Raw genomic sequence first — 72089 nt, forward strand, 5'->3', positions numbered from 1 at the left:
GGAAAGGCTCAAACCATATATAGTAAGAGGACTCCGTCCTCTGTTACTTAATTCGGCATTGTGCCTTTCGCATTTAATTCCGATGCAATTTCAGTGTTTCTTCGTCAATGTGAATGTCCAAGGGATACAGTAAACTGACGTGAAACATCGGAGTCTAAAACTGGTCACACAAGGATGGCTCAAAACGCAGACAGCAAGGAAACTCAGTCTTCTTCTACTTAAGTGGGCATTGCGCCCTTTGTATTTAATACCGATGCAATGTCTGTGTTTCATCGTCAATGTGATGGTCCTAGGGTTGCAGTAAATCTGCAGTTGAGCATCGGAATCTAAAACTACTTACACAGGAACGGCTCAAAACATAGACACTAAGAATAGTCAATCTTCTTGTACTTAAGTCGGCATTGTGCCTTTTGTATTGATTTCCGAAACAATATCTGTGTTTCATCGTCCATGTGAAGGTCCAAATGATACAGTAAACCTGACGTGTAGCATCGAAATCTAAAACTGGTCTCACAGGAAAGGCTCAGAACATAGACGGTACGAAGACTCAGTCTTCTTGTACTTAAGTCGGCAATGTGCTTTTTGTTTTTAATTCCGATGCAATTTCTGTGTTTCATCGTCAAAGTGAAGGTCCAAGGTATACAGTAAACCACAAGTGAAGCATCTGAATCCAAATCTGGTCTCACAGGAAAGGCTGATACGTAGACGGTAAGAAGACACAGTCGTCTTGTACTTAAGTGTGCATTGTGCCTTTTATATTTAATTCCGATGCCATTTTTGTGTTTCATCATCAAAGTGAAGGTCCAAGGGATACAGTAAACCACAAGTGAAGCATCGGAATCTAAAACAGGTCTCACAGGATAAGCGCATAACATAGGCACTAAGAAAAGTCAGTCTTCTTGTACTCAAGTCGGCATTATGCCTTTTGTATTTAATTCCGATGCAATTTTTGTGTTTCATCGTCAAAGTGAAGGTCCAAGGGATTCTGTAAACCTGAAGTGATGCATCGGAATCAATAACTGGTCTCACAGGAAAGGCTCAGAACATAGACGGTAAGAACACACAGTCTTCTTCTACTTAAGTTTGCATTGTGCCTTTTGTATTTAATTCCGATGCAATTTCTGTGAATCATTATCAAAGTGAAGGTCCAAGGAATACAGTCAAACTGAAGCGAAGCATCGGAATCTAAAACGGGTCTCACAGGAAAGGCTCTAATCATAGACACTAAGAAAAGTCAGTCGTCTTGTACTTAGGTCTGCATTGTGCCAATTGTATTTAATTCCGATTCAATCGCTGTTTTTCATCGTCTATGTAAAGCTCGAAGGGATACAGTAAAACTGCAGTTGTGCATCAGAATCTAAAACTGGTGATACAGGATAGGCTCAAAGCATAGCCACTAAGAAAATTCAGTCTTCTTGTACATAAGCCGGCATTGTGCCTTTTGTTTTTAATTCCGATGCAATTGTTGTGTTTCATCGTCAAAGTGAAGGTCCTACGGATACAGTATACCTGAAGTGAAGCATCGCAATCTAAAAGTCGTCTCACAGGAATGGCTCCAAACATAGACGGTAAGAGGACTCAGTATTCTTGTACTTAATTCGGCATTGTGCCTTTTGTATTTAATTCCGATGCAATTTCTGTGTATCATCATCAAAGTGAAGGTCCAAGGGATACAGTCAAACTGAAGTGAAGCATTGGAATCTAAAACTGGTCTCGTAGGAAAGGCTCTAAACATAGACACTAAGAAAAGTCAGTCGTCTCGTACTTAGGTCTGCATTGTGCCTTTTGTATTTCATTTAGATGCAATTACTGTGTTTCATCGTGAAAATGAGGGTCCAAGAGATACAGTAAACCTGCAGTCGTTCATCGGAATCTTAACCTGGTGACACTGGAAAGGCTCAAACACAGACACAAAGAAATGTCAGTCTTCTGGTCGATAAGGCGCCCTTAAGCCTTTTGTATTTAATTCCGATGCAATATTTGCGTTTCATCGTCTAAGTGAAGGTCCTAGGGATACAGTAAACCTGAAGTGACGCATCGGAATCTAAAGCTGGTCTCACAGGGATCGCTCAAGTCATAGACAGTAAGAAGGCTCAAACTTCTTGTGCCTTTTGTATTTAATTCCGATGCAATTTCTGTGTTTCTTCGTCAATGTGAAGGTCTAAGAGATACAGTAAACCCGCAGTTGTGCATCGGAATCTAAAACTGGTGATACAGGACAGGCTCGAATTCTAAACACTGAGAAAAGGCAGTCTTCTTGTACTTAAGTCGGCATTGTGCCTTTTGTAATTAATTCCGAAGCAAATTCTGTATTTCTTTGTCAATGTGAAGGTTGTAGGGGTACAGTAAATCCCCAGCTGTGCACCCGAATCTTAAATGGGGACATAGGAAATGCTCCAAACATAGACACTTAGAAAAGTCAGTCTTCTTGTACTTTAGTCGGCATTGTGCTTCTTGTATTTCATTCCGATGCAATTTCTGTGTGTCATCGTCAATGTGAACGTCCGAGGGATACAGTAAATATGAGGTGAAGCATTGGAATCTAAAACTGGTCTATCAGGAAAGGCTCAAGACTTAGACAGTAATAAGACACAGCCCGCTTGTACTTAAGTCGGCATTGTGCCTTTTGTACATAATTCCGATGCAATTTCTGTGTTTCATCGTCAAAGTGAAGGTCCAAGGGATACAGTAAACCTGAAGTGAGGCGTCGGAAGCTAAAATTGGTGACACAGGAAACGCTCAAAACAAAGACACTAAGAAAAATCAGTCTTCTTGTACTTAAGTCGGCATTGTGCCTTTTGTATTTAATTCCGATGCAATTTTTGTGGTTCATCGTCAGTGTGAAGGTCCAAGGTTACAGTAAACCTGACGTGAAGCTTCGGAATCCATAACTGGTCCCACAGGGAAGGCTCAAAACATATACAGCAAGAAAACTCACTCTTCCTGTACTTTAATCGTATTGTGTCTTTTGGATTTAATTCTGATGCAATTTTTGTGTTTCATTGTCAAAGTGAAGATCCAAGGGATACAGTAAACTTGAAGTGAAGCATCGGAATCTAAAACTGGTCTCACAAGGAAGGCTCAAAACATAGATGGTAAGAAGAATCAGTCTTCTAGTACATAAGTCGGCATTGTGCCTTATGTATTTAATTCCTATGCAATTTCAGTGTTTCATCGTCAATGTGAAAGTCCAGGGGATACAGTAAACCTCAAGTGAAGCATCGGAATGTAATACTGGTATCACAGGAAAGGCTCAAAACATAGACGTTGAGTAGACTCAGTCTTCTTGTACTTAAGTCGGCATTGTGCCTTTTGTATTTAATTCCGATGTAATATCTGTGTTTCATCGTCAATGTGATGGTCCAAGGGATACAGTAAAACTGCAGTTGTGCATCGGAATCTAAAACTGGTGATCAGGATAGGCCCAATTCATAGACACTAAGAAAAGTCGGTCTTCTTGTACTTAAGTCGGCATTATGCCTATGTTTTTAATTCCGAATAAATTTTTGTGTTTCTCGTCAACGTGAAGGTCCAAGGGATACAGTAAACCTGAAGTGAAGCATCGGAATCTAAAACAGGTCTCACAGGGATGGCTCAAATCAAAGGCAGTATGAAGGCTCACTCTTCTTGTACGTAAGCCGGCATTGTGCCTTATGTATTTAATTACGAGGCAATTTCTGTGTTTCATCGTCAAAGTGAAGGTCCAAGGGATACAGTAAACCTCCAGTTGTGCATCGGAATCTAAAACTGCTGGCACAGGAAAGGCTCAACCATAGACAGTAAGAAGACTCAGTCTTCTTGTACTCATGTCGGCACTGTGCATTTTGTATTTAATTCCGATGCAATTTCAGTGTTTCATCGTCAATGTGAAGGTCCAAGGGATACAGTACACCTGACGTGAAACATTGGAATTTGAAACTTTTCTCAGTGGGAAGGCCCAAAACACAGACAGCAAGAAATCTCACAACTTCTTCTACTTAAGTCGGCATTGTGACTTTTGTATTTAATTCCGATGCAACTTCTGTGTTTCATCGTCAATTTGAAGGTCCAAGGGATACAGAAAAACCTGAAGTGAAGGATCGAAATCTAAAACTGGTCTCACAGAAAAGGCTCAAAACATTGACGGTAAGAAGACTCAGACTTCATGCACTTAAGTCGGCATTGTGCCTTTTGTATATAATTCCAATGCAATTTCTGTGTTTCATCGTCAATGTGAAGGTCCGGGTGATGCAGTAATCTGGAGTTGAGCATCGGAATCTCAAACTGGTTACACAGGAAAGGCTCAAAGCATAGACACCGAGAAAAGTCAGTCTTCTCGAACTTAAGTCGGCATTGTGCCTTTTGTATATAATTCCGATGAATTTTTTTGTGTTTCATCGTCAAAGGGAAAGTCCAAGTGATACAGTAAACCTGAACTGACGCATTGGAATCTAAAACTGGTCTCACAGGAAAGGCTCAAAACATACACGGTAAGAAGACACAGTCTTCTTGTACTTAAGTCGGCATTGTGCCTTTTATATTTAATTCCGATGCAATTACTGTGTTTCATCGACAATGTGAATGTCCAAGGGATACAGTAAACCAGCAGTTGTGCATCCGATCCTAAAACTGGTGACGCAGGACAGGCTCGAAACATAGACACTAAGAAATGTTAGCCTTCTTGAACTTAAACCGGCATTGTGACTTTTGTTTTTAATTCCGAAGCAATTTCTGTGTTTCATCGTCAAAGTGAGGGTCCAAGGGATACAGTAAACCTGCAGTCGTGCATCGGAATCTAAAACTAGTGACACAGGTAAGGCTCAAACACAGACACAAAGAAAAGTCAGTCTTCTTGTACTTATGGCGGCCTTGTGCCATTTGTATATAATCCCGATGAACTTTTTGTGTTTCATCGTCACCTGAAGTGACGCATCGGAATCCAAAACAGGTCTCACAGGGATGGCTCAAATCATTGACAGTGAAAAGGCTCACTCTGCTTGTACTTAAGCCGGCATTGTGCCATATGTATTTAATTCCCATGCATTTTCTGTGATTCATCGTCAATGTGAAGGTCCAAGGGATAGGGTAAACCTGCAGTTGTGCAACGGAATCTAAACTGGTGACACAATACATGCTCTAAATATAGACACTAAGAAAAGGCAGTCTTCTTGTACTTAAGTCGTCATTGTACCTTTTGTATTTAATTCTGATGCAATTTCTGTGTTTCATCGTCAATGTGAAGGTCGAAGGGATACAGTAAGTCTCTAGTTGTGCATTGGAATCTAAAAATCGAGACAGAGGATAAGCTCGAAACATAGACACTAAGAAAAGTCAGTCTTCTTGTACTTAAGTCGGCATTGTGACTTTAGTATTTAATTCCGATGCAATTTCTGTGTATCGTCGTCAATGTGAAGGTCCAAGGGATACAGTGAACATGTGGTGAAGCATCGGAATCTAAAACTGGTCTCTCAGGAAAGGCTCATAACATAGACGGTAAGAAGACTCAGTCTTCTTGTACTTTTGTTGGCATTGTGCCTTTTGTATTTAATTCCAATGCAATTTCTGTGTTTCCTCCTCAATGTGAAGGTCCCTGGGATACAGAAAACCAGCAGTTGTGCATCTGAATCTAAAACTGGTGACGCAGGACAGGCTCGAAACATAGACACTAAAAAATGTTAGTCTTCTTGAACTTAAACCAGCATTGTGACTTTTGTTTTTAATTCGGACGCAATTATTGCGTGTCATCGTCAAAGTGAAGGTCCAAGGATTACAGTAAACTTGAAGTGAAGCATCGATATCTATAACTGCTCTCACAGGAAAGGCACAAAGCATTGACCTTAAGAAGACTCAGACCTCCTGTACTTAAGTCGGCATTGTGCCTTTTGTATTTAATTCCGATGCAATTTCTGTGTTTCATCGTCAATGTGAAGGTCCAAGGGTTACAGTAAACATGAAGTAAAGCATTGGAATCTAAAACTGGTCTCACAGGAAAGGCTCAAAACATACACAGTAAGAAAACACAGTCCTCTTGTACTTCAGTCGTCATTGTGCCCATTGTATATGATTCAAATGCAATTTCTGTGTTTCATCGTCAATGTGAAGGTCCGAGTGATGCAGTAAATATGCAGTTGAGCATCGGAATCTCAAACTGGTGACACAGGAAAGGCTCAAAGCATAGACACCGAGAAAAGTCAGTCTTGCTGTACTTAAGTCGTCATTGTGCCTTTTGTATTTAATTTCGATGCAATTTTTGTGTTTCATCATCAAAGTGTAGGTGCACGAGATACAGTAAACCTGAAGTTAAGCATCGGAAGCTAAAACTGGTGACACAGGGAACGCTCAAACATAGACATTAAGAAGCTCAGCCTTTTGTGCTTAAGTTGGTATTGTGGTTTTTTTATTTAATTCCGATGCAATTTCTGTGTTTCATCGTCAATGTGAAGGTCCAAGGGATACAGTAAACATGAGGTGAAGCATCGGAATCTAAAACTGGTCTCTCAGGAAAGTCTCATAACACAGATGGTCAGAAGACTCAATATTCTTATACTTTAGTTGGCATTGTTCCTTTTGTATTTAATTACGAAGCAATTTCTGTGTTTCATCGTCAAAGTGAAGGTCGAAGGGATACAATAAACATGAGGTGAAGCATTGGAATCAAAAACTGGTCTCACAGGAAAGGATCAAAACATACACGGTAAGAAGACACAGTCTTCTTGTACTTAGTCGGCGTTGTGCCTTTTGTATTTATTTCCGATGCAGTTTCAGTGTTTCATCGTCAATGTGAAGGTCCAAGGGATACAGTACACCTGACGTGAAGCATTGGAATCTAAAACTGGTCTCAGAGGGAAAGCCCAAAACACAGACAGCAAAAAATCTCACAACTTCTTCTACTTAAGTCGGCATTGTGACTTTTGTATTTAATTCCGGTGCAATTTCTGTGTTTCATCGTCAATTTGAAGGTCCAAGGGATACAGTAAACCTGAAGTGAAGCATCGAAATCTAAAACTGGTCTCACAAGAAAGGCTCAAATCATAGACGGTAAGAAAACTCAGACTTCTTGTCCTTATGTCGGCATTGTGCCTTTTGTATTTAATTCCTATGCTATCTCTGTGTTTCATCGTCAATGTGAAGGTCCAAGGGATACAGTACACCAGACGTGAAGCATCGGAATCTAAAACTGGTCTCATAGGGAAGGCTCAAAGCATAGACAGCAAGAAAACTCAGTCTTCTTCAACTTAAGTCGTCATTGTGCCCCTTGTATTTAATTGAAATGCAATTTCTGTGTTTCATCGTCAATGTGAAGGTACAAGGGACACAGTAAAACTGCAATTGTGCATCGGATTCTAAAACTGGTGACACATGATAGGCTCAAAGCATAGACACTAACAATAGTCAGACCTCTTGTACATAAGTCTACATTGTACCTGTTGTGCTTAATTCCGATGCAATTGTTTCGTTTCATCGCCAATGTGAAGGTCCAAGGGATACAGTAAACCTGTAGTGAAGCATCGGAATCTAAAACTGGTCTCACAGGAAAGGCTCAAAACATAGACGGTAAGAAGACTCAGTTTTCTTGAATGTAAGTCGGTTTTGTGCATTTTGTATTTAATTCCAATGCAATTTCTGTGTTTCATCGTCAATGTGATAGTACAAGGGATACAGTAAGACTGCAGTTGTGCATCAGAATCTAAAACTTGTGACACAGGATGGGCTCAAAACATAGACACTAACAAAAGTCAGTCATCTTGTACTTAAGTCGGCATTGTGCCTGTTGTGTTTAATTCCGATGCAATTGTTGCGTTTCATCGTCAATGTGAAGGTCCAAGGGATACAGTAAACCTGAAGTGAAGCATCGGATTCAAAAACCGGTCTCACAAGACAGGCTCAAAACATAGACGGTAAGAAGACTGAGTCTACTTGTTTTTAAGTCGGCATTGTGCCTTTTGTATTTAATTCCGATAAAATTTCAGCGTTTCATCGTCAAAGGGAAGGTCCAAGGGATTCAATAACCCTTAAGTGAAGCACCGGAATCAAAAACCGGTCTCACAAGAAAGGCTCAAAACATAGACGGTAAGAAGACTCAGTCTTCTTGAATTTAAGTCGGCATTGTGCCTTTTGTATTCAATTCCGATGCTATTTCTGTGTTTCATCGTCAAAGTGAAGGTTCAAAAGATACATTAACCCTCAAGTGAAGCATCGGAATCTATAACTGGTCCCACAGAAAAGGCTCAAAACATAGACGGTAAGAAGACCCAGTCTTCTAGTACTTAAGTCAGCATTGTGCCTTTTGTATTTAATTCCGATGCATCTTCTGTGTTTCATCGTCAATGTGAAGTTCCAAGGGATAATGTAAACCTACAGTTGTGCAAGGGAAACTAAAACTGGTGACACAGGAAAGGCTCGAAACATAACCCCTAAGAAAAGTCAGTCATCTTGCACTTATCTTGGCGTTGGGCATTTTGTATTTAATTCCGATGCAATTTCAGTGCTTCATCGTCAATGTGAAGGCCCAATGGATACATTAAACCTGAAGTGAAGCATCGAAATTTAAAACTGGTCTCACAGGAAAGGCTCAAAATATAGACGGTAAGAAGGCTCAGACTTCTTGTACTCAGGTCGGCATTGTGCCTTTTGTATTTAATTCCGATGCAATTTCTGTGTTTCATCATTAATGTGAAGATCCAAGGGATACAGTAATTTTGTAGTGAAGCATCGGAATCTAAAACTGACCTCACAGGAAAGGCACACAACATTGACACTAAGAAATGTCAGTCTTCTTGTACTTATTCGGCATTGTGCCTTTTATATATAATTCCGGTGATATTTTTGTGTTTCATCTCAAAGTGAAGGTCCAAGGGACACAGTAAACATAAAGTGAAGCATAGGAATCTAAAACTGGTCTCACAGGATAGGCTCTAAACATAGACGGTAAGAAGACTCAGACGTCTTGTACTTAAGTCGGCATTGTGCATTTTGTATTTAATTCCGATGCAATTTCTGTATTTGATCGTCAAAGTGAAGATCTAAGGAAGCCAGTTACCCTCCAGTGAAGCATCGGAATCTAAAACTGATCTCACAGGGAAGGCTCAAATCAAAGACGGTAAGAAGACACAGTCTTCCTGTACTTTAGTCGGCATTGTGCCATTGTATTTAATTCCATTGCAAATTCTGTGATTCATCGTCAATGTTAAGGTACAAGGGATACAGTAAGACTGCAGTTGTGCATCAGAATCTAATACTGGTGACACAGGATATGCTGAAAACATGGACACTAACAAAAGTCCGTCATCTTGTAATTATGTCGGCATTGTGCCTTTTGTGTTTAATTCCGATGCAATTGTTGCGTTTCATCGACAATGTGCAGGTCCAAGGGATACAGAAAACCTGAAGTGAAGCATCGGAATCTAAAACCGGTCTCACAGGAATGGCACAAAACATAGACGGTAAGAAGACTCTGTCTTTTTGTCTTTAAGTCGGCATTGTGCCTTTTGTATTTAATTCCGGTAAAATTTCTGTGTTTCATCGTCAAAGTGAAGGTCCAAGGGATTCAATAACTCTCAAGTGAAGCATCGGAATCTAAAACTGGTCCCACAGGAAGGCTCAAAACATAGGCGGTAAGAAGGACCAGTCTTCTAGTACTTAAGTCGGAATTGTGCGTATTGTATTTAATTCCGATGCAATTTCTGTGTTTCATCGTCAACGTGAAGGTCCATGGGATACAGTAAACTTGCAGTTGTGCATCGGAAACTGAAACTGGTGACACATGAAAGGCTGGAAACATAGACACTAAGAGCCCGCATCTCGTGGTCATGCGGTAGCGTTCTCGCTTTCCACGCCCAGGTTCCCGGGTTCGATTCCCGGCGGGGTCAGGGATTTTCTCTGCCTCGTGATGGCTGGGTGTTGTGTGCTGTCCTTAGGTTAGTTAGGTTTAATTAGTTCTAAGTTCTAGGTGACTGATGACCATAGATGTTAAGTCCCATAGTGCTCAGAGCCATTTGAACCATAGAAACTAAGAAAAGTCCGTCTTCTTGCACTTAACTTGGCATTGGGCACTTAGTATCTAATTCCGATGCAATTTCAGTGTATCATCGTCAACGTGAAGGTCCAAGGGATACATTAAACCTGAAGTGAAGCATCGAAATCTAAAACTGGTCTCAAAACGTAGCTGTTAAGAAGACTCAGACTATTTAAACTTAAGTCTCCATTGTGCCTTTTGTATTTAATTCCGATGCAATTTTTGTGTTTCATCGGCAAAGTGAAGGTCCAAGGGATACACTAAACCTAAAGTGAAGCATTGGAATCTAAGACTGGTGACACAGGAAAGCCTCTAAACATAGACACTATGAAAAGTTAGTCTTCTTGCACTTAAGTCGGCATTGTGCCTTTTGTATTTAATTGCTATGCAGTTTTTGTGTTTCATCGTCAAAGTGAAGGTCCATGGCATACAGTAAACCTGCAGTTGTGCATCGGAAACTAAAGCTGGTGACAGAGGAAAGGCTGGAAACATAAACACTAAGAGAAGTCAGTCTTCTCGTACTTAAGTCGGCATTGTGCCTGTTGTGTTTAATTCCGTCGCAGTTGTTGCGTTTCATCGTCAATGTGAAGGTCCGAGGGATACAGTAAATATGAAGTGAAGCATTGGAATCTAAAACTGGTCTCACATTAAACGCTCAAAACATAGACGGTAAGAAGACACAATCTTCGTGTACTTAAGTCGGCATTGTGCCTTTTGTATTTAATTCCGATGCAATTTCTGTGTTTCATCCTCAATGTGAAGGTCCCAGGGATACAGAAAACCAGCAGTTGTGCATCTGAATCTAAAACTGGTGACGCAGGACAGGCTCGAAACATAGACACTAAGAAATGTTAGTCTTCTTGAACTTAAACCGGCATTGTAAATTTTGTTTTTAATTCCGATGCAATTATTGTGTGTCATCGTCAAAGTGATGGTCCTAGGGTTACAGTAAACTTGAAGTGAAGCATCGATATCTAAAACTGCTCTCACAGGAAAGGCTCAAGTACTTAAGTCGTCATTGTGCCTTTTGTATTTAATTCCGATGCAATTTCTGTGTTTCATCGTCAATGTGAAGGTCCAAGGGATACAGTAAACATGAGGTGAAGCATCGGAATCTAAAACTGGTCTCACGCGGAAGACTCAAAACATTGACAGCAAGAAATCTCAGTCTTCCTGTCCTCAGGTCGGCATTGTGCCTTTTGTACTTTATTCCGATGCAATTATTGTGTTTCATCGTCAAAGTGAATATCCAAGGGATACAGTAAACCTGAAGTGAAGCATCGGAATCCAAAACTGGTCTCACAGAAAGGCTCAAAACATAGACAGTAAGAAGACTCAGTCTTCTTGTACTTAAGTCGGCATTGTGCCTTTTGTATTTAATTCCGATGCAATTACTGTGTTTCATCGTCAAAGTGAAGATCCAAGGGATACCGTACAACTGACGTGAAGCATTGGAATCTAAAACTGGTCTCAGAGGGAAGGCCCAAAACACAGACAGCAAAAAATCTCACAACTTCTTCTACTTAAGTCGGCATTGTGACTTTTGTATTTAATTCCGATGCAATTTATGTGTTTCATCGTCAATTTGAAGGTCCAAGGGATACAGTACACCAGAAGTGAAACATCGGAATCTAAAACTGGTCTCACAGGGAAGGCTCAAAGCATAGACAGCAAGAGAACTCTGTCTTCTTCTACTTAAGTCGTCATTGTGCCCATTGTATATAATTGCAATGCAATTTCTGTGTTTCATCGTTAATGTGAGGGTCCGAGTGATGCAGTAAATCTGCAGTTGAGCATCGGAAGCTCAAACTGGTGATGCAGGAAAATCCCAAAGCATAGCCACCGAGAAAAGTCAGTCTTCTTGTACTTAAGTCGGCATTGTGCCTTTTGTATTTAATTCTGATGCAAATTCTGTGATTCATCGTCAATGTGAAGGTCGAAGGGATACAGCAAATATCCAGTTGAGCATCGGAATCTAAAAATGGAGACAGAGGAAAAGCTCGAAACATAGACACTAAGAAAAGTCAGTCTTCTTGTACTTATGACGGCATTGTGTCTTTTGTATTTAATTCCTATGCAATTTCTGTGTATCATCGTCAAAGTAAAGGTCCAAGGGATACAGTGAACATGAGGTGAAGCATCGGAATCAAAAACTGGTCTCTCAGGTAAGGCTCATAACATAGACGGTAAGAAGACTCAGTCTTCTTATACTATTGTTGGCGTTGTGCCTCTTGTATTTAATTCCGAAGCAATTTCTGTGTTTCATCGTCAAAATGAAGGGCCAAGGGATGCAGTAAACCTGAAGTGAAGCATCGATTTCTAAAACTGCTCTCACAGGAAATTCTCAAAACATTGACGGTAAGAAGACTCAGACCTCTTGTACTTAAGGCGGCATTGTGCATTTTGTATTTAATTCCGATGCAATTTCTGTGTTTCATCGCCAATGTGAAGGTCCAAGGGTTACAGTAAACATGAAGTGAAGCATTGGAATCTAAAACTGGTCTCACAGGAAATGCTCAAAAAATACACGGTAAGAACACACAGTCTTCTTGTACTTAAGTCGTCATTGTGCCCATTGAATATAATTCCAAAGCAATTTCTGTGTTTCATCGTCAATGTGAAGGTCCGAGTGATGCAGTAAATCTACAGTTGAGCATCGGAATCTCAAACTGGTGACACAGGAAAGGCTCAAAGCATAGACACCGAGAAAAGTCAGTCTTCCTGTACTTAAGTCGGCATTGTGCCTTTTGCAATTAATTTCGATGCAATTTTTGTGTTTCATCATCAAAGTGTAGGTCCACGAGATACAGTAAACCTGCAGTCGTGCATCGGAATCTTAAACTAGTGACACAAGAAAGGCTTAAACACAGACACAAAGAAAAGTCCGTCTTCTTGTACTTAAGGCGGCCTTGACCGTTTTGTATTTAATTCGGATGCTATTTTTGTGTTTCATCGTCAAAGTGAATGTCCAAGGGATACAGTAAACCTGACGTGAAGCATCGTATTCTAAAACTGGTTTCACAGGAAAGGCTCACATCATTGTCACCAAGAATAGTCAGCCTTCTTGTACAAATTCGGCATTGTGCCTCTTGATTTTAATTCCGATACTATAACTGTGTTTCATTGTCAATGTCAAGGGCCAAGGGATACAGCAAACCAGCAGTTGTGCATCGGATTCAAAATCTGGCGACACAGGAGAACTCTTAAAACATAGACACTAAGAAATGTCAGTCTTCTTGTACTTATGGCGGCCTTGTGCATTTTGTATTTAATTCGGATGCTATTTTTGTGTTTCATCGTCACAGTGGATGTCCAAGGGATACGGTAAACCTGAAGTGAAGAATCGGAATCTATAAACTGGTCTCAAAGGAAAGGCCCAAAGCATATACAGTAGGAAGACTCAGTCTTCTTGTACTAAAGTCGGCATTGTGGATTTTGTGTTACCGATGCAATTTCTGTGTTTCATCGATAATGTGAAGGTCCAAGGGATACAGTAAACCAGCAGTTGTTCATCGGATTCAAAAACTGGTGCACGGGAAAGGCTCAAAACATAGACACTAAGAAAAGTCAGTCTTCTTGTACTTAAGGCGGCCTTGTGCCTTTTGTATTTAATTCGGGTGCTATTTTTGTGTTTCATCATACAAGCGAATGTCCAACGGATACAGTAAACCTGAAGTGAAGAATCGGAAACTAAAACTGGTATCACAGGGATGGCCCAAAGCATAGACAGTAAGAAGACTCTGTCATCTTGTACTTAAGTCGGCACTATGCCTTTTGTATGTAGTTCCGATGCAATTTCTGTGTATCATCGTCAATGTGAAGGTCCAAGGGATACAGTAAAACTGCAGTTGTGCATCGGAATCTTAAACTGGTGATACAGGGTAGGCTCAAAAACATTGACACTAAGAAAATTCAGTGTAATTGCACTTAAGTCGGCATTGTGCATTTTGTATTCAATTCCGATGCAATTTCTGTGTTTCATCGTCAATGTGAAGGTACAAGGGATACACTATACCTGCAGTTGTGCATCGGAATCTCAAACTGGTGACTTAGGAAAGGCTCAAATCGTAGACACTATGAAAAGCCAGTCATCCTGTAAAGTACAGGAAGACTGGCTTTTCATAGTGTCTATGATTTGAGCCTTAGCTGTGCCCTTTCTATTTAATTCGGATGCAAATTTTGTGTTTTATCGTCAGTTTGAGGCCGAAGGTATACAGTAAATCTAACGTGAAACATCGGAATCTAAAACTGGTCTCACAGGGAGGAATCAAAACATATACAGCAAGAGTACTCAGTCTTCTTCTACCTAAGTCGGCATTGTGCCTTTTGTATTTAACTCCGATGCAATTTTTGTGTTTTATCGTCAAAGTGAAAGTCCGAATGATACAGTAAACCTCAAGTGAAGCATCGGAATCTAAAACTGTTCTCACAGGAAAGACTCAAAGCATAGATGGTGACAAGACTCAGTCTTCTTGTACTTAAGTCGGCATAGTGCGTTTTGTGATTAATTCCGATGCAATTTCTGTGATTCATCGTCAATGTGAGGGCCCAAGGGATACGGTAAACCTGCAGTTGTGCATCTTAATCTAAAACTGGTGACACAGGACAGGCACGAAACAAAGACACTAAGAAAAGTCAGTCTTCTTGTACTTAAGTCGGCATTGTGACTTTTGTATTTAATTCCGATGCAATTACTGTGTTTCATCGTAAATTAGAAGGTCCAAGGGATGCAGTAAACCTGCAGTTGTGCATCGGAATCTAAAACTGGTGACACAAGAAAGGCTCAAAGCATGGACAGTAAGAAGACTCAGTCTTCATGTACTGAAGTCGGCAATGTGCCTTTTGTGTTTAATTCCGATGCACTTTTTGCGTTCCATCGTCAACGTGAAGGTCCAAGGGATACAGTAAACCTGACTTGAAGCATCGGAATCTAAAACTGGTCTCACAGGGAAGGCTCATAACAAAGACACTAAGAAAAGTCAGTCTTCTTGTACTTAAGTCAGCATTGTGCCTTTTGAATTTAATTCCGATGCAATTTTTGTGTTTCACCATCAAAGTGAAGGTCCAAATTATACGGTAAACCTCAAGTGAGGCATCGGAATCTAACACTGGTCTCACAGGAAAGGCTCAAACATACGCTGTAAGAAGATACAGAGTTCTTGTACTTAAGTCGGCATTGTACCTTTTGTATTTAATTCCGATACAATTCCTGTGTTTCATCGTCAATGTGAAGGCACAAGGGATACAGTGAACCTGCAAGTTGTGCATCGGAACATCGAACTGGTGACTCTGGAAAGGCTCAAAACATAGACACTATGAAATGTCAGTCTTCCTGTACATAAGTCGGCATTGTGCCTTTTGTATTCACTTCGGATGCAATTTTTGTGTTACATCGTCAGTTTAAAAGACCACGGTATACCGTTAACCTGACGTGAACCATCGGAATCTAAAACTGGTCTCACAGGAAAGGCGCAAAGCATTGACGGTAGGAAGGCTCAGTCTTCTTGTACTTAAGTCGGCATTGTGCATTTTGTATTTAATTCCGATGAAATTTCTGTGTTTCATCGTCATTGTGGAGGTCCAAGTGATACAATAAAACTGCAGTTGTGCATCAGAATCTAAAACTGGTGTCACAGGATACGCTCAAAACATAGACACTAAAAAAAGTCAGTCTTCCTGTACTTAAGGCGGCCTTGTGCATCTCGTATTTAATTCGGATGCTATTTTTGTGTTTCATCGTCAAAGTGAATGTCCAAGGAATACAGTAAACCTGAAGTGAAGAATCGGAAGCTAAAACCGCTCTCACAGGCAGGGCCCAAAGCATAGACAGTAAGAAGACTCAGTCTTCTTGTACTTAAGTCGGCATTGTGCATTTTGTATTTAATTCCGATGCAGTTTCTGTGTTTCGTCATCAAAGTGAAGGTCCAAGGGATACAGTAAAATTGCAATTGTGCATCGGAATCAAAAACTGGTGACACAGGAAAGGCTCAAATCATAGACACTAAGAAAAGTCAGTCTTCTTGTACTTAAGTCGTCATTGTGCCTTTTGTACTTAATTCCGATGCAATTTTTGTGTTTCATCGTCAAAGTGAAGGTGTAAGGGATGCAGTAAACCTGATGTGAAGCATCGGAATCTAAAAGTGGTCTCACAGGACAGGCTCAAAACATAGGCCGTAAGAAGATTCAGTTATCTTGTGCTGAAATCGGCATTGTGCCTTTTGTATTTAATTCCGGTGTAATTTCTGTGTTGCATCGTCAATGTGAAGGTGCAAGGGACACGGTATACCTGCAGTTGTGCATCGGAATATAAAACTGGTGACGCAGGAAAGGCTCAAAACAGAGACAGTAAAAAGGCTCAGTCATCTTGTACTTAAGTCGGTATTGTATTTAATTTCGATGCAATTACTGTGTTTCATCGTCAATGTGAAGGACCAAGGGATACTGTAATCCTTCAGTTGTGCATCGGAATCTAAGACTGGTGACACAGGAAAGGCTCAAAACATAGACAGTAAGAAGACTCAGTCCTCAAATACTTAAGTCGGCATTGTGCCAGTTGCATTTAATTCCGATGCAATTTCTGTGTTTCATCGTCAATGTGTAGGACCAAGGTATACAGTAAACCTGACGAGAAGCATCGGAATCTAAAACTGGTATCACAGGGAAGGCTCAAAACATAGACAGCAAGAAGACTCAGTCTTTTTCTACTTAAGTCGGCATTGTGCCCTTTGTATTTAATTTGGATGCAATTACTGTGTTTCGTCGCGCTGTGAAGGTCAAAGTGATGCAGTAAATCTGCAGTTATGCATCTTAATCCAAAACCGGTGACACCGGAAAAGGTCAAAACATACACACCAAGAAAAGTCAGTCTTCTTGTACTTTAGTCGACATTGTGCATTTTGTATTTAATTCCGATGCAATTACTGTGTTTCATTGTCAAAGTGAATGTCCAAGGGATACAGTAAACCCGAAATGAAGCATCGGAATCTAAAACGTGTCTCACAGGAAGGCTCAAAGCATAGACGGTGAGAAGACTCAGTCTTTTTCTACTTAAGTCGGAATTGTGCCTTTTGTATATCATTCCGATGCAATTTTTGTGTGTCATCGTCAAAGTGAAGGTCCAAGGGATACAGTAAACCTGACGTGAAGCATCGGAATCTAATACTGGTCTCACAGGGGAGATTCAAAAAATTGACACTAAGAAAAGTCAGTCTTTTTTTACTTAAGTCAACATTGTGCATTTTGTATTTACTTCCGATGCAACTTTTGTGTTTCATCGTCAAAGTGAAGGCCTAAGTGATACAGTAAACCTGAAGTGAAGCATCGGAATCTAAAAGAGGTCTCACAGGAGACGCTCAAATCATAGAAGCTAAGAAGATTCAGTCTTCTTGTACATAAGTCGGCATTGTGCCTTTTGTATCTAATTGCCATGCAATTTCTGTGTTACACCGTCAAAGTGAAGGTCCAAGGGAAACAGATAACCTGCAGTTAACTCTAAAATATAAAACTGGTGACACAGGAAATGCTGGAATCATAGACACTAAGAAAAGTCAGTCTTCTTCTACGTAAGTCGGCATTGTGCATTTTGCATTTCATTCCGATGCAATTTCTGTTTTTTATCGTCAATGTGAATGTCCAAGGGATACAGTAAACCTGAAATGAAGCATCGGAATCTGAAACTGGTGACACAGGATAGGCTCAAATCATAGACGGTAAGAAGACTTAGTCTTCCTGTACTAAAGTCGGCATGGTACCTTTCGTATTTAATTTCGATGCAATTTCTGTGTTTCATCGTAAATGTTAATGTTCAACGGATACAGGAAATCTGCAGTTGTGCATCGGAATCTAAAACTGGTCTCACAGGAAAGGCTCAGATCATAGACGGTAAAATTTCTCAGTCTTTATGTACTTCAGTCAGCATAGTACCTTTTGTACTTATTGCGATGCAATTTCTGTGTTTCATCGTCAGTGTGAAGATCCAACAGATACAGTAAACCTGAAGTGAAGCATTGGAATCAAAAGCTGGTGACACAGGGAAGGATCAAATCATAGACAGAAAGAAGACTCAGTCTTCTGGAACTTAATTCGGCATTGTGCCTTTTCTATTTAATTCCGATGCAAGTTCTGTGTTTCATCATCTATGTGAAGGTCCAAGGTGTACAGTAAACCTGCAATTGTGCATCGCAATCTAAAACTGGTGACACAGGACAGGCTCGAATCATTGACACTAAGAAAAAACAGTGTTCCTGTACTTAAGTTGGCATTGTGCCTTTTGTCTTTCATTCCGATGAAATTACTGTGTTTCATCGTCAATGTGAAGGTCCAAAGGATACAGTAAACCTGCAGTTGGGCATCGGAATCTAAAGCTGGTGACACAGGAAAGGCTCAAAAAGTAGAGAGTAGAAGACTCCGTCTTGTTGTACTTTCGTCGGCATTGTGCCTTTTGTATTTAATTCCGATGCAGTTTCTGTGTTTCGTCATCAAAGTGAAGGTCCAAGGGATACAGTAAAATTGCAATTGTGCATCGGAATCAAAAACTGGTGACACAGGAAAGGCTCAAATCATAGACACTAAGAAAAGTCAGTCTTCTTGTACTTAAGTCGTCATTGTGCCTTTTGTACTTAATTCCGATGCAATTTTTGTGTTTCATCGTCAAAGTGAAGGTGTAAGGGATGCAGTAAACCTGATGTGAAGCATCGGAATCTAAAAGTGGTCTCACAGGACAGGCTCAAAACATAGGCCGTAAGAAGATTCAGTTATCTTGTGCTGAAATCGGCATTGTGCCTTTTGTATTTAATTCCGGTGTAATTTCTGTGTTGCATCGTCAATGTGAAGGTGCAAGGGACACGGTATACCTGCAGTTGTGCATCGGAATATAAAACTGGTGACGCAGGAAAGGCTCAAAACAGAGACAGTAAAAAGGCTCAGTCATCTTGTACTTAAGTCGGTATTGTATTTAATTTCGATGCAATTACTGTGTTTCATCGTCAATGTGAAGGACCAAGGGATACTGTAATCCTTCAGTTGTGCATCGGAATCTAAGACTGGTGACACAGGAAAGGCTCAAAACATAGACAGTAAGAAGACTCAGTCCTCAAATACTTAAGTCGGCATTGTGCCAGTTGCATTTAATTCCGATGCAATTTCTGTGTTTCATCGTCAATGTGTAGGACCAAGGTATACAGTAAACCTGACGAGAAGCATCGGAATCTAAAACTGGTATCACAGGGAAGGCTCAAAACATAGACAGCAAGAAGACTCAGTCTTTTTCTACTTAAGTCGGCATTGTGCCCTTTGTATTTAATTTGGATGCAATTACTGTGTTTCGTCGCGCTGTGAAGGTCAAAGTGATGCAGTAAATCTGCAGTTATGCATCTTAATCCAAAACCGGTGACACCGGAAAAGGTCAAAACATACACACCAAGAAAAGTCAGTCTTCTTGTACTTTAGTCGACATTGTGCATTTTGTATTTAATTCCGATGCAATTACTGTGTTTCATTGTCAAAGTGAATGTCCAAGGGATACAGTAAACCCGAAATGAAGCATCGGAATCTAAAACGTGTCTCACAGGAAGGCTCAAAGCATAGACGGTGAGAAGACTCAGTCTTTTTCTACTTAAGTCGGAATTGTGCCTTTTGTATATCATTCCGATGCAATTTTTGTGTGTCATCGTCAAAGTGAAGGTCCAAGGGATACAGTAAACCTGACGTGAAGCATCGGAATCTAATACTGGTCTCACAGGGGAGATTCAAAAAATTGACACTAAGAAAAGTCAGTCTTTTTTTACTTAAGTCAACATTGTGCATTTTGTATTTACTTCCGATGCAACTTTTGTGTTTCATCGTCAAAGTGAAGGCCTAAGTGATACAGTAAACCTGAAGTGAAGCATCGGAATCTAAAAGAGGTCTCACAGGAGACGCTCAAATCATAGAAGCTAAGAAGATTCAGTCTTCTTGTACATAAGTCGGCATTGTGCCTTTTGTATCTAATTGCCATGCAATTTCTGTGTTACACCGTCAAAGTGAAGGTCCAAGGGAAACAGATAACCTGCAGTTAACTCTAAAATATAAAACTGGTGACACAGGAAATGCTGGAATCATAGACACTAAGAAAAGTCAGTCTTCTTCTACGTAAGTCGGCATTGTGCATTTTGCATTTCATTCCGATGCAATTTCTGTTTTTTATCGTCAATGTGAATGTCCAAGGGATACAGTAAACCTGAAATGAAGCATCGGAATCTGAAACTGGTGACACAGGATAGGCTCAAATCATAGACGGTAAGAAGACTTAGTCTTCCTGTACTAAAGTCGGCATGGTACCTTTCGTATTTAATTTCGATGCAATTTCTGTGTTTCATCGTAAATGTTAATGTTCAACGGATACAGGAAATCTGCAGTTGTGCATCGGAATCTAAAACTGGTCTCACAGGAAAGGCTCAGATCATAGACGGTAAAATTTCTCAGTCTTTATGTACTTCAGTCAGCATAGTACCTTTTGTACTTATTGCGATGCAATTTCTGTGTTTCATCGTCAGTGTGAAGATCCAACAGATACAGTAAACCTGAAGTGAAGCATTGGAATCAAAAGCTGGTGACACAGGGAAGGATCAAATCATAGACAGAAAGAAGACTCAGTCTTCTGGAACTTAATTCGGCATTGTGCCTTTTCTATTTAATTCCGATGCAAGTTCTGTGTTTCATCATCTATGTGAAGGTCCAAGGTGTACAGTAAACCTGCAATTGTGCATCGCAATCTAAAACTGGTGACACAGGACAGGCTCGAATCATTGACACTAAGAAAAAACAGTGTTCCTGTACTTAAGTTGGCATTGTGCCTTTTGTCTTTCATTCCGATGAAATTACTGTGTTTCATCGTCAATGTGAAGGTCCAAAGGATACAGTAAACCTGCAGTTGGGCATCGGAATCTAAAGCTGGTGACACAGGAAAGGCTCAAAAAGTAGAGAGTAGAAGACTCCGTCTTGTTGTACTTTCGTCGGCATTGTGCCTTTTGTATTTAATTCCGATGCAATTTCTGTGTTTCATCGTCAATGTGAAGGTCTAAGCGATACAGTGACCCTGCAGTTGTGCATCAGAATCTAAAACTTGTGACACAGGAACGGCTCGAATCATAGACACTAAGAAGACTCATTCTTCTTGTACTTAAGTCGGCATTGTGCTTTTGTATTTAATTCCGATGCCATTTCTGTGTTTCATCGTCAATTTTATGGACCAAGGGATACAGTAAACCTGGCGTGAAGCATCGGAATCTAATACTGGTCTCACACGAAAGGCTCAAAACGTAGACGGTAAGAACAGTCAGTCTTCTTCTACTTATTTCGGCATTGTGCCTTTTGTATTTAATTCCGATGCAAATTTTTGTATTTCATCGCCAATGTGAAGGTCCAATGGATACAGTAAACCTAACCTGAAGCATAGGAGTCCAAAACTGGCCTCACAGGGATTGCTCAAAGCATAGACAGCAAGAATACTCAGTCTTCTCCTACCTAAGTCGGCAATGTGCCCTCTGTATTTAATTCCGATGCAATTTTTGTGTTTTATCGTTAATGTGACGGTCCAAGGGATGCAGTAAATCTGCAGTTGCGGATTGGAATCTAAAACTGGTGACACAGGAAAGGCTCGAAACATAGACACTAAGAAAAGTCAGTGTTCTTGTAATTAAGTTGGCATTGTGCCTTTTATCTTTCATTCCGATGCAATTACTGTGTTTCATCGTCAATGTGAAGGACCATGGGAGACAGTAAACCTGCAGTTGTTCATCGGAATCTAAAGCTGGTAACACAGGAAAGGCTCAAAGCGTAGAGAGTAAGAAGACTCAGTCATCTTGTACTTAAGTCGACATTGTGCTATTAGTATTCAATTCCGATGCAATGTTTGTGTTTCATCGTCAAAGTGTAGGTCCAAGGGATACAGAAAATCTTAAGTGACGCATCTGAATCTTAAACTGGTGACACCGGAAAAGCTCAAAACATAGACACTAAGAAGATGCAGTCTTCTTGTACTTAAGTCGGCATTGCGCCCTTTGTATTTAATTCCAATGCAATTTCTGTGTTTCATCGTAAATGTGAAAGTCCAAGGGATATAGTAAACCTCCAGTATTGCATCGGAATCTAAAACTGGTGACACAGGACAGGTTCGAAACATAGTCACAAAGTAAAGTCTGTCTTCTTGTACTTAAGTCGGCATTGTGTCTTTTGTATTTAATTCCGATGCAATTTCTGTGTTTCATCGTCAAGGAGATGGTCCAAGTGATACAGAAAACCTGAAGTGGAGCTTCGGAAACTAAAACTGGTCTCACAGTGAAGGCTCAATACATAGACAGTAAGAAGCCTCTGTCTTCTTGTACTTAAGTCGGCATTGTGCCCTTTGTATTTAATTCCGATGAAATTTTGTGTTTCATCGTCAATGTAAAGTTCCAAGGGATACAGTAAACCTGCAGTATTGCATCGGAATCTTAAATTGGTGACACAGGACAGGTTCGAAACATAGGCACTAAGAGATGTCAGTCTTCTTCTACCTAAGGTGGCATTGTGCCTTTGTAATCAATTCCGATGCATTTTCTGTGTTTCAACGTCAATGTGAAGCTCCAAGTGATACAGTAAACCTGAAGTGAAGCATCGGAATCTAAAACTGGTGACACAGGAATGGCTCAAAACATAGACAGTAAGAAGACGCAGTCTTCTTGTACTTAAGTCGGCATTGTGCCTTTTTGTATTTAATTCCGATGCAATTTGAGTGTTTCATCGTCAATGTGAAGGCCCAAGGGATACATTAAACCTGACGTGTGGCTTCGGAATCTAAAATTTGTCTCACAGGGAAGTCTCAAAACATAGACTGTAACAAGACTCAGTCTTCTTGTACGTAAGTCGGCATTGTGCCTTTTGAATTTAATTCAGATACAATTTCTGTGTTTCATCTTCAATGTAAAGGTTTAAGGGATACAGTAAACCTGCAGTTGTGCATCGGAATCTAAAACTGGTGCCACAGGACAGGTTCGAAACATAGACACTAAGAAAAGTCAGTCTTCTTGTACTTAAGTCGGCATTGTGCCGATGCAATTACTGTGTTGCATAGTCAATGTGAAGGTCCAAGGGATACAGTAAACCTGAACTGAAGCATCGGAATCTAAAACTGCTGACACAGGACAGGTTCGAAACGTAGACACTAAGAAAAGTCAGTCTTCTTGTACTTAAGTCAGCATTGTGTCTTTTGTATTTAATTCCGATGCAATTAATGTGTTGTATCGTCAATGTGAAGGTCCAAGGGATACAGCAAACCTGAAGTGAAGCATCGGGATCTAAAATTAGTCTCACAGAGAAAGCTCAAATCATAGACAGTAAGAGGACCTAGTTTTCTAGTACTTAAGCCGGCATTGTGCATTTAGTATTTAATTGCGATGCAGTTTTTGTGTTTCATCGTCAAAGAGATGGCCCATGGGATACAGTAAGCCTCAAGTGACGCATCGGAATCTAAAACTGGTCTCAAAGTGAAGGCTCAAAACATAGACATCAACAAGACTCAGTCCTCTTGCACCTAAGTCGGCATTGTGCATTTAGTATTTAATTCCGATGCAATTTCTGTCTTTCATCGTCAACGAGAAGGTCCAAGGGATATAGTAAACCTGCAGTTATGCACCGGAATCTAAGACTGGTGACCCAGGACAGGTTCGAAATATAGACACTAAGAAAAGTCAGTCTTCTTGTACTTATGTCGGCATTGTGCCTTTTGTATTTAATTCCGTTGCAATTACTGTGTAGCATCGTCAATGTGAAGGTCCAAGGGATACAGCAAACTTGAAGTGAAGCATCGGAATCTAAAACTGGTCTCACAGGGAAGGCTCAAATCGTAGACAGTAAGGAGACACAGTCGTCTAGTACTGAAGTCGACTTTGTCCCTTTTGTATTTAATTCCCATGCAAATTCTGTGTTACATCGTCAATGTGAAGCTTAAAGGGATACAGTAAACCAGATGTGAAGCATCGGAACCTAAAACTGGTGTCACAGGAAAGGCTCAAAAGATAGACACTAAGAAAAGTCTGTCTTCTTTTACGTAAGTCGGCATTGTGCCTTTTGTATTCAATTCTGATGCAATTTCTGTGTTTCATCGTCAATGTGAAAGTCCAAGAGAGACAGTAAGCCTGAAGTGAAGCATCGGAATCGAAAACTGATCTCACAGGAATGGCTAAAATCATAGACAGTAAGAAAAGTCAGTCTTCTTGAACTTTAGTCGGCATTGTGCCTTTAGTATTTAATTCCGATGCAATTTCTGTGTTTCATCGTCAATGTGAAAGTACAAGGGATACAGTAAAACTGCAATTGTGCATAGGATTCTATAACTGGTGACACATGATAGGCTCAAAGCATTGACACTAACAAAAGTCAGACTTCTTGTACTTAAGTCTACATTGTACCTGTTGTGTTTAATTCCGATGCAATTGTTGCGTTTAATCGTCATTGTGAAGGTCCAAGGGATACAGTAAACCTGTAGTGAAGCATTGGAGTCTAAAACTGGTCTCACAGGTAAGGCTCAAAACATAGACACTAAGAAAAGTCAGTCTACACGTACTCAAGTCGGCATGGTGCATTTTGTATTTAATTTCGATGCATTTTCTGTGTTTCATCGTCAATGTTAAGGTCCAAGGGATATAGTAGCTCCGCAGTTGTGCATCGGAATGTAAAACTGGTGACACAGGTAAGGCTCAAAACATAGCCACTAACAAAACTCAGTCATCTTGTACTTTAGTCGGCATGGTGCCTGTTGTGTTTAATTCCGTCGCAATTGTTGCGTTTCATCGTCAATGTGAAGGTCCGAGGGATACAGTAAATATGAAGTGAAGCATTGGAATCTAAAACTGGTCTCACATTAAAGGCTCAAAACCTAGACGGTTAGAAGACACAGTCTTCGTGTACTTAAGTCGGCATTGTGAATTTTTTAATTAAATTCCGATGCAATTTCTGTGTTTCATCGTCAATTTGAAGGTCCAAGGGATACAGTAAACCTGCCGTGATGCATCGGAGTCTAAAACTGGTCTCACAGGGAAGTCTCAAAACATAGACGGCAAGAAAACTCAGTCTTTATCTACTTAAGTCGGTATTGTGCCCCTTGTATTTAATTCCGATGCACTTTCTGTGTATCATCGTCAATATGATGGTCCAAGGGATGCAGTAAATGTGCAGTTGAGCATCAGAATCTAAACCCGGTGACACAGGACCGGCTCAAAGCATAGACACTAAGAATAGTCAGTCTTCTTGTACTTGAGGAGGGATTGTGCCTTTTGTATTTAATTCCGATGCAATTTCTGTGTTTCATCGTCAATGTGAAGGTCCAAGGGATACAGTAAACCTGACGTGAAGCATCGAAGTCTAAAACTGGTCTCACAGGTATGGCTCAAATAATACACACCAAGAAAACACAGTCTTTTTCTTCTTAAGTCGGCATTGTGCAATTTTTGTATTTATTTCCGATGCAATTTCTGTGTTTCCAAGTCATAGTATAGGTCCAAGTGATAGAGTAAACCTGAAGTGAAGCATTAGCAACTAAAACTGGTCTCACAGGAAAGGCTCAAATCATAGACACTAAGAAATGTCAGTTTTCTTGAACATAAGCCGGCGTTGTGCCCTTTGTATTTAATTCCGATGCAATTACTGTGTTTCATCGTCAAAGTGAATGTTGAGGGATACAGTAAACCTGAAGTGAAGAATCGGAATCTAAAACTGGTCTCACAGGGAAGGCCCAGGGCATAGACAGCAAGAAAACTCAGTCTTCCTCTACTTAAGTCAGCATTGTGCCTTTTGTATTAATTTTCGATGCAATTTCTGTGTTTCATCGTCAATGTGAAGGTCCAAGGGATGCAGTAAACCTGCAGTTGTGCATCGGAATCTAAAAGTGGTGACACAGGAAAGGTTCTAACCATAGACAGTAGGAAGACTCAGTCTTCTTGTACTTTAGTCTGCATTGTGCACTTTGTATTTAATTCCGATGCAATTACTGTGTTTCATAGTCAATATAATGGTCCTAGCGATGCAGTAAATTTGCAGTTGAGCATCGGAACCTAAAACTGGTGACATAGGAAAGGCTCAATACATAGACACTAAGAATAGTCAGTCTTCTTATACTTACGTCGGCATTGTGCCTTTTGTATTTAATTCCGATGCAATTTATGTGTTTCGTCTTCAAAGTGAAGGTCTAAGGGGTACAGTAAACCTGAAGTTTAGCATCGGAATCTAAAACTGGTCTCACAGGGAAGGCTCATAACAAAGACAGCAAGAAAACTCAGTCTTCTTCGACTTAAGTCGGCATTGTGCCCTTTGTATTTAATTCCGATGCCATTTCTGTGTTTCATCGTCAATGTGAAGGTCCAAGGGATACAATAAACCTGACGTGAAGCATCGGAGTCTAAAACTGGGCTCACAGGTAAGGCTCAGATCATAGACAGCAAGAAAACTCAGTCTTCTTCTACTTAAGTCGGCATTGTGAACTTTGTATTTAATTCCGATGCAAGTTCTGTGTTTCATCGTCAATGTGATGGTCGTAGCGATGCAGTAAATTTGCAGTTGAGCATCGGAATCTAAAACTGGTGACACAACAATGGCTCAATAAATAGACACTAAGAATAGTCAGTCTTCTTGTACTTAAGTCGGCATTCTGCCTTTTTTATTTAATTCCGATGCAATTTCTGTGTTTCGTCTTCAAAGTGAAGGTCTAAGGGATACAGTAAACCTGAAGTGAAGACACGGAATCTAAAACTGGTCTCACAGGAAAGGCTCAACACATAGACGTTAAGAAGATTCCGGCTTCTTGTACTTAAGCCGGCATTGTGCCTTTTGTATTTAATTCCAATGTAATTTATGTGTTTCATCGCCAATGTGAAGGTCCTAGGAATAGAGTAAACCTGAAGTGACGCATCGGAATCTAAAGCTGGTGACACAGGAAAGACTCAAATCATAGGCAGTAAGAAGACGCAGTCTTCTTGTACTTATGTCGGCATTGTGCCTTTTGTATTTAATTCCGATGCAATTAATGAGTATCATCGCCAACGTGAAGGTCTAAGGGATACAGTAAACCTGAAGTGAAGCATCGGAATCCAAAACTGGTCTCACAGCAGAGGCTCAATTCATAGAGCGTAAGAAGACCCAGTCTTCTTGTACTTAATTCTACACTGTGCCTTTTGTATTTAGTTGCCATGCAATTTCTGTGCTACATCGTCAATGTGAAGGTCCAAGGGATACAGTAAATCTGCAGTTGTGCATCGGAATCTAAAACTGGTGACACAGGTCAGGCTCGAAGCATTGACACCATGAGAAGTCAGTCTGCTAGTACTTAAGTCGGCATTGTCCCCTTTGTATTTAATTCGGATGCAATTCCTGTGTTTCATCGTCAAAGTGAAGGCCCAGGGGAAACAGTAAACCTGCAGTCGTGCATCGGAATCTAAAACTGGTGACACAGGAGAGGCTCAAACATAGACACTAAGAAAAGTCAATCTTTTAGTACTTAAGGCGACCTTCTGCTTTTTGTATTTAATTCCGATGCTATTTTTGTGTTTCATCGTTAAAGTGAATGTCCAAGCGATACAGTAAACCTCATGTGAAGAATCGGATTCTAAAACTGGTCTCACAGGGAAGACCCAGAGCATAGACAGTAAGAAGACTCACTCTTCTTGTACTAATGTCGGCATTGTGTCTTTTGTATTTAATTCCGATGTAATTTCTGTGTTACATCGTCAATGTGTAGGTCCAAGGGATACAGTCAACCTGAAGTGAAGCGTCGGAATCTAAAACTGGTCTCACAGGTAAGGCTCAAAACATTGACACTATGAAAAGTCAGTCTTCTTATACTTAAGTCTGCATTGTGCCTTTTGTATTTTATTCCGATGCAATTACGGTGTATCATCGCCAAAGGGAAGGTGAAAGGGATATAGTAAACCAGAAGTGAAGCATCGGAATCTAAAACTGGTCTCACAGGTAGGCTCAGAAGATAGACGGTAAGAAGACTCAGTCTTCTTGTACTTAAGTCGGCATTGTGCCTTTTGCATTTAATTTCGATGCAATTTCTGTGTTTCATCGTCAAAGTGTAGGTCCAAGGTATACAGTAAACCTCAAGTGAAGCATCTGAATCCAAAACTGGTCTCACAGGAAAGGCTGATACATAGACGGTAAGAAGACACAGTCTTCTTGTACTTTAGTCTGCATTGTGCCTTTTATATTTAATTCCGATGCAATTTTTGTGTTTCATCGTCAAAGTGAAGATCCAAGGGATACAGTAAACTTGAAGTGAAGCATCGGAATCTAAAACTGGTCTCACAAGGAAGGCTCAAACCATAAACGGTAAGAAGAATCAGTCTTCTAGTACATAAGTCGGCATTGTGCATTATGTACTTATTTCCGATGCAATTTCAGTGTTTCATCGTCAATGTGAAGGTCCAGGGGATACAGTAAACCTCTAGTGAAGCATCGGAATCTAATACTGGTATCACAGTAAAGGCTCAAAACATAGACGTTGAGAAGACTCAGTCTTCATGTACTTAAGTCGGCATTGTGCCTTTTGTATTTAATTCCGAAGTAATATTTCTGTTTCATCGTCAATGTGATGGTCCAAGGGATACAGTAAAACTGCAGTTGCGCATCGGAATCTAAAATTGGTGATACAGGATAATCCCAATTCATAGACACTAAGAAAAGTCAGTCTTCTTGTACTTAAGTCGGCATTGTGGCTATTGTTTTTAATTCCGATTATATTTTTGTGTTTCATCGTCAAAGTGAAGGTCCAAGGGATACAGTAAACCTGAAGTGAAGCATCGGAATCTAAAACTGGTCTCACAGGGCTGGCTCAAATCATAGACAGTATGAAGGCTCACTCTTCTTGTACGTAAGCCGGCATTGTGCCTTATGTATTTAATTCCGATGCAATTTCTGTGTGTCATCGTCAAAGTGAAGGTCCAAGGGATACAGTAAACCTGCAGTTGTGCATCGGAATCTAAAACTGCTGACACAGGAAAGGCTCAACCATAGACAGTAAGAAGACTCAGTCTTCTTGTACTCATGTCGTCATTGTGCCTTTTGTATTTAATTCCGATGCAATTTCAGTGTTTCATCGTCAATGTGAAGGTCCAAGGGATACAGTACACCTGACGTGAAGCATTGGAATTTAAAACTTTTCTCAGAGGGAAGGCTCAAAACACAGACAGCAAGAAATCTCACAACTTCTTCTACTTAAGTCAGCATTGTGACTTTTGTATTTAATTCCGATGCAATTTCTGTGTTTCATCGTCAATGTGAATGTCCGGGTGATGCAGTTGAGCATCGGAATCTCAAACTGGTTACACAGGAAAGGCTCAAAGCATAGACACCGAGAAAAGTCAGTCTTCCTGAACTTAAGTCGGCATTGTGCCTTTTGTATATAATTCCGATGAATTTTTTGTGTTTCATCGTCAAAGGGAAAGTCCAAGTGAAACAATAAACCTGAACTGACGCGTGAGAATCTAAAACTGGTCATTCAGGGATGGCTCAAATCATAGACAGTAAGAAGGCTCACGCTTCTTGTACTTAAGCCGGCATTGTGCCTTATGTATTTAATTCCCATGCAATTTCTGTCATTCATCGTCAATGTGAAGGTCCAAGGGATAGAGTAAACCTGCAGTTGTGCAACGTAATCGAAACTGGTGACACAGGACAGGCTCGAAATGTAGGCACTAAGAAAAGGCAGTCTTCCTGTACTTAAGTCGGCATTGTGACTTTTGTATTTAATTCCGATGCAATTTCTGTGTTTCATCGTCGATGTGAAGGTCCAAGGGATACAGTAAACATGAAGTGAAGCATTGGAATCTAAAACTGGTCCCACAGGAAAGGCTCAAAACATACACGGTAAGAAGACACAGTCTTCTTGTACTTAAGTCGTCATTGTGCCCATTGTATATGATTCAAATGCAATTTCTGCGTTTCGTCGTCAATGTGAAGGTCCGAGTGATGCAGTAAACATGAAGTTAAGCATCGGAATCTAAAACTGGTGACACAGGAAACGCTCAAACATAGACATTAAGAATCTCAGCCTTTTGTGCTTAAGTCGGTATTGTGCTTTTTTTATTTAATTCGGATGCAATATATGTGTTTCATAGTCAGTGTGAAGGTCCAAGGTATACAGTAAACCTGACGTAAAGCATCTGAATCTAAAACTCGTCTCACACGGAAGACTCAAAACTTTGACAGCATGAAATCTCAGTCTTCCTGTCCTTAGGTCGGCATTTTGCCTTTTGTATTTAATTCCGATGCAATTTTTGTGTTTCATCGTCAAAGGGGAGATGCAAGGGATACAGTAAACCTGAAGAGATTCATCGGAATCTAAAACTGGTCTCACAGGAAAGGCTCAAAACATAGACAGTAAGAAGACTCAGTCTTCTTGTACTTAAGTCGGCATTGTGCCTTTTGTATTTAATTCCGATACAATTACTGTGTTTCATCGTCAAAGTGAAGGTCCAAGGGATACAGCAAACCTGCAGTCGTGCATCGGAATCTAAAACTGGTGACACAGGAAAGGCTCAAACACAGACACAAAGAATATTCAGTCTTCTTGTACTTTAGGCGGCCTTGTGCCTTTTGTGTATCATTCCGATGAAATTTTTGTGTTTCCTCGTAGAAGGGGAAGTCCAAGTGATACAGTAAACCTGAACTCACGCATCGGAATCTAAAACTGGTCTTCCAGGGATGGCTCAAATCATAGACAGTAAGAACGCTCACTTCTCTTCTACTTAAGCCGGCTTTGTGACTTTTGTTTTTAATTCCGATGCAGTTTTTGTGTTTCATCGTCAAAGTGAAGGTCCAAGGGATACAGTAAACCTGAAGTGAAGCATCGGAATGTAGAGCTGGTGACGCAGGAAAGGCTCAAAACATAGACTGTAAGAAGACGCAGTCTTCTTGAACTTAAGTCGGCATTGTGCCTTTTGTATTTAATTCCGATGCAATATCTGTGTTTCATCGTCAATCTGAAGGTCCAAGGGATACAGTAAACATGAGGTAAAGCATCGCAATCTAAAACTGGTCTCTCAGGAAAGTCTCACAACACAGACGGTGAGAAGACTCAGTCTTCTTATTCTTTAGTTGGCATTGTGCCTTTTGTATTTAATTCCGAAGCAATTTCTGTGTTTCATCGTCAAAGTGAAGGTCCAAGGGATACAGTAAACATGAGGTGAAGCATTGGAATCTAATACTGGTCTCACAGGAAAGGCTCAAAACATACACGGTAAGAAGACACAGTCTTCTTGTACGTAGTCGGCATTGTGCCTTTTGTATTTATTTCCGATGCAGTTTCTGTGTTTCATCGTCAATGTGAAGGCGCAAGGGATACAGTAAAGCTACAGTTGTGCATCGGAATCTAAAACTGGTGACACATGAGAGGCTCGAAACATAGACACTAAGAAAAGTCAGTCTTCTTGTACTTAAGGCGCCCTTGACCGTTTTGTATTTAATTCGGATGCTATTTTTGTGTTTCATCGTCGAAGTGTATGTCCAAGGGATACAGTAAACCTGACGTGAAGCATCGTATTCTAAAACTGGTCTCACAGGAAAGGCTCACATCATTGTCTTTTGAATTTAATTCCGATATTATTACTGTGTTTCATTGTCAATGTCAAGATCCAAGGGATACAGTAACCCTGCAGTTCTGCATCGGAATCGAAAACAGGTGACACATGTAAGGCTCAAAACATAGACAGTAAGAAGACTCATTCTTCTTGTACTTAAGTCGGCACTGTGCCTTTTGTAAGTAATTCCGATGCAATTTCTGTATATCATCGTCAATGTGAAGGTCCAAGGGATACAGTAATACTGCAGTTGTGCATCGGAATATAAAACTGGTGATACAGGATAGGTTCAAAATATAGACACTAAGAAAAGCCAGTTTACTTGTAGTTAAGTCGGCATTTTGAAATTTGTTTTTAATTCTGATGCAGTCTTAGTGTTTCATCGTCAATGTGAAGGTCCAAGGGATACAGTAAACCTGACGTGAAGCATCGGAATCTAAAACTGGTCTCACAGGGACGGCTAAAAGCATAGACAGCAAGATAACTCAGTCTTCTTCTACTTAAGTCGTCATTGTGTCCTTTGTATATAATTCCAATGCAATTTCTGTGTTTCATCGTCAATGTGAAGGTCCGAGTGATGCAGTAAATCTGCAGTTAAGTATCGGAATCTCAAACAGGAGACACAGGAAAGGCCCAAAGCATAGACACCGAGAAAAGACAGTCAACATGTACTTAAGTCGACATTGTGCCTTTTGTATTTAATTCCGATGCAATTTTTGTGCTTCAGCGTCTAAGTGATGGTCCAAGTGATGCAGTAAACCTGCAGTTGACCATCGGAATCTAAAACGGTTCTCACAGGAAAGGCTCAAAACATTGACCGTAGGAATACACGGTCTTGTTGTACTTAAGTCGGCATTTTGCATTTTGTATTTAATTCCAATTCAATTTCTGTGATTCATCGTCAATGTGAAGGTACAAAGGGTACAGTAACCCTGCAGTTGTGCATCAGAATCTAAAACTGGTGACACAGGAAGGGCTCAAAGCATAGACAGTAAGAAGACTCAGTCTTCTTGTACTTAAGTCGGCACTGTGCCTTTTGTATGTAATTCCGATGCAATTTCCGTGTATCATCGTCAATGTGAAGGTACAACGAATACAGTAAAACTGCAGTTGTGCATGGGAATATAAAACTGGTGATACAGGATAGGCTCAAAACATAGACACCAAGAAAATTCAGTCTTCTTGTACTTAAGTAGGCATTGTGAATTTTGTGTTTAATTCCGATGCAATTTTCGTGTTTCATCGTCAACGTGAAGGTCCAACTGATACAGTAAACCTGAAGTGAAACATCGGAATCTAAAACTGGTCTCACAGGAAAGGCTCAAAACATAGAAGGTAAGAAGACTCAGTCTTCTTGTACTTAATTCGGCATTGTGCCTTTTGTATTTAATTCGGATGCTATTTCTGTGTTACACAGTCAAAGTGAAGGTCCTAGGGATGCAGTCAACCTGAAGTGAAGCATTGGAATCTAAATCTGGTCTCATAGGAAAGGCTCAAAACATAGACACTAAGAAGAGTCAGTCGTCTTGTACCTAAGTCTGCATTGTGCCTTTTGTATTTAATTCCGATGCAATTACTGTGTTTCATCGTCAAAACGAGGGTCCAAAGGATACAGGAAACCTGCAGTTGTGCATCGGAATCTAAAACTGGTGACACAGGAAAGGCTCAAACACAGACACAAAGGAAAGTCAGTCTTCTTGTACTTAAGGTGCCCTTGTGCCTTTTGTATTCAATTCCGATGAAATTTTTGTGCTTCATCCTCAAAGTGAAGGTCCAAATGGTACAGTAAACATGAAGTGACGCATCGGAATCTAATACGGGTCTCTCTCAGGGATGGCTCAAATTATAGACAGTAACAAGGCTGAGACTTCTGTACTTAAGCCGGCATTGTGCCATATGTATTTCATTCCCATGCAATTTCTGTGTTTCATCGTCAAAGTGAACGTCCAAGGGATACAGTAAACCTGCAATTGTGCATCGGAATCTAAAACTGATGACACAGGATTGGCTTGAAATATAGACACTAAGAAAAGGCAGTCTTCTTGTACTTAACTCGGCATCGCGCCTTTTGTATTTAGTTCCGATGCGATTTCTGTGCCTCATCGTCATCGTGAAGGACCAAGGGGTACTGTGGACATGACCTGAAACATTGGAATCTAAAACTGTTCTCACAGGAAAGGCTCAAAACATAGACCGTAAGAAGACTCAGGCATCTTGTACTTAAAACGGCATTGTGCCTTTTGTATTTAAATCCGATGAAATTTCGTGTTTCATCGTCAATGTGAAGGTACAAGAGATACAGTAAACATGATGTGAGTCATCGGAATCTAAAACTTGTCTCTCAGGAAAGACTCAAAACACATACGGTAAGAAGACTCAGCCTTCTTCTACTTCAGTCGGGATTGCCAATTTTATATTTAATTCCGATGCAATTTCTGTGTTTCATCGTCAAGGTGATGGTCCAAGGTATACAGTAAACCTCAAGTGAAGCATCGGAATCTAAAACTGGTCTCACAGCAAAAGCACAAACATAGACACTAAGAAAAGTCAGTCTTCTTGTACTCAAGTCGGCATTGTGCACTTTGTATTTAATTCCGATGCAATTTTTGTGCTTCATCGTCAACGTGAAGGTCCAAGGGATACAGTAAACCTAAAGTAAAGCATCGGAATCTAAAACAGGTGACACGGGAAACGCTCAGATCACAGACACTAAGAAGACTCAGTCTTCTTGTACGTAAGCCGGTTTGTGCCTTTTGTATTTAATTCGGATGCAGTTTTTGTGTTTCATCGTCAAAGTGAAGGTCCAAGGGATACAGTAAACCAGCAGTTGTTCATCGGATTCTAAAACTGGTGGACGGGAAAGGCTCAAAACATAGACACTAAGAAAAATCAGTCTTCTTGTACTTAAGGCGGCCTTGTGCCTTTTGTATTTAATTCGGGTGCTATTTTTGTGTTTCATCATCCAAGCGAATGTCCAACGGATACAATAAACCTGAAGTGAGGAATCGGAATCTAAAACTGGTATCACAGAGATGTCCCAAAGCATAGACAGTAAGAAGACTCAGTCTTCCTGTACATAAGTCGGCACTATGCCTTTTGTATGTAGTTCCGATGCAATTTCTGTGTATTATCGTCAATTTGAAGGTTTAACTGATACAATAAAACTGCAGTTGTGCATCGGAATCTTAAACTGGTGATACAGGGTAGGCTCAAAACATAGACACTAAGAAAATTCAGTGTAACTGTACTCAAGTCGGCATTGTGCATTTTGTATTTAATTCGGATGCAAATTTTGTGTTTTATCGTTAGTTTGAGGCCGAAGGTATACAGTAAATCTAACGTGAAGCATCGGAATCTAAACTTGTCTCACAGGGAAGAATCAAAACATATACAGCAACAGAACTCAATCTTCTTCTACCTAAGTCGGCATTGTGCCTTTTGTATTTAATTCAAATGCAATTTTTGTGTTTCATCGTCAAAGTGAAAGTCCAAGGGATATAGTAAACCTGAAGTGAAGCATCGGAATCTAAAACTGTTCTCACAGGAAAGACTCAAAACAAATCCAGCATGAAAACTCAGTCTCCCTCTACTTAAGTCGGCATTGTGCCTTTTGTATTTAATTCCGTTGCAATTTTTGTGTTTCTTCGTCAAAGTAAACGTCAAAGGGATACAGTAAACCTGAAGTGAATCATCGAAATCTAAATCTGGTCTCGCAGGAAAGGCTCAAAACATAGACGGTAAGAAGACCCAGCCTTCTAGTAATTAAGTCGGCATTGTGCCTTATGTATATAATTCCGATGCAATTTCAGTGTTTCATAGCTAATGTGAAGGTCCAAGGAATGGAGTAAACATCAGGTGAAGCATCGGAATCTAGAACTGGTCCCACAGAAGAAGCTCAAACATAGACGGTGAGAAGACTCTGCCATCTTGTAATTAAGTTGGCATTGAGCCTTTAGTATTCAGTTCCGATGCAATTTCTGTGTTTCATCGTCAAAGTGAAGGTCCAATGGATACAGTAAGACTGAAGTGAAGCATCGGAATCCAAAACTCGTCCCACAGGAAGGGCTCAAACCATAAATAGTAATAAGACTCAGTCTTCTTGTACTTAATTCGGCACTGTGTCTTTTGTATTTAATTCCGATGCAATTTCTGTGTTTCATGGTAAATGTAAAGGTCCAAGGAATACAGTAAACCTGAAGTGAAGCATTGGGTTCAAAAACAGGTGACACAGGACAGGCTCGAAACATAGACACTAAGGAAAGTCAGTCGTCTTGTACTTAAGTCGGCATTGTGCCTTTTGAATTTAATTCCGATGCAATTACTGTGATTCTACGTCAAAGTGTGGGTCCAAGGGATACAGTAAACCTGCAGTCGTACATCGGAATCTAAAACTGGTTACACAGGAAAGGATCAAACACAGACACAAAGAAAAGTCAGTCTTCTTGTTCTAAAGTCGGCATTGTGCCTTTTGTGTTTAATTCCGAAGCAAATTTCTGTGTTTCATCGTCAATGTGAAGGCCCAAGGGATACAGTAAACCTGCAGTTGTGCATCGGAATCTAAAACTGGTGACATAGGACAGGCTCGAAACATAGACACTAAGAAAAGTCAGTCTTCTTGTACTTAAGTCGGCATTGTGCCTTTTGAATTTAATTCCGATGTAATTACTGTGATTCTACGTCAATGTGTAGGTCCTAGGGACACAGTAAACCTGCAGTTACGCATTGGTATCTAAAACGTTTGGCACAGGAAACGCTCAAGCATAGACAGAGGGAAGTCTCAGTCTTCTTGTACTTAATTCGGCACTGTCCCTTTTGTGTTTAATTCCGATGCAATTTCTCTGTTTCATCGTCAATGTGTAGGTCCAAGGAATACTGTAAAACTGCAGTTGTGCATCGGAATGTAAAAATGGTCTCACAGGAATGGCTCAAAACATAGACGGTAAGAAGACTCAGTCTACTTGTACTTAGGTCGGCATTGTGCCTTTTGTATTTAATTCCGATGCAATTTCAGAATTTCATCTTCAATGTGAAGGTCCAAGGGATACAGTAAACCTGACGTGAAACATCGGAATCTAAAACTAATCTCACAGGGAAGGCTCAAAACATAGACACTTAGGACAGTCAGTCTTCTTGTACTTAAGTCGGCTTTGTGCCTTTTGCATTTAATTCCGATGCAATTTCTGTGTTTCATCGACAACGTGAAGGTACAAGGGATACAGTAAACCTGCAGTTGTGCATCGGAATCTGAAACAGGTGACACAGGAAAGAGTCAGATCATAGAAACTATGAAATGTCAGTCTTCCTGTACTTAATCGGCATTGTGCCCTCTGTACTTAATTCGGATGCAATTTTTGTGTTTCATCGTCAGTGTGGAGGTCCAAGGTGTATAGTAAACCTGCCGTGAAGCATTTGAATCTAAAACAGGTCTCACAGGAAATGCTAAAGACATAGACGGTAAGAAGACTCAGTCTTCTAGTACTTAAGTCGGCATTGTGGCTTATGTATTTAATTCCGGTGCTAATTCAGTGTTTCATCGTCAATGTGAAGGTCCAAGGGATACAGTAAACCTCAATGGAAGCTTCGGAATCTAAAACCGGTTTCACAGGGACGGCTCACAACATTGACACTAAGAAAAGACAGTCTACTTGTACTAACTCGGCATTGTGCCTTTTGAATTTAATTCCGATGCTATTACTGTGTTTCATCGTCAATGTGAAGGTCCAAGAGATACAGTAAACTAGCAGTTGTGCCTCGGATTCTAAAACTGGTGGCACAGGAAAGACTCAAAACATAGACACTAAGAAAAGTCAGTCTTCTTGTACTTAAGGCGGCCTTGTGCCTTTTGTATTTAATTCGGATGCTATTTTTATGTTTCGTCGTCAAGGTGAATGTCGCAGGGATACAGTAAACCTGATGTGAAGAATCGGAATCTATAACTGGTCTCACAGGGATGGTCCAAAGCACAGACAGTAAGGATACTCAGTCTTCTTGTACTAAAGTCGGCATTGTGCCTTTTGTGTTTAATCCCGATGCAATTTCTGTGTTTCATCGTCAATGTAAAGGCCCAAGGGGTACAGTATACATACAGTTGTGCATCGGAATTTAAAACTGGTCTTACAGGAAAGGCTCAAAACGTAGACCCTAAGAAATGTCAGTCGTCTTGTACTTAATCCGGTATTGTGCGTTTTGTATTTAATTCCGATGCATTTTCTGTGTTTCATCGTCATTGTGAAGGTCCAAGGGATACAGTAAACCTCAATTGAAGCATCGGAATCTAAAACTGGTCTCAGAGGGATACCTCAAATCATAGACAGTAAGAAGGCTCACACTTCTTGTACTTAAGCCGGCATTGTGCCTTATGTATTTAATTTCGATGCAATTTCTGTGTTTCATCGTCAATGTGAAGTTCCAAGGGATGCAGTAAACATGAAGTGAAGCATCGTAAACTAAAACTGGTCTCTTAGGAACGGCTCAAAACATAGACGGTAAGAAGACTCAGTCTTCTTGTACATAAGTCGGCGTTGTGCCTTTTGTATTCAATTCCGATGCAATTTCTGTGTTTCATCTTCAAAGAGAAGGTCCAAGGGATACAGTAAACATAAAGTGAAGCATTGGAATATAAAACTGGTCTCACAGGAAATGCTCAAAACACAGATGGTAAGAAGACACAGTCTTCTTGTACTTAAGCCGGCATTGTGAATTTTATATTTAATTGCGATGCAATGTCTGTCTTTCATCTTCAAAGTGAAGATCCAAGGTATACAGTAAGCCTCAAGCGAAGCATCGGAATCTAAAACTGGTCTCACAGGAAAAGCACAAATCATAGACACTAAGAAAAGTCAGTCTTCTTCTACTCAAGTCAGCATTGTGCCTTTTGTATTTAATTTCGCCGCAATTTCTGTGTTTCATCGTCTTTGTGAAGGTCCAAGGGATACAGTAATTCCTCAGTTGTGCATCGGAATCTAGAGCTGGTGACACAGGAAAGACTCAAAACATAGACACTAAGAAGAGTCAGTCTTCTTGTACTTAAATCGGCCTTGTGCATTACGTATTTAATTCGGATGCAATTTTTGTGTTTCATCGTTAAAGGAACGTCCAAGGGATACAGTAAACCTGAAGTGAAGAATCGGATTCTAAAACTGGTCTCACAGGGAAGGCGCAAAACATAGGCCGTAAGAAGATTCAATCATCTTGTGCTGAAATCGGCATTGTGCCTTTTGTATTTAATTCCGGTGCAATTTCTGTGTTGCATCGTCAATGTGAAGGTCCAAGGGATACAGTATACCTGAAGTTGTGCATCGGAATCTCGAACTGGTGACTCTGGAAAGGCTCAAAACATAGACACTATGAAATGTCAGTCTTCCTGTACATAAGTCGGCATTGTGCCTTTTGTATTTAATTCGGATGCAATTTTTGTGTTTCATCGTCAGTTTAAAGGTCCACGGTATACTGTAAACCTGACGTGAAGCATCGGAATCTAAAACTGGTCTCACAGGAAAGGCGCAAAACATAGGCCGTAAGAAGATTCAGTCATCTTGCGCTGAAATCGGCATTGTGCCTTTTGTATTTAATTCCGGTGCAATTTTTTGTGTTGCATTGCCAATGTGAAGGTCCAAGGGATACGGTATACCTGCAGTTGTACATCGGAATCTAAAGCTGGTGACACCGGAAAGGCTCAAAACGTAGAGAGTGAGAAGACTCAGTCTTCTTGTACTTAAGTCAGCATTGTGTCATTTGTATTTAATTCCGATGCAATTTCTGTGTTTCATCGTCAATGTGTAGGTGTAAGGGATACAGTAAACCTGCAGTTGTGCATCGGAATCTAAAACTGGTGACACAGGAAGGGCTCAAATCATAGACACTAAGAAAAGTCAGTCTTCTTGTACTTAAGTCGGCATTGTGCCTTTTGTATTTAATTCCGATGCAATTTCTGTGCTTCATCGTCTATGTGAAGGTCCTGGGGGTACAGTAAACCTGCAGTTGTGCATCGCAATCTAAAACTGGTGACACAGGACAGGTTCGAACCATACACACTAAGAAAAGTCAGTGTTCTTATACTTAAGTTGGCATTGTTCCTTTTGTCTTTCATTCCGATGTAATTACTGTGTTTCATCGTCAATTTGAAGGTCCAGGGGGTATAGTAAACCTTCAGTTGTGCATCGTAAACTAAAACTGGTGACACAGGAAAGGCTCTAAACCTAGAGAGTGAGAAGACTCTGTCTTCTTGTACTTAAGTCGGCATTGTGCCTTTTGTATTTAATTCCAATGCAATTTCTGTGTTTCATCGTCAATATGAAGGTCTAAGGGATACAGTAGACCTGAAGTGAAGAATCGGTATCTAAAACTGGTGACACAGGAAAGGCTCAAACATAGACACAAAGAAAAGTCAGCCTTCTCGTACTTAAGTCGGCATTGTGCCTTTTGTGTTTGATTCCGATGCAATGTTTGTGTTTCATCGTCAAAGTGAAGGTTCAACGGATACAGTAAACTAGAAGTGACGCATTGGAATCTAAAACTGGTGACACAGGAAAGGCTCAAAACATAGACCCAAAGAACAGGCAGTCTTCTTGTACTTAAGTCGGCATTGTGCCTTTTGTATCTAATTCCGGTGCAATTTTTGTATTTCATCGCCAGTGTGAAGGTCCAAGGGATACAGTAAACCTAACCTGAAGCATCGGAATCTAAAACTGGTGACACAGGAAGGGCTCAAAACATAGACGGTAAGAAGACTCAGTCTTCTTATACTTAAGTCGGCATTGTGCCTTTTGTATTTAATTCCGATGCTATTTCTGTGTTTCATCGTCAATGTGAAGGTCCAAGTGATACCGTAAACCTGACGTGAATCTTCGGAATCTAAAACTGGTCTCACAGGGAAGGCTCAAAACATAGACAGTAAGAAGACTCATTCTTCTTGTACTTAAGTCGGCATTTGCCTTTTGTACTTAATTCCGATGCAATTTTTGTGTTTCATTGTCTTAGTGAAGGTCTGAAGTACACAGTAAACCCGAAGTGAAGCATCGGAATCTAAAACTGGTCTCACAGGAAAGGCTCAAAACATAGACAGGAAGAAGACTCAGTCTTCTTGTACTTAAGTCGGCATTGTGCGTTGTGAATTTAATTCCGATGCAATTTCTGTGTTTCATTGTCAAAGTTAAGGTCCAAGGGATACAGTAAACCTGAAGTTAAGCATCGGAATCTAAAACTTATCTCTCAGGAAAGACTCAAAACATAGACGGTAAGAAGACTTAGTCTTCTTGTACTTAAGTCGGCATTGGTCCTTTTGTATTTAATTCCGATCCAAATTTTGTGTATCATCGTCAAAGTGAAGGTCCAAGGGATACAGTAAACCTGAAGTGAAGCATCGGAATATAAAACTGGTGACACAGGAATGGCTCAAATCATAGACACTAAGAAAAGTCAATCCTCTTGTACTTAAGTCGGCATTGTGCCTTTTGTATTTAATTCCTATGCAATTTCTGTGTTTCATCGTCTATGTGAAGGTCCAAGTGATACAGTAAATCTGCAGTTGTGCATCGGAATGTAAAACTTGTCTCACAGGAAAGGCTCTAATCATAGACGATGAGAATTCTCAGTCTTCTTGTACTTAAGTCAGCATAGTACCTTTTGTACTTATTGCGATGCAATTTATGTGTTACATCGTCAATGTGAAGGTCCAACAGATACAGTAAACCTGAAGTGAAGCATTGGAATCAAAAGCTAATGACACAGGAAAGCCTCAAATCATAGACAGTAAGAAGACTCAGTCTTCTCGTACTTAATTCGGCATTGTGCCTTTTGTATTTAGTTCCGATGCCATTTGTGCGTTTCATAGCCAATGTTAAGGTCCAAGGGATACAGTAAACTTAAAGTGAAGCATCAGAATCCTAAACTGGACTCACAGTGAATTCTCAAACCACAGACACTAAGAAAACTCAGTCTTCTTGTACTTAAGTCGGCATTATGCCTTTTGTATTTAATTCCGATGCAACTTTTGTATTTCATCGTCAAAGTGAAGGCCAAGAGAACAGTAAACCTGAAGTGAAGCATCGGAATCTAATACTGGTCTCACAGGAAAGGCTCAAATCGTAGACGGTAAGAAGTCTCAGTCTTTTAGTTCTTAGGTCGGCATTGTGAATTTTGTATTTAATTCCGATGCAATTTCTGTGTTTCATCGTCACTGTGAAGGTCCAAGGGATACAGTAAACCTGAAGTGAAGCATCGGAATTAAAATTTGGTCTCACACGAAAGACTCAAACATAGACACTAAGAAAAGTCAGTCTTCTTGTACTTAAGTCAGCATTGTGTCTTTTTATTTAATTCCCGTGTAATTACTGTGTTTCTTCGTCAATGAGAAGGTCCAAGGGATACAGCAAACGTGACGTGAATCATCGGAATCTAAAACTGGTCTCACAGGGAAGGCTCAAAACATAGACAGTAAGAAGACTCATTCTTCTTGTACTTAAGTCGGCATTTCTCTTTTGTACTTAATTCCGATGCAATTATTTGTATTTCATTGTCAAAGTGAAGGTGCGAAGTATACAGTAAACCCGAAGTGAAGCATCGGAATCTAAAACTGCTCTCACAGGAAAGGCTCAAAACATAGACATTAAGAAGACTCAGTCTTCTTGTACTTAAGTCGGCATTGTGCCTTGTGAATTTAATTCCGATGCAATTTCTGTGTTTCATCATCAAAGTTAAGGTCCAAGGGATACAGTAAACCTGAAGTTAATCATCGGAATCCAAAACTGGTCTCACAGGTGTAATGTCTCTTGAAACGGTCTCTCAACGATATTTTCTGAAATTTTATAAATTATATAACTCAGTACAGATCTCGAAATATCTTTTCTTATCTGATCGATTAGCAATGCAAAGTAGTTTGAAGCCCAATTATTCCTTGGAGCGTCCATTTACTCCGTGGAATAACTTCTCTGCTATCTATGTTTTCTCTTAGGGAAAAGGATAAAGGACTTCTTTCTGATTAGTCGTGAAAGAAGGATGTATATGTATGTATTTTTGGACTAGTCGCCATCTAGATGAGATTATGTATGAGAAGGAATTTAATACATGAACTAAACTAAAGGAAGTGTGTTCGCGTATTATTTAACTGATTGTTTTTGACAGTGTCTGCTTTATATGCTGTGTTGCACGGGATCAGTGGGGAACGTCTGATTTACACTGGACGATCCTGCCGTTTTCTATGCTCAAGATTTCCAGTTACTTCAAATAAATAGGCTAACACGGTCATACCAGCAGATCTCCGGTCTTCCCCATGTGATCACCGAAAGTTAATAATTATTACAAATGTTTCCAGGAGATCGACTGACAATTTTTCGTCCCACCGAGACTTAGAAATGGCTTCACTGCCTTCTGGAATTTAAGTTAAGCTCAATTTAATCAGGATAGAACAGTATTGAACTGTGTGAATGTGATAAGCCTGCTTTGTGAACGAAAATTCCCTTAGCATACGCATGTTTTTACTATCCTGATCAGTGAAGCTAAATCAGTCCGGTGTGATAGAGGTTTTTTAAATTTGAGATCCCACACAAAATATATTAAATTTGGCGACCATGACAGTAAATGGACGCTCCAAGGAATAATTGGGCTTGAAACTACTTTGCATTGCTAATCGATAAGATAAGAAGAGATATTTCGAGACATGTACTGAGTTATATAATTTATAAAATTTCTGAAAATATCGCGGAGAAACCGCTGCAAGAGACATTACATCGCCCCTCACAGCGAGCAAGGTTGATATGTATCCACTTTGCGAGCTAACTATTGACTTAGCTAACCTGTTAGAATTTGTGGAACATACGTTCCTATAAATTTTAAAAAGTTAGTAAGATTTTTTTTTTTTTATTACAGGAACTGAAAGAGATTTTTTATCTTCGTTTTTAGATACCTAATTGTTGCTTTCACGTGTAGTGGGGCGTACCCGCATCCCACGTACACAACCAGGGAAGATGGACTTATATAGTTGTTAATCAGGTCTACCTATTCAGGAACTGGCCTTCACAGGGAAACCCCGGAATACTTGGAGGCTTAGACCCCAACTAGGTATCACAGATGATAGGAAAGACAGAATAATTTAGAAATTTGAGAGTTATCTAGAATTCAAAGGAAAGATAAAATCTGCCTCATAGCCAAAAAAAAAAAAAAACTTTACACATGCAAATTTTTTTTACAATCTTCGGAAAAATTTCCTTCATCGATGTCTTGCTGAACTTCGGTGAAACTGACCGAACAGGAACATGGGACATGGCACGGAGGACAGGACAGGCATCGCATTGACGTACCGGACAGGAAACGTAAGGGATTTGCGAGACCAGCAGGAACCTCAGGACCAGGTACTCAGGATTGTGCCAAGAAACAATCGAAATTCGTCTAAGGAATGGTCTACTATTAAAGATTCCTGGAAGAGAATGGTTAGTCGAAATTTTCCAGATTATTTTTGAACTCAAATATGGACCTGATCCATCCAATCTTCCATCTGAGGAATGGGAAAATCCATTTGTCTTATTCTTTCCACACCTAGGTGTCTTAATCGACACTGTAGTTGCACAATATCACAACTCCAGATCGGAAAACAATGTTTGAAAACATGGATAATTTCATGCATCTTCTTAAATAAGCCGAAAGGTTCTAATCCTGGTTTTAATTATTTATTTATTTAATCTGTTTTTTCGTTGGCTTTTCCAGGTGGAAGTAAATCTGAATCTTTCCTAATTTGATTTCAAGTACGAATGTGGATAGCATGTCAGAATATTAAAAACTTTACTATTTGAGACAATTTCCAAAAAAAAATTATATCTTACTCACACATGTATAAAATGAAATTTTGCTGAAAGAGAACGTTTAAATAAGTCTTGCTGCATGATCTCTCCAGCTGAAATTAATCTTTGTTATTGACGATAAAATTTTTCTCTTTTATACTACAAATGCCGCATTTTCTCATGAACATATATGAATGCAATATAACAATAAACAAATCCAACTGGAAAATGACACATTATTACAAATTCAATGAAGAACTTTCTTATTAACTCTAACTTTATAGACACACACCAAGCTGGTTACTTCAATTCTCTTGAATAGAATTTAGCTCGCGCCAAAAAAAAAAAAAAAAAACAAAAAAAAAAAAACAGCGAGTCTTTATATCTGTGGACAGTAGCAATCCATTCTAATTTCCTAACGCGGTTCATTTGTTCTCCTGTGAACTGTCAGTTTACAAACACTAACTTTACACGCAAGCACCGTATTCGATCATATAGTTTCAGTAAACTTATTCTCACTGGAGATTGACACTCCCTGAATGTATATTATTTCACACACACAAGCTTCTTTGGTGATCATCGTGTAGACAGTTAATCCATAAGTCTTCACAGCAATAGCTACAGTTCCACTTACTTTTCTAAATGTTCCTATACTATCACAGAAGCAATCGGTTACTGTTCATTAAACTATCACAGATGCTAGGCATGCTGTCAATTAACCTATCACAGTAGCTGAGGCATACTGTCCTTCGCACTTTATTTATTTATTTTTTTAACACCCAAATACTCTGTTCTTACCTACGTACTCTTCCGAAGTGGTCAGCAGTGCTGTATGTGTTTCGTCAGTGGCACCAGCTGTACTATTAGCAGCGTAGCATCTCGGTGATCAGATGTCAGTGTTAGTAAAAAAACAAATGTAAAATATTTGGTGTGGTATCTCAAATTTAAAAAACCTCTCTCAAAAAGGCCTGATTTAGCTTCACTAATCAGGATAGTAAAAACATGCGTATATTAAGGGAATTTTCATTCACAATGCAGGCTTATCACATTCACACAGTTCAATACTGTTCTATCCTGATTAAATTGAGCTTAACTTAAATTCCAGAAGGCAGTGAAGCCGTTTCGAAGAGTCGGTGCGACGGAACTTGTCAGTCGATCTCCTGAAAACATTTGTAATAATTATTAACTTTCGGTGATCACATGGGGAAGACCGGAGATTTGCTGGTAAGACGGTATTAGCCTATTTATTTGAAGTAACTGGATATCTTGAGCATAAAAAACGGCAGGTTCGTCCAGTGTAAATCAGACGTTCCCCACTGACCCCGTGCAACACAGCGTAGTAAGCAGACACTGTCAATAATAATCAGTTAAATAATATGCGAACACACTTACTTTAGTTTAGTTCATGTTTAAATTCCTCCTCATACAGAATCTCATCAAGATGGCGACTAGCCCAACAATACTTACATATACATCCTTCTTTCACGACTAATCGGCAAGAAGTCCTCTATTCTTTTCCCTAAGAGAAAACATTGAGAGCAGAGAAGCTATTCCATGGAGTAAATGGACGCGCCAAGGAATACTTGGGCTTGAAACTACTTCGCATTGCTAATCGGTATGATAAGAAGAGATATTTCGGGATGTGTACTGAGTTATATAATTTATAAAATTTCTGAAAATATCGCGGGGAGACCGCTGCAAGAGACATTACATCGCAACACACAGAGAGCAGAGTCAATATGTATCCACTTTGCGAGCTAATTATTGGCTTAGCTAACTCGTTAGAATTTGTGGAAGATACATTCCTATAAATTTTAAGAAGTTAGTAAAGTTTTTTTTTCTTTTTTTGGCTATGAGGCAATATTTAATATATTTTTTGTGTGGGAACTAAAATTTAAAAACCTCTCTCACACCGAGACTTCGAAAGGGCTTCACTGCCTTAAGGAATTTACGTTGAGCTCAATTTAATCAGGATAGGACAGTATTGAACTGTGTGAAAGTGATAAGCCTGCCTCGTCAATGAAAATTCCCTTAACACCCGCATGTTTTTACTATCCTGATCAGTGAAGCTAAATCAGACCGGTGTGAGAGAGGTTTTTAAATTTTAGATCCCACACAAAATACATTAAAGAGGAAATGCTAAAACCATAGACACTAAGAAGAGTCAGTCTTCTTGTACTTAAGTCGGCATTGTGCCTTTTGTATTTAAATCCGATGCAATTTCTGTGTTTCATCGTCAAACGGAAGGTCCAAAGGATACAGTATACCTAAAGTCAAGCATCGGTATATAATACTGGTGACACAGGAAAGGCGGAAATCATAGACTGTAAGAAGACTCAGTCTTCTTATACTTAGGTCGGCATTGTGCCATTTGTATATACTTCCGATGCAATTTCTGTGTTTCATCGTCAATTTGAAGGTCCAAGGGATACAGTAAACCATACGTGAAGCATCGGAATCTAAAACTGAACTCACAGGGAAGGCTCAATACATAGACTGCAAGAAGACTCAGTCTTCTTGTACTTAAATCGACATTGTGCCTTTTGTATTTAATTCCGATGCAATATCTGTGATTCATCGTGAATGTGAAGGTCTGAGGGATACAGTAAACCTGAAGTGAAGAGTCGAATTCTAAAACTGGTCTCACAGGAAAGGCTCAAATCATTGACGGTGAGAAGACTCAGTCTTCTTGTACCTAAGTCGGCATTGTGCCTTTTGTATTTAATTCCGATGCAATTACTGTGTCTCACCGCCAATGTGAAGGTCCAAAGGATACAGTAAACCAGCAGTTGTGCATCGGAATCTTAAAAATGGTGACACAGGAAAGGCTGAAGACATAGACACTAAGATAAGTCAGTCTTCTAGTACTTAACACGGCATTTTGCCTTTTGTATTTAATTCCAATTCAATTACTGTGTTTCATCGTCAAAGTGAAGGTTCAAGTGATACAGTAAACCTGAAGTGAAGCATCGGAAACTACATCTGGTCTCACAGGAAAGGCCCAAAACATAGGCACTAAGAAAAGTCAGTCTTCTTGTAATTAAGTGGCCATTGTGCCTTTTGTATTTAATTCCGATGCAATTATTGTGTTTCATCGTCACAGTGAAGGTCCAAGGGATACAGTAAACCTGAAGTGAAGCATCAGAATCTAGATCTGGTGTCACAGGAATGGCTCAAATTATAGGCGGTAAGAAGATTCAGTCTTCTTGTACTTATGTCGGAATTGTGCCTTTTGTATTTAATTCCGATGCTATTTCCGTGTTTCTTCGTCAATGTGAAGGTCCAAGGGATAGAGCAAACCTGCAGTTGCTCATCGGAATCTAAAACTGGTGACACAGGAAAGTCTCAAAACATAGACGATGAGAAAAGTCAGTCTTCTTGTATTTAAGTCGGCAATGTGCATTTTGTATTAGATTCCATTGCAAATACTGTGTTTCATTTTCAACGTGAAGGTCCGAGGGATACAGTATACCTGCAGTACATCTACATCTACATCTACATCTATACTCCGCGAGCCACCTTACGGTGTGTGGCGGAGGGTACTTATTGTACCACTATCTGATCCCCCCTTCCCTGTTTCATTCACGAATTGTGCGTGGGAAGAACGACTGCTTGTAAGTCTCCGTATTTGCTCTAATTTCTCGGATCATTTCGTTGTGATCATTACGCGAGATATATGTGGGCGGTAGTAATATGTTGCCCATCTCTTCCCGGAATGTGCTCTCTCGTAATTTCGATAATAAACCTCTCCATATTGCGTAACGCCTTTCTTGAAGTGTCCGCCACTGGAGCTTGTTCAGCATCTCCGTAACGCTCTCGCGCTGACTAAATGTCCCCATGACGAATCGCGCTGCTTTTCGCTGGATCATGTCTATCTCTTCTATTAATCCAACCTGGTAAGGGTCCCATACTGATGAGCAATATTCAAGAATCGGACGAACAAGCGTTTTGTAAGCTACTTCTTTCGTCGATGAGTCACATTTTCTTAGAATTCTTCCTATGAATCTCAACCTGGCACCTGCTTTTCCCACTATTTGTTTTATGTGATCATTCCACTTCAGATCGCTCCGGATAGTAACTCCTAAGTATTTTACGGTCGTTACCGCTTCCAATGATTTACCACCTATGGCATAATCGTACTGGAATGGATTTCTGCCCCTATGTATGCGCATTATATTACATTTATCTACGTTTAGGGAAAGCTGCCAGCTGTCGCACCATGCATTAATCCTCTGCAGGTCCTCCTGGAGTACGTACGAGTCTTCTGATGTTGCTACTTTCTTGTAGACAACCGTGTCATCTGCAAATAGCCTCACGGAGCTACCGATGTTGTCAACTAAGTCATTTATGTATATTGTAAACAATAAAGGTCCTATCACGCTTCCCTGCGGTACTCCCGAAATTACCTCTACATCTGCAGATTTTGAACCGTTAAGAATGACATGTTGTGTTCTTTCTTCTAGGAAATCCTGAATCCAATCACAAACCTGGTCCGATATTCCGTAAGCTCGTATTTTTTTTCACTAAACGTAAGTGCGGAACCGTATCAAATGCCTTCATGAAGTCCAGGAATACGGCATCAATCTGCTCGCCAGTGTCTACGGCACTGTGAATTTCTTGGGCAAATAGGGCGAGCTGAGTTTCACATGATCTCTGTTTGCGGAATCCATGTTGGTTATGATGAAGGAGATTTGTATTATCTAAGAACGTCATAATACGAGAACACAAAACATGTTCCATTATTCTACAACAGATTGACGTAAGCGAAATAGGCCTATAATTGTTCGCATCTGATTTATGACCCTTCTTGAAAATGGGAACGACCTGCGCTTTCTTCCAGTCGCTAGGTACTTTACGTTCTTCCAGCGATCTACGATAAATTGCTGATAGAAAGGGGGCAAGTTCTTTAGCATAATCACTGTAGAATCTTAAGGGTATCTCGTCTGGTCCGGAATCTAAAACTGGTGACGCAGGAGAGGCTCAAAACATAGAGAGTAAGAAGTCTCAGTCTTCGTGTACTTAAGTCCGCATTGTGACTTTTCTATTTAATTCCGATGCTTTTTCGGTGTTTCATCGTCAATGTGAAAGTCCATGGGATACTATGCACCTGCAGTTCTGCATCGGAATCTAAAACTGTTTGCACAGGAAAACCTCAAACCTAAGACACTGAGTAAAGTCAGTCTTCTTGTACTTAAGTCGCCATTGTGCCTTTAGTAAAAAATTCCGATGGTATTACTGTGTTTCTTTTAAAATGTGAACGTCCAAGGGATACAGTATACCTGTAGTTGTGCATCGAAATGTAAAACTGGAGACACAGGAAGGGCTCAAAACATAGACAGTATGAAGGATAAGTCTTCTTGTAATGAAGTCGGCATTGTGCCTTTTGTATTTAATTCCGATGCAATATTTGTATTTCATTGTCAAAGTGAAGGTCCAAGGGATCCAGTATGCCTGAAGTGAAGCATCGGAATTTAAAACTGGTCTCACAGGAAACTCTCAAAACATAGCCGGTAAGAAGACTCAGTCTTCTTTTACATAAGTCGGCATTGTGCCTATTGTATTTAATTCCGATGGAATTTTTGTATTTCATCGTCAAAGTCAAGATCCAAGGGATACACTAAACCTGAAGCGAAGCATCGGAATCTAAAACTGATCTAACAGGAAAGGCTCAAAACATAGGCACTAACAAAAGACAGTCTTTTTGATTTAAGTCGGCATTGTGTTTCTTGTTTTAAATTCCGATGCAATTACTGTGTTTTATCGTCAAAATGAACGTCCAAGGGATACAGTAATCCTGAAGTGAAGCATCGGGATGTAAAACTGGTCTCACAGGAAAGGCTCGAACCATAGACGGTAAGGAGACTCAGTCTTCTTGTACTTAAGTCGTCATTGTGCCTTTTGCATTTAATTCGGATGCAATTTCTGTGTTTCATCGTCAATGTGAAGGTCAAAGGAATCCAGTAAACCTGAAGTGAAGCATCGGAATCTAAAACTAGTCTCACAGGAAAGGTTCAAAACATAGACACTAAAAGAGATTAGTCTCCTTGTACTTAAGTCGGAATTGAGTCTTTTGAATTTAATTCCGATGCAGTTACTGTGTTTCATCGTCAATGTGAAGGTCTAAGGGATACAGGAAACCAAAAGTTGTGCAACGGAATCTGAAACTGCTGACACAGGAAGGGCTCAAAACATAGACACTAAGAAAAGTCAGTCTTCTTGTACTGAAGTCGGCATAGTGCCTTTTGTATTTAATTCCGATGCAATTTTTGTGTTTCATCGCAAAATTGAAGACCTAAGGAATACATTAAACCTGAAGTAAAGCATCTGTTTCTGAAACTGGTTTCACAGGATAGGGTCAAAGCATAGTCACTAAGAATAGTCAGTCTTCTTGTACTTAAGGCGGCATTGTGTATTTTGTATTTAATTACGATGCAATTTCGGTGTTTCATCGTCAATGTGAAGGTCCAAGGGATACAGTAAACCAGCGGTTGTGCTTCGGAATCTAAAACTGGTGACACAGGAAAGGCTCAAAACACAGACACTAACGGAAGTCAGTCTTCTTGTACTTATGTCGGCATTGTGCCTTTTATATTTAATTACGGTGCAATGTTTGTGTTTCATCGTCAAGGTGAAGGTCCAAGGGATACAGTAAACGTGAAGTGAATCATCGGAATCTGTAACTGGTTTAACATGAAAGGCTCAAAACATAGACGGTAAGAAGACTCAGTCATCTTGTACTTAATTCGGCATTGTGCATTATGTATTTAATTCCGAAGCAATGTCTGTGTGTCATCGTCAAAGTGTAGGTCCAAGGGATACAGTACACCTGAAGTGAAGCATAGGAATCTAATACTGGTCTGACAGGAAAGGCTGAAAACATAGACACTAAGAAAAATCAGTCATCTTGTACTCAAATCGGAATAGTGCCTTTTTTATTTAATTCCGATGCAATTTCTGTGTTTCATCGTCAATGTGAACGTCCACGCGATACAGTAAATCTGCAGTTGTGCATCGGAATCTAAAACTGATGACCCAGGAAAGGCCCAAAAATAGACACTAAGAAAAGTCAGTCTTCTTGTTTAGTCGGCATTGTGCCTTCTGTAATTAATTCCGATACAATTTTGGTGTTTCATTGTCAAAGTGAAGGTCGTAGGGATACAGTAAACCCGAAGTGAAGCATCAGAATCTAAAACTGGTGACACAGGAAACGCTCAAATCATAGACATTAAGAAGACTCAGTGCTCTGGTACTTTAGTCGGTATTGTGCCCTTTGTAATTAATTCGGATGGAATTTGTGTGTTTTATCGTTAATGTGAAGGTCAAAGGGATACAAAAAACCTGAAGTGAAGCATCGGAATCTAATATTGGTCTCACAGGAAAGGCTGAAAACATAGACGTTAAGAAGACTCAGTCTTCTAGTACTTAAGTCGCGATGCGACTTCTGTATTTAATTCCGATGCAATTTCTGTGTTTCAACGTCAATGTGACGGTCCAAGGTATACAGTAGACCTGAAGTGAAGCAGCGGAATCTAAAACTGGTCTCACGGGAAAGTCTCAAATGATAGACACTAAGAAAATCCAGCCTTCTTGTAATTTAGTCGGCATTGTGCCTTTTATATTTAATTCCGGTGCAATTTTTGTGTTTCATCGTCAAAGTGAATGTCCAAGGGATACAGTAAACCTGAAGTGAAACATCGGAATGTAAAACTGGTCTGACAGGGTAGGCCCAAAACATAGACAGTAAGAAGACTCCGTCTTCTTGTACTTAATTCCGACGCAATTTCTGTGTTTCTGTGTGAACGTCCAAGGGATACAGCATTGAAATTTAAACTGGTTTCACAGGGAAGGTTCCAATAATAGACAGCAAGAGAAATCAGTCCTCTTCTTTTTAAGTCGGCATTGTGCCCTTTGTATTTGATTCAGATCCAATTTCTGTGTTTCATCGTCAACGTGAAGGTACAAGTGATGGAGTAAATCTTCAGTTGTGCATCGGAATCTAAAACTGGTGACACAGGAAGATCTCAAAACATAGACACTAAGGAAAGTGAGTCTTCTTGTACTTAAGTCGTCATTGTGCCTTTTGTATTTAATTCCGATGCAATTTCTGTGTTTCTATGTCAATGCGAAGGTCCAAGAGATACAGTTAACCTGAAGTGAAGCATCGGAATCAAAAACTGGTCTCACAGCAAGTCTCAAAACATTGACACAAAGAAAAGTCTGTCTTACTGTACTTAAGTCGGCATTCTGCCTTTTGTATTTGTTCCGTTGCGATTACTGTCTTTCATCGATAATTTGAATGTCCAAGGGATACAGTAAACCAGCAGTTGTGCATCGGAATCTACAACTAGTGACACAGGACAGAATCGGAACATAGACACTACGAAAAGTTAGTCTTCTTGTACTTAAGTCGGCATTGTGACTTTTGTATTTAATTCCGATGAATTTACTGTGTTGCATCGTCAATGTGAAGGTCCAAGGGATACAGTAAACCTGAAATGAAGCATCGGAATATAAAACTGGTCTCACAGGGAAGGCTCAAAACACAGGCAGTGAGAAGACTCAGACTTCTAGTACTTAAGTCGGCATTGTGCCTTTTATATTTAATTCCGATGCAATTTCTGTGTTTCATCGTCAATGTGAAGGTCCAAGGGATACAGAAAAACCTGAAGTGAAGCATCGGAATCTAAAAGTGGTCTCACACGAAAGTCTCAAGGCATAGACACTAAGAAAAGTCAGTCTTCTTGTACTCAAGTCGGAATTGTGACTTTTTTATTTAATTCCGATGCAATTTTTGTGTTTCATCGTCAAAGTGAAGGTTCAAGGGATACAGTTAACCTGCAGTGAATCATCGTTTTCCAAAACTGGTCTCACAGGAAAGGCTCAAATCATAGACGATAAGAAGACTCAGTCTTCTTGTACTTAAGTCTGCATTGTGCCTTTTGTATTTAATTCCGATGCAATTTCTGTATTTCGTCGTCAATGTGAAGGCCCAGGGGATACAGTAAATCTGCAGTTGTGATTCGGAATCTAAAACTGGTGACACAGGAAAGGCTCAACAATAGACACTAAGTAAAGTCAGTCTTCTCGTTTAGTCGGCATTGTGCCATTTGTGTTTATTTCTGATGCAAGTTTTGTGCTTCATCGTCAAAGTGAAGGTCGTAGGGATACAGTAAACCTGAAGTGCAGCATCGGAAACTAAATCTGGTGACACAGGAAATGCTCAAAACATAGACACTAAGAAGACTCAGTGTTCTTGTACTTAAGTCGGTATTGTGCCTTTTGAATTTAATTCGTATGCAATTTTTTGTTTCATCGTCAAATGAAGGTCCAAGTCATACAGTGAACCTGCAGTCGTGCATCGGAGTATAAAACTGGTGACACACGAAAGGCTCAAACACAGACACAAAGAAAAGTCAGGCTTCTCGTACTTAAGGCGGCCTTGTGCCTTTTGTATTTAATTCCGATTCATATTTTGTGTTTCATCGTCAATGTGTAGGTCCAAGGGATACAGTAAACCTGAAGTGAAGAATCGGAATATAAAATTGGTCTCACAGGGAAGCTCAAATTATAGATAGTAAGAAGACTCAGTCTTCTTGTACATAAGTCGGCATTGTGAGTTTTGTATTTAATTCCGATGAATTGGCTGTGTTGCATCGTCAATGTGAAGGTCCAAGGGATACAGTAAACCTGAAGTGAAGCGTCGGAATATAAAACTGGTCTCACAGGGAAGGCTCAAAACACAGGCAGTGAGAAGACTCAGACTTCTAGTACTTAAGTCGGCGTTGTGCCTTTTGTATTTAATTCCGATGCAATTTCTGTGTTTCATCGTCAATGTGAAGGTCCAAGGGATACAGAAAAACCTGAAGTGAAGCATCGGAATCTAAAAGTGGTCTCACACGAAATTCTCAAGGCATAGACACTAAGAAAAGTCAGTCTTCCTGTACTCAAGTCGGAATTGTGACTATATTATTTAATTCCGATGCAATTTTTGTGTTTCATCGTCAAAGTGATGGTTCAAGGGATACCGTAAACCTTCAGTGAATCATCGGAATCCAAAACTGGTATCACAGGAAAGGCTCAAATCATAGACGATAAGAAGACTCAGTCCTCTTGTACTTAAGTCTGCATTGTGCCTTTTGTATTTATTTCCGATGCAATTTCTGTATTTCGTCGTCAATGTGAAGCCCCAAGGGATACAGTAAATCTGCAGTTGTGATTCGGAATCTAAAACTGGTGACACAGGAAAGGCTCAGAACATAGAAACTAAGTAAAGTCAGTCTTCTCGTTTAGTCGGCATTGTGCCATTTGTGTTTATTTCGGATGCAAGTTTTGTGTTTCATCGTCAAAGTGAAGGTGGTAGGGATACAGTAAAACTGAAGTGAAGCATCGGAATCTAAAACTGGTGACACAGGAAACGCTAAAAATGTGAAGGTCCAAGGCATACAGTAAACATGAAGTGAAGCATCGGAATCTAAAATTGGTCTCACAGGAAAGGCTCAAAACATAGACACTAAGAGAAGTCAGTCTTCTTGCACTAATTCGGCATTGTGCCTTTTATATATAATTCCGATGCAATCACTGTCATTCATCGTCAATGTGAAGGGCCAAGGGATACAGTAAACCAGCAGTTGTGCATCGGAATCTAAAACTGGTGACACAGGAATGGCTCAAAACATAGACACTAAGAAAAGTAAGTCTTCCTGTAGTTAAGTCGGCATTGAGCATTTTATATTTATTTCCGATGAGATTTCTGTGTTTCATCGTCAAAGTGAAGGCCCAAGGAATACAGTAAACCCGAAATGAAGCATCGGAATCTAAAACTGGTCTCACAGGAAAGGCTCAAATTGTAGACAGTAATGAGACTCTGTCTTCTTGTACTTAAGTCGCTATTGTGCCTTTTGTATTGAGTTCCGATGCAATATCTGTGTTTCATCGTCAATGTGAAGGTCCATGGCATACAGTAAACCTGCAGTTGTGCATAGGAATCTAAAACTGGTGACAAAGGACAGGGTCGAAACATAGACACTAAGAGAAGTCAGTCTTATTGCACTAATTCGGAATTGTGCCTTTTGTACTTAATTCCGATGCAATTTCTGTTTTACATCGTCAATGTGAAGGACCAAGGGATACAGTAAACCTGAAGTGAATCATCGTAATCTAAAAGTGGTCTCTTAGGAATGGCCCAAAACATAGACACTAAGAAAAGCAGTCTTCTTGTACTTAAGTCGGCATTGTGCTTTTTGTATTTAATTGCGATCCACTTACTGTGTTTCATCGTCAATGTGACGGTCCAAGGGATACAGTAAACCTGCAAATGTGCATCGGAATCTAAAACTGGTGACACACGAAATGCTCAATCACAGACACAAAGAAAAGTCAGTCTTCTTGTACTTAAGGCGCATTGTGCCTTTTGTATTTAATTCCGATGCAATTGTTGTGTCTCATCGTCAAAGTGAAAGTCCAAGGGATACAGTAAACCTGAACTGGAGCAGCGGAATCTAAAACTAGTCTCACAGGGAAAGCTCAAAACATAGACAGTAAGAGAACTCAGTCTTCTTGTACTTAAGTCGGCATTGTGCCTTTTGTATTTAATTCCGAAGCAATTTCTGTGTTTCATCGTAAATGTGAATTTCCAAGGGATACAGTAAACCTGCAGTGGTGCATCGGAATCTAAAACTGGTGACACAGGATGGGCTCGAAACATAGACACTTAAGAAAAGTGAGTCTTCTTTTACTTAAGTCGGCATTGTGCCTTTTGTATTTAATTAGGATGCATTTACAGTGTTTCATCGTCAATGTGTAGGTCCAAGGGATACAGTAAATCTGCAATTGTGCACATCAATCTAAAACTGGTGATACAGGATGGGCTCAAAACATAGATACTGAGAAAAGTCTGTCTTCTTCTACTTAATTCGGCATTGTGCATTTGTATTTAAATCCGATGCAATTACTGTGTTTCATCGTTAATGGGAAGGTCTAAGGGATACATTAAACCTGAAGTGCAGCATCGGAATATAAAACTGGTCTCACAGGGAAGGTTCAAAACATAGACGGTAAGAAGACTCTGTCTTTTTGTACTTAAGTTGGCATTGTGCCTTTCGTATTTAATTCCGATGCAATTTCTGCGTTTCATTGTCAATGTGAAGGACCAAGGTATACAGTAAACCTGAAGTGAAGCATCGGAATCTAAACTGGTCTCCTAGGGAAGGCTCAAAACATAGACAGTAAGAAGACTCAGACTTCTAGTACTTAAGTCGGCATTGTGCCTTTTTGCATTCAATTCCGATGCAATTTCTGCGTTTCATTGTCAATGTGAAGGTCCAAGGTATACAGTAAACCTGAAGTGAAGCATCGGAATCTAAAACTGGTCTCACAGGAAAGGCTCAAAACATAGACACTATGAAAAGTAAGTCCTCTTGTACTTAAGTCGGCATTGTGAGTTTTGCATTTAATTCCGATGCAATTACTGGGTTTCATCGTCAATGTGAAGGTCCAAATCATACAGTAAACCAGCAGTTGTGCATCATGATCTAAAACAGGTGACACAGGAAAGGCTAGAAACATAGACACTAAGAAACGTCAGACTTCTTGTAGTTAAGTCGGCATTGTGCCTTTTGTATTTGAATCCGATGACTTTACTGTGTTGCATCGTCAATGTGAAGGTCAAAGGGGTACAGAAAACCTGAAGTGAACCATCGGAATGTAAAACTGGTCTCACAGGGAAGGCTCAAACATTGACTGTAAGAAGACTCAGTTCTCTAGTACTTAAGGCGCATTGTGCCTTTTGTATTTAATTCCGATGCAATTGTTGTGTCTCATCGTCAAAGTGAAAGTCCAAGGGATACAGTAAACCTGAACTGGAGCAGCGGAATCTAAAACTAGTCTCACAGGGAAAGCTCAAAACATAGACAGTAAGAGAACTCAGTCTTCTTGTACTTAAGTCGGCATTGTGCCTTATGTATTTAATTCCGATGCAATTTCTGTGTTTCAACGTCAAAGTGAAGGGCCAAGAGATGCAGTAAACCTGAAATGAAGCATCGGAATCTAAAACAAGTCTCACAGGAAAGGCGCAAAACATAGACGGTAAGAAGACTCAGTCTTCTTGTACTTAAGTCGGCATTGTGCCTTTTGTATTGAAATCGGATGCAATTTCTGAGTTTCAACATCAAAGTGAAGGTCCAAGGGATACAGAAACCATCAGTTGTGCATCGGAATCTAAAGCTGGTGTCACAGGAAAGGATCATAACATAGACACTCTCGCGTCCGTCGGCCATCGTAATTTAATGTATATATTATTGTTGTTATTATTATTTTTTGATTGTTGCCGACTTACGTGGTGGGCCTTAATAAAAATGATATTTAAGTTGAACAATGTAATAAACTTTTCATATTACTTTCCTCGGCTAGTCAGTTCACTTTAAAGCAAGAAATCTTTAGTTTTTAATTAAAATTGCGGCCCACACACGCGCGAGAGTATTTTTATTACCTCCGTTGACCATTGTATTGTAGTCGGAGTCCTGGCTCTGGCTCTCAGCTATGGTACTGAAAATAAGAATCTTAAAGCTAAGTATTTCTGCAATTTCGTGCGGCTGCGGAGAAGAATTGATATTATGCTAATAGCGGGCGAGTTTTCCGCTTCCGCTAATTTTTCATAAGTTAAATTCGCCACGTAATGGCGTCGTTGACTGCATCGGCCGCTGCGATTGTTGAGCTGTAAATTACTTGAATGCAGTTTATGTCAAGGAAGGTGGACATGAAATCGGGATCACCTCTTACAAATTAAAAGTGTACAATAATATTAAATCAGTATATTATATGCTTAACTCATACAAATATGCTTACATTCGTCAGCACACGCAAGATGTCCCTCTAGACACATTCAAGACAAAAGAGGAAGTGAAGACGACTAAAAAATTAACAAGAGAGTGTATCTTGTCACCTCTTTAGATCATTTTGTCATAAATTATTTCTTTGCATTTGAAACTTGGACAGAGAAATTATTATTTTACGGCTACATGAAGAAAAATCTCTTACAAATTATGAATGTCTTCTTTATAAATAATTTAAAGTCTTTTCGTAATAGGGCACTGGGGACGCTATATTGCCCCCCGAAATGTTTATGTCATAAAAAAGGTTCGTGTATTTTGACATAAATATTTCCTCTTTCATGTCCACAGTGTCCACACGTAGATTTTTCTTTCACAGTTTACATATGTCACACCGTATATTTAAAGCGTTAAAATACTGAGGTGTGTTGTCCACAAAGTGTAATACAGATGAGGTTCAAGGTATACAACCACGAGTTAGTCCGGAATATTTGAAGTCCCAGGGGTGTCAACTGTTCGCTCCCCATTTGGCGCGGCCGTAGGGAAACCTGGGGAAAACCTCGGCGGAGCTACAGACTAACTGCTTTGGTCACTTTCACTTAATTGTTTCTGGAATGTCATTGGAGTACAGGATGTGCATACAAATATTTTGTTGCACTATGCAAAAAATGAGGTCATTATAACACTTGATGATCTACGCCGCGACGTTTGGCTCGCGACGGCGTCGGTTGGTGTGTTCGGTGCTCGGCGTTTGCGGCGGCTGCGGAGAGGTCAACGCCCGCTCGACGCCAGCGTGTGTCTCGCCGTCGCGGAACGTCAGAATCAGCTGATCGGCTGCACCGTTGGCGATGCGCTTCTGTCTCGCCCGGGTGTGGCGGAGTGGGATGATATTCGCCCCCCGCTCTTGTTGGCAGGAGTCAGCTCTGCTACGCATCTCCGACGTAGTACATGAAACATACACACAACCAACGTAATATTTGTTTACCGCTGCAGATGGTTACGCTAGTGGGAAAGGAGCATTTATTAGTGCGGCAGTTGTTGTTAAGTTTTCGCCAGTTTCCGAATGTCAAGCTAGCACTGTCTTGCAGAATACATGACATGGATCTTCTCCCGTGAATGAAGTTTTGATGCGCCACTGTTTCCATTACACGTCAGTTTTTGTCTTGATAAAATTATTTATGTTTTCGCCGCACTCGCAGGCACTGGTGAGTGTCCCAATACGAGCTTAGTACAAACATTCGCCGTTTCTGCGGTCGCTGTTTTGCAACAGTCCATGCATCGCATTCCAATCTCGCATTGTTGTACTCACTGAAATTACAGTCTGTCCCAAAAATATTGACTGTGGGTTCACTTCACGTTAACAGTTCACATTTATAAGCAAATTCACAGTTTTTCGTGCGTAATATTGGCGTTTGGCGTCCTCACCGCTGTTGAACGTTCAATACTAGCACTTCACTGTCCATATCACAGTTTCACCTTCACAGTTTTTCACACTGTTTAAAGTAACTGTTTCGATTAGTTCACAAACACTAATGTATTTTATTCAGTCTGAACTGGATTTTGGCTTGTGCTGGATTTTACCAGTCTCTCGCACTACTTGTCTCTTTTCCTTTTCCACTTAGAGTCGTACTTGCCTTCAGATTTTTTGACTATACAATTGTATTTCCGTCTCATCTGAGGTCAGTCCCCATGTCATGTCTGCCCACTCATTGCGTACTTGCCCTCCAGAGCCAGTCTCGACTTTACAAAACCTTGCCTCTCGCATTATTGTACACATTTTATAATCTAGGCCTAGTGTGCAAGTTCCTAGATTAATGTTAGATTTGTGACTTTTGTTTGCACTACAAATTCGTGCAAATCTCTGCCTTAGGAGATGGCAATATATTTTAACAGTGCTTAGCGGTAGTCGCGTTTATTGATTTGCTTTGTACCTTGTCCACAACACATGAGGTACCTTGGGTGATGTACACCCTGCACTCATGTTGTTTAGTAAATTATGATTGAGCATATTTCAAGATCGGTATAGACATAAATACATGGAACAACATATACATTATAATATTAAATTTTCATAAGTTTCATTACTACTACAGTTCAAAAATATTCATGACACACTAATGAAAACTTCTTTCATCGTTCCATGCTATTGAATTTCCTCTTTTTTTAAATATTTTTTTTTAGCGTTTTTCAACATGAAATTTTTAACATATTCTTAAACCTACGTTCATTTTTTTTCTTCAAAATGCAATTGCTTAAAAATATTATTATTCCTTAACATCTACAAAATTGAATCGCACTAATCTTGTGTGCATCATTGTTTTTAAATATTACACTAAAATCGGAACATTTACACACAGAAAAAATACACTATAAACTTAACCTACTACACACAAATGTAAACGTTGCTCTACTGAGCAAACTTCTTTAAGTCTTTGTAAGTATTTTTCTTGTTTACTTCGTAATTCCCTCCTTCTTCGACCACGGGATGGTGTAGTTTGCGTGACAGAAAGTATCGTGAGGTACCACTTCGATGTTATAGGTGTAGCCCTCGATAACACCGGGTTTTTCCGAAAACACATTCTCATAATCTGTAAGTCGGTGAGTCAATTCGTTTTGTTGTGCTTCAGTCAAATGTTCTGACTCCCTAACTTTCATGGCTATCAGTTCCCTTTTTTCCTCTTTATCTTCAGTAATAAATTCTTTATAATACGCTTGTCTTGTACTTAAGTCAGAATATAAATTCATTACCTGTATTCCTTCGAATCTCGTTTGAAAGCTCCGGCAATATTTACCGTGCACTTCCCGTGTCCTCAACAACGGCAAAACTACACGTCTATCATTCATAAGGCTTACTTCCCCGCACAAGAGGTCGATTTTTGCGTCCCTCTGGCGTAAAAATTCCATCCCCAGGATGCAAGCAACACCTAATCCCTTAACTACTAGGAACGAGCTTTTCATTGCTTCATTTCCTACCGTAAACTCGACTTGCACCTGGTGCTTTATGATATGAGATTGTGCACCTATTGCACCTGTAACACGACAACTCTTCACTGGCAATACTGGTATTCTATTCTTTTGACTCAAGTACTTGTAAAAATTTGCGCTCATGACATTGGTTGACGCACCGGTATCGACTATTATGTGTATTGGTGCTCCATACATATCTGCTTGCAATATAGCCTGCACAACACTTTTGTCGGTTCGGTTACATGTCTGCGGTATGTCTACAAGTTCATTTTCTATTTTTGTTCCTTCATTGTATCTCAGCATACAAAGTATATGGCTGTCATCCGTGAATGTGCCCTCACTACACCATCCTGCAGCCAACAACGGAGAGCGTATTGTGGCTGTCTTTAGTTTAACGGATGAGCATTAGTGGGTTGACAGTTGTCTGTCACTTCCACTAACCTCACATTGTGGTTCTGGTTGTTGTTGTTGCTACTGTTGGGTTGGCCGCCCTGCCTCCCCGATGGTGTATTTTGATATTGTGTATGGCTCTGGTTTTGCGGTGGTCGGTTGTAACTCCCTGACATGTTCTGTGACGGACCTGGGTTGGCGTTCCATTGTGGCGCTGTGTTTTGTTGCCACTGTGGTGTCGGTTCGTTACGACCACGCCACTGGTTTCGGTTGTTCCGCCATTGCGGATTGCCGTTACCATTATATCCATTACTCATGCGTCCATCATGATGTCTCTTTCGATTTTGACGATTACAACCGTTGCCGTTATAACCATTGCCATTGTTTGTGCCTCGATTCTGTTGCCGGAGCTCTTCCCTATTCCCGTTACCATTTGGTACTAAGTTACTACCATTACTTTGGCTGCTATTGTAATCGGCTTTTTGTTGATTACAGCCTGCATGGTTCCACTTGTTTTCGGTTTTCATATCTTCGATCAATAAGTCAACAGAATCCACTATTTCCATGAATTGTTCTATACCGTATTCCGGCACATTGATGAAATATCTTTTAATTTCACTGGGCAACTTCATTTTTATCAATCTGATTATGTCAAGATCGGGCATTGGCTCGTCCCAGTACCTGGTTTTGTTTATATACTTTTCGAAATATTTGCGTAACGTTCCCATCTTAGGATTGTACATTTCTGGACTGTACAACTCCTTTCGTAGTCTTTCTTGGACACCATCGGACCAGAATTTTTGCAAGAACGCACCTTCAAACTGTTGCATCCTTAGACATTTTTCGGACACGTCGGTGGCCCACAGTGCCGCGTCACCTTGAATAAAGGAGACCACGAACTGTATTCTTTGTCTTTCCATCCATGTCCTGGGAAACACATTCCTGAAGCTCTTAATAAATACAACAGGGTGGACATTTCGTTTTTCGCTATTGAAGGGTTGGAATGTCCTGTGTTTTATTACATTGTCCTCTTTTTTGCATATCTGATTGCTACATTCTGGGACATTCATCACTTCGTGATGTGCGCTGCACGGTATCGCATGTTGTTCGTGCTCATAATTCGCATTAGGTTGCGGTTGCGCACTCGCATCCTGCCTACCGTCAGCGTTATTACAGTAATCAGTACGCGGAGTCGGATTCATGATCTGTCCGCCACTGTTTACATTGCTTTCCAACGCAGACAGTCTCCGCGCGACCTCCTGTTGCCAATTCGGCAACTCCGCTGTCACACGGGATTTGATCTGTGTTAATTCGGCATGTAGTGCAGCAGCGCTAGCGTCAATATTTACACTCGCGGCCGCAGTCGCTTGTTCTACAGCTGTTTTTACGTCGCTTTCAATCTTTGCAGATATCTCGCGATCCTTTACTTCTAGCCATTCATTTAATTCTTTTTCTACTTTTTGAGCTTGCACTTCCAAATATGCGTCAATACTTTTCCGTGCATCTATCTCCACATTATCTACGCGGTTGGTTAAAGTCTGGACATTATCTTCAAGCCTAGCCTGCGATATCTGTAATTTTTGCATTTCGCCGGCTAAGCTTTGCACAGGATCGGGTATTTCTTTGCACGCGACCCGCATCTCGGCTAGTTCGCTTTGGATCCTATCTAGTTTTGCTTCATTGCGCTGCTCTTGCTCACGTAGCATCTGAGCCAGTTTCTGATCTCTTTCCCTATCTCTTTCTTCTAACCTGCGCAGAAATTCTGCAAATGGGTCTGCAATCGGTGAGCATACTGGTGCCCCGCTTAATCTAGCGCTCGATTGGCCCCCCTGCCCAGGCAGTGGAGTTGTTACTCTATTCCCATTCTGCTGTGGAGCGTCATTCACCGTCCACAGATCCTCGCCCCCCGCTCCGGAAATTATGTTATCTGAGGCAGTGGCTTGGATTTCGTTTACGTATTGCAAATAATCCTCACTTTCCATATTAACAGAATTTTGTTCTTCTGGTACGGATGCTTTAGCTTGTCCTATCTTACCCATAATAAATTCACTTTAAGCCACTGACGAATCTTTAACACTGATACTTACACGATTAATTATCCCCTCCAAAAATATACATATAAATAAACAAAACGAATAATTATCCCCTCCAAAAATAAACACATAAATACACAAAACACCGAAGGTATCTCATGTTCACATGGGTTCGATATTCCGCACAGAGCTACACAGGATGCTTGCACAATAGGCCTTACCTTACTTATTTTTCTTTCTCGCAATCCTCGTTCTTTTCTACACTTTTTCCTCTCCAGATCTCCTCAGGGTGTGGTTTTGTTGTTGTACATGTAAAAGAATTCATACAAGCATTAATATTTTACAACAATTTGACACATACATAATTACATTCAGTACAATAGAATCATATTAATCGGGCCCCAAAGTTGCGGCGCCAATCTCGTGTCCGTCGGCCGTCGTAATTTAATGTGTATATTATTGTTGTTATTATTATTTTTTGATTGTTGCCGACTTACGTGGTGGGCCTTAATAAAAATGATATTTAAGTTGAACAATGTAATAAACTTTTCATATTACTTTCCTCGGCTAGTCAGTTCACTTTAAAGCAAGAAATCTTTAGTTATTAATTAAAATTGCGGCCCACACACGCGCGAGAGTATTTTTCTTACCTCCGTTGACCATTGTATTGTAGTCGGAGTCCTGGCTCTGGCTCTCAGCTATGGTACTGAAAATAAGAATCTTAAAGCTAAGTATTTCTGCAATCTCGTGTGGCTGCGGAGAAAAATTGATATAAAGCTAACAGCGGGCGAGTTTTCCGCTTCCGCTAATTTTTCATAAGTTAAATTCGCCACGTAATGGCGTCGTTGACTGCATCGGCCGCTGCGATTGTTGAGCTGTAAATTACTTGAATGCAGGTTAATTCAAGGAAGGCGGACATGAAATCAGGATCACCTCTTACAAATTAAAAGTGCACAATAATATTAAATCAGTATATTATATGCTTAACTCATACAAATATGCTTACATTCGTCAGCACACGCAAGATGTCCCTCTAGACACATTCAAGACAAAAGAGGAAGTGAAGACGACCAAAAATTAACAAGAGAGTGTACCTTGTCACCTCTTTAGATCATTTTGTCATAAATAATTTCTTTGCATTTGAAACTTGGACAGAGAAATTATTATTTTACAGCTACATGAAAAAAAATCTCTTACAAATTATGAATGTCTTCTTTATAAATAATTTAAAGTCTTTTCGTAATATGGCACTGGGGAAGCTATAACACCAAGATATGTCAGTCTTCTTGTACTTAAGTCGGCATTGTGCCTTTTATATTTAAATCCGATGAAATTCTTGTGTTTCATCGTCAAAGTGAAGATCCAAGGGATACAGTATACCTGAAGTGAAGCATCGGAATCTAAAACTGGTCTCACAGGAAAGGCTCAAAACATAGACACAAAGTTAAGTCAGTCTTATTGCACTAATTCGGCATTGTGCCTTTTGTATTTATTTCCGATGCAAATTCTGTGTTTCATCGTCAAAGCGAAGGTCCAAGGGATACAGTAAACCTGAAATGAAGCATCGGAATCTAAAACAAGTCTCACAGGAAAGGCGCAAAACATAGACGATAAAAAGACTCAGTCTTCTTGTACTTAAGTCGGCATAGGGCATTTTTTATTTAATTCCGATGCAATTTCTGTGTTTCGTCGTCAAAGTGAAGGTCCAGGGGATACATTAAACCTGAAATGAAGCATCGGAATCTAAAACTGGTCTCACCGGAAAGGCTCAAAACATAGACACTAAGAGAAGGCAGTCTCCTTGCACTAATTCTGCATTGTGCCTTTTATATTTAATTCCGATGCAATAGTTGTGTTTCATCGTTAAAGTGAAGGTCCAAGGGATACAGTAAACGTGAAGTGAAGCATCGGAATCTGAAACTGGTCTCACAGGACAGGCTCAAAACATAGACAGTAAGAAGACTCTGACTTCTAGTCCTTATGTCGGCATAGTGCCTTTTGTATTCTATTCCGATGCAATTTCTGCGTTTAATCGTAAATGTGAAGGTCCAAGGGATACAGTATACCTGAAGTGCAGCATCAGAATCTAAAACTGTTCTCACAGGTCAGGCTCAAAACATTGACACAAAGAAAAGTCAGTCTTCTTGTACTTAAGTCGGCATTGTGCCTTTCGTATTTAATTCCGGTGCAATTACTGTGTTTCATCGTCAATGTGAAGGTCCGAGGGATACAGTAAACCAGCAGATGTGCATCGGAATCTAAATCTGGTGACACAGGAAATTCTGAAACCATAGACACTAAGAAAAGTCAGTCTCCTTGTACTTAAGTCGGCATTGTGCAACTTATATTTAATTTTGATGAAATTTTTGGTGTTTCATCGTCAAAGTGAAGGTCCAGGGGATACAGTAAACCTGAAATGAAGCATCGGAATCTAAAACTGGTCTCACAGGAAGGGCTCAAATCATAGACCTTAGGAAGACTCAGTCTTCTTGTACTTAAGTCGGCTTTGCGCCTTTTGTATTGAAATGCAGTGCAATTTCTGTGTTTCATCGTCAAAGTAAAGGTCCAAGGGATACAGTACACCTGAAGTGAAGCACGGAATCTAAAACTGGTCTCACAGGAAAGGCCCAAAACATAGACACTTAGAAGAGTCAGTCTTCTTGTACTTAAGTCGTCATTGTGCCTTTTTTATTTGATCCGATGCTATTTCTGTTTCTCAACGTAAATGTGTAGGTATAAGGGATACAGTAAATGTGCAATTGTGCACCTGGATCTAAAACAGGTGACACAGGACGGGCTCAAAACATAGCAAGTAAGAAGACTCAGTCTTCTTGTACTTAAGTCGGCATAGGGCATTTTTTATTTAATTCCGATGCAATTTCTGTGTTTCGTCGTCAAAGTGACGGTCCAGGGGATACAGTAAACCTGAAATGAAGCATCGGAATCTAAAACTGGTCTCACCGGAAAGGCTCAAAACATAGACACAAAGAGAAGGCAGTCTCCTTGCACTAATTCTGCATTGTGCCTTTTGTATTTAATTCCGATGCAATAGTTGTGTTTCATCGTTAAAGTGAAGGTCCAAGGGATGCAGTAAACCTGAGGTGAAGCATCGGAATGTGAAACTGGTCTCACAGGAAAGGCTCAAAACATAGACAGTAAGAAGACTCTGACTTCTAGTTCTCATGTCGGCATTGTGCCTTTTGTATTCAATTCCGATGCAATTTCTGCGTTTCATCGTAATTGAGAAGGTCCAAGGGATACAGTAAACCTGAAGTGAAGCATCGGAATCTAAAACTGGTCTCACAGGTAAGGCTCAAAACATAGCCACAAAGAAAAGTCAGTCTTCTTGTACTTAAGTCGGCATAACTGTATTTCATCGTCAATATGAAGGTCCAAGGGATACAGTAAACCTGCAGTTGTGCATCGGAATCTAAAACTGGTGACACAGGACGGGCCCGAAACATATACACTTAGAAACGACTGTCGTCTTGTACTTATGTCTGCATTGTGCCCTTTGTAATTAATTCCGAAGAATTTACTGTGTTGCATCGTCAATGTGAAGGTCCAAGGGATACAGTAAACCTGAAGTGAGGCAGCGGAATATAAAACTGTCTCACAGGGAAGGCTCAAAACATAGACAATAAGAAGACTCAGTCTTCTAGTACTTAAGTCGGCATTGTGCCTCTTGTATTTAATTCGGATACAATTTCGGCGTTTCATCGTCAATGTGAAGTTCCAAAGAATACAGTGAAGTGAAGTGAAGCATCGGAGTCTAAAATTGGTCTCACAGTAAAGGTTCAAAACATAGTCATTAAGAAGACTCAGTCTTCTAGTCTTTAAGTCGGCATTGTGGCTTTTGTTTTTAATTCCGATGGAATTTCTGTGTTTCATCGTCAGTGTGAAGGTAAAAAGGGATACAGTAAACCTGAAGTGAAGCTTCGGAATCTAAAACTGGTCTCTCAGGAAAGGCTCAAACCATAGACACTAAGAGAAGTCAGTCTTCTTGCACGAATTCGGCTTTGTGCGTTTTGAATTTAATTCCGATGCAATTACTCTGTTTCGTCGTCAATGTGAAGGTCCGAGGGATACAGTAAACCAGCAGTTGTGCATCGAAATCCAAATCTGTTACACAGGAAATTCTCAAACCATAGACACTAAGAAGACTCAGTCTTCTTGTACTTAAGTCGGCATTGCGCCTTTTGTATTGAAATCCGGTGGAATTTCTGTGTTTCAACGTCAAAGTGGAGGTCCAAGGGATACAGTAAACCTCCAGTTGTGCATCGGAATCTAAAACTGGTGACACAGAAATGGCTCAAAACATAGACATTAAGATAAGTCAGTCTTCGTGTTTAGTAGGCATTGTGCCTTTTGTATTTATTCCCGATGCAATTTTTGTGTTTCATAGACAAAGTGAAGGTCGTAGGGATACAGTAAACCTGAAGTGAAGCATCGGAATCTAAAACTAGTGACACAGGAAACGCTCGAAACATAGACACTAAGAAGACTCAGTGTCCTTGTACTTAAGTCGGTATTGTGCCTTTTGTATTTACTTCCGGTGCAATTTCTGTCTTTCATCGCCAATGTGAAGGTTTAAGGGTTGCAGTAAACCTGAAGTGAAGCATCGGAATCTAAAGCTGGTGACACACGAAAAGCTCAAAACATAGACAGTAAGAAGACTCTGTCTTTTTGCACTTATGTCGGCTTTGTGAATCTTGTACTTAATTCCATTGCAATTTCTGTGTTTCATCGTCAATGTGAATGTCCAAGTGATGCAGTAAACCAGCAGTTCTGCATCGGAATCTAATACTGGTGTCAGATGAAAGGCTCCAACACAGACACAAAGGAAAGTCAGACTTCTTGTACTTAAGGCGGCATTGTTATTTTTGTATTTAATTCCGATGCAATTTTTGAGTTTCAACGTCAAAGTGAAGGTCCTAATGATACAGTAAAACTGAAGTGAAGCATCGGAATGTAAAACTGGTGTCACAGGAAAGGCTCAAAACATAGACACTAAGAAAATTCAGTCTTCCTGTATTTAAGTCGGCATCGAGTCTTTTGTATTTAATTCCGATGCAATTTCTTAGTTTCATCGTCAATGTGAAGGTCCAAGGGATACAGTACACCTGAAGTGATGCATCGGAATCCAATCCAGGTCTCACAGGAGAGGCTCAAAGCATAGATGGTAAGAAGACTCAGTCTTCTTGTACATAAGTCGGCATTCTGCCTTTAGTATTTAATTCCGATGAAATTTTTGTGTTTCATCGTCAAAGTGAAGGTCCAAATGATACAGTAAAACTGAAGTGAAGCATCGGAATCTAAAACTGGTGTCACAGGAAAGGCTCAAAACATAGACACTAAGAAAATTCAGTCTTCCTGTATTTAAGTCGGCATTGAGCCTTTTGTATTTAATTCCGATGCAATTTCTGAGTTTCATCGTCAATGTGAAGGTACAAGGGATACAGTAAACCTGACGTGAGGTATCGTAATCTAAAACTGGTCTCACAGGGAAGGCTCTAAACATAGACCTGTGAGAAGACTCAGTTTTCTAGTACTTAAGACGGCATTGTTCCTTTTGTATTTAATTCCGATGCAATTTCTATGTTTCATCGTCTATGTGAATGTCCACAGGACACAGTAAACCAGCAGTTGTGCATCGGAATCTGCAACTGTTGACACAGGGAAGGCTCAAAACATAGACACTAAGAAAAGTCAGTCTTCTTGTTCATAAGGCGACTTTGTGCGCTTTGCATTTAATTCCGATGCAATTACTGTGTTTCATGGTCAAAGCGAATGTCCAAGGGATACAGTAAACCTGCAGTTGTGCATCGAAATCTAAAACTGATGACACAGGAAAGGCACAAATCATAGGCACTAAGAAGACTCAGTCTTCTTGTACTTAAGTCGGCATTGTGCCTTTTGTATTTAAATCCGATGCAATTTCTGTGTTTCATCTTCAATATGAAGGTCCAAGGCTACAGTAAAACTGAAGTGGAGGATCGAAATCTAAAACTGGTCTCACACGGAAGGCTCAAAACATAGACCTGTAAGTTTTCTAGTAGTTAAATTTGCATTGTGCCTTCTGTATTTATTTCGATGCAATTTCTATGTTTCATCGTCAATGTGAATGTCCACGGGATACAGTAAACCTGCAGTTGTGCATCGGAATCTAAAACTGTTGACACAGAAATGGCTCAAAACATAGACAGTAAAAAGGCTCAGTCTTCTTGTACTTAGGTTGGGATTGTGACTTTTTTATTTAATTCCGATGCAATATCAGTGTTTCATCGTCAATGTGAAAGTCCAAGTTATACATTAAACCTGCCGTGAAGAATAGGAATCTAAAACTGGTCTCACAGGGAAGGCTCAATACACAGACAGCAAGAAAGAACAGTCTTCTTCTACTTAAGTCGGCACTGTGCACTTTCTATTTAATTATAATGCAATTTCTGTGGTTCCTCGTCAATGTGAAGGTCCAAGGGATACAGTATACCCGCAGCTGTGCATCGGCATCTAAAACTGGAGACACAGGAAAGGCTCAAAGCATAGACACTGGGAAAAGTCAGTCTTCTCGTACTTAAGTCGGCATTGTGAATTTTATATTTAATTCCGATGACATTTTTGTATATCATCGTCAAAGTGAAGGTCCAAGGGATGCAGTAAGCCCGAAGGGAAGCATCGGAATCTGAAACTGGTCCACAGGAAAGGCTCCAAACATAGACGGTAAGAATTCTCAGTCTTCTTGAACATAATTCGGCATTGTGCCTTTTGTATTTACTCCAATGCATTTTCTGAGTTTCATCGGCAAAGTGAAGGTCCGAAGTGAAGCATCGGAATCTAAAACTAGTCTCACAGGAAAGGCTCAAAACATAGACACTAAGAAGAGTCAGTCTTCTTGTATGGAATCCGGCATTGTGCCTTTTGCATTTAATTCCGATGAAATTACTGTGTTTCATCGTCAATGTGAAAGTCCGAGGGATACAATTAACCTGCAGTCGTGCATCGGAATCTAAAACTGGTGACACAAGAGAGGCCCAAAACATAGACAGTAAGATGACTCAGTCTTCTTGTACTTAAGTCAATATTGTGACTTTTTTATTTAATTCCGATGCAATTTCTTTGTTTCATCGTCAATGTTAAGGTCGAAGGCATACAGTAGACCTGCAGTTGTGCATCGGAATCTGAAACTGGTAACACAGGAATGGCTCGAAACATAGACACTAAGAGAAGTCAGTCTTCTTGTACCTATGTCGGCATTGTGACTTTTGTATTAAATTCCGATGCTATTTCTGTGTTTCATCGTCAATGTGAAGGTCCAAGGGATACAGTAAACCTAACGTGAAGCATCGGAATTTAATCTGGTCTCACAGGGATGGCTCAAAACATAGAACTGTAAGAAGACTCAGTCATCTTGTACTTAAGTCGGCATTATGCCTTTCGTATCTATTTACGATGCAATATCTATGTTTGATCGTCAATGTAAATGTCCTCGGGATACAGTAAACCTACTGTTGTGCATCGGATTCTAAAACTGGTGACACAGAAATGGCTCAAAACATAGACAGTTATAAGACACTGTCTTAATGTACTTAAGTCGGTGTTGTGCCTTTTGTATTTAATTCCGATACAACTTCTATATTTCATCGTCAGTGTGAAGGTCCAAGGGATACAGCATACTGGATGTGAAGAATCGGAATCTAAAGCTGGTAACACAGGAAAGGCTCAAAACATAGTTAGTAAGAACACTCAGTCTTCTAGCACTTATGTCGGGCTTGTGCCTTTTGTATTTAATTCTTATTCAATTTCTATGTTTCATCGCCAATATGCATGTCCACGGGATACAGTAAACCTGCAGTTGTGCATCGGAATCTAAAACTGGTGACTCAGAATAGGCTCTAAACATAGACAGTAAGAAGACTCAGTCTTCTTGTTCTTAAGATAGCATTGTGGCTTATGTATTTAATTCCGATGCAATTTCAGAATTTCATCGTCAATGTGAAGGTCCATCGGATACAGTAAACCTGACGTGAACCATCGGAATCTAAAACTGGTCTAACAGGGTAGGCTCAAAACATAGACCTGTAAGAAGACTCGGTCTTCTAGTACTTAAGTTGCCATTATGCCTTTTGTATTTAATTCCTATGCAATTTCTACGTTTCATCGTCATTGTCAAGGTCCAAGGGATGCAGTAAATCTGCAGTTGTGCATCGGAATCTAAGACTGGTGACACAGGAAAGGCTGAAACATAGACACTAAGAAAAGTCAGTGTTCTTGTACTTAAGTCGGCATTGTGCTTTTTGTATTAAATTCCGATGCTATTTTGGTGCTACAACGTCAAAGTGAAGGTCCATAGGATACAGTATACCTGAAGTGAAGCATCGGAATCTAAAACTAGTCTCACAGGAAAGGCTCAAAGCATACTCGGTAAGAAGACTCAGTCTTCTAGTTTTGTATCGAAACCCGATGCAATTACTGTGTTTCATCGACAATTTGAAGGACCAAGGGATACAGTAAAATAAGAG

The sequence above is a fragment of the Schistocerca serialis genome, unplaced genomic scaffold (assembly GCF_023864345.2).
Source record: "Schistocerca serialis cubense isolate TAMUIC-IGC-003099 unplaced genomic scaffold, iqSchSeri2.2 HiC_scaffold_1362, whole genome shotgun sequence".
Taxonomy (NCBI): domain Eukaryota; kingdom Metazoa; phylum Arthropoda; class Insecta; order Orthoptera; family Acrididae; genus Schistocerca; species Schistocerca serialis.